The sequence below is a fragment of the Hemicordylus capensis genome, chromosome 4 (assembly GCF_027244095.1).
Source record: "Hemicordylus capensis ecotype Gifberg chromosome 4, rHemCap1.1.pri, whole genome shotgun sequence".
Taxonomy (NCBI): domain Eukaryota; kingdom Metazoa; phylum Chordata; class Lepidosauria; order Squamata; family Cordylidae; genus Hemicordylus; species Hemicordylus capensis.
Window position 1 is genome coordinate 3,179,294 of NC_069660.1, and position 61,464 is coordinate 3,240,757.

The 61,464-nt window shown below is 47.8% G+C and overlaps 1 protein-coding gene across 1 annotated transcript; it reads right to left on the minus strand.

The window, feature by feature from the left end:
• Positions 1–4,119: 4,119 nt before the first annotated feature.
• LOC128323851 (bactericidal permeability-increasing protein-like) lies at positions 4,120–32,015 on the minus strand. Its single transcript, XM_053247711.1, has 15 exons — positions 31,871–32,015; positions 31,029–31,143; positions 30,217–30,345; positions 25,214–25,369; positions 23,274–23,337; positions 17,973–18,036; positions 16,758–16,849; positions 14,413–14,589; positions 12,478–12,537; positions 10,388–10,555; positions 9,850–9,917; positions 8,777–8,819; positions 7,988–8,051; positions 6,933–7,009; positions 4,120–4,864 (listed from the first exon to the last, which is right to left on the minus strand). Exons 1-15 carry the CDS (start codon positions 31,986–31,988, stop codon positions 4,826–4,828), a joined length of 1,434 nt encoding a protein of 477 aa, XP_053103686.1. The 5' UTR covers positions 31,989–32,015; the 3' UTR covers positions 4,120–4,825.
• Between the last annotated feature and the right edge of the window lie 29,449 nt (positions 32,016–61,464).

Below are 61,464 nucleotides of genomic sequence, written 5' to 3' on the forward strand. Positions count from 1 at the left end.
TGCAGGGAGTGGGGCGGGCAGCTGCCGTGGGGCCTCCAAAGGCCTTTAAGTCCAGGCTCCAAAATTACTGAGGTGCACCTCTGGACTCACCATGCACTCTTCAGGGCATACTGGAGGGTCAGGGAGGCTTGCTGGACCCGGTGAGGTGAATGTGCAGCACCACGCCTGCCAAAAGAAACTTCCACTCCTCATGTATTTATGTGTATGCACCCTAAACATGTATAGACAGCCTTTCAGAAACAAAATCCAGTAAACATACGACGAATAACCAGCTCCCTGAGTTGTTAGCTTTAACTCCCTGATATCGCCTTGACTGTTGTTGCTATCTGCTGTCCCTTCTCTCTCTCCTTTTAAATTGTGTGTCTCCTCATTGTTTTAATTTGTGAATCATATTGTACACAGCCTTGAGCATGTTTTAAAAGAATGGCAAGATAGAAGTGCTTTAAATAAAAATAAATAGTCAGCCTTTGTTTCTTTGGCTGAGCCCAGAAAAGTCTGGGCTTCAGGCATTTTTGTGCATATCTGCAGCAAAGGTGTGGTTGTACTCCTTTGCCACAGGCATTCCAGCAGTGGCGGCCCCTAGGGGTGGGGCAGAGGGTGGAAGGCGAGCCACAGGTGTGGTTCCTTCTCACTTTTTGTGGCCTGCCCAGTTGCCTTGGTCTCCCTCATCTTGACCCACTGCCGCTCTAACCCCAGGCACACAAAGTGGCCCAGATTCAGTAGTACTGGTCACTCAAAGGAGTGCTGTAGCAATTTTGAGATTTTTTTCTGTCTAAGAGAGGCTATGAGGTTCCCATGGCCATCAAGTTTTGTGTGACCAAGTCATTCGCCCAACTGCTGTAAGGAGTGCAATTAGGTCCCTACTCTAACGTTGCCCTCTTGGAAACCATCCAATCTGAATTTTGGCAAGCAAGAGATATTTCAGGACGCCAATGTGTACCAAATGCAAGGGTTTGGTTGCACGCAGGACTTCAGAAGCTGGAGTCTAGAGCCTGGCTCTTGATCTTTAATTAAGAACATAAGAACAGCCCTGCTGGATCAGGCCCCAAGGAGGTCCATCTAGTCCAGCATCCTGTTTCCCACAGTGGCTCACCAGATGCCACCGGGGAGCCCAAAGGCAGGAGTTGAGGGCATGCCCTCTCTCCTGTTGTTACTCCCCTGCAACTGGTACTCAGAGGCATCCTGCCATTGAGGCTAGAGGTGGGCTATAGCCCTCCGACTAGTAGCCATTGATAGACCTCTCCTCCATGAAATTATCCAACTCTTCTTAAAGCCAGGTTGTTGGCTGTCATCACATCTCATGGCAGAGAATTCCACAAGTTGATTATGTGTTGTGTGAAAAAGTCCTTCCGTTTGCTGGTCCTAGATTTCCTGGCAATCAGTTTCATGGGATGACCCCTGGTTCTATTGTTATGTGAGAGGGAGAAGAATTTCTCTCTATCCACTTTCTCCATATCATGCATGACTTCATAGACCTCTATCATGACTCCCCACAGTCATCTTTTCCCCCTAAACTAAATAGCCCCAGGTGTTGCAGTCTTGCCTCATAAGAAAGGTGCTCTAGGCCCCTGATCATCTTGGTTGCCCTCTTTTGCACCTTCTCCAGTTCTACAAAATCCTTCTTTAGATATGGCAACCAGAATTGTACGCAGTACTCCAAGTGTGGTCGCACCACAGTTTTGTATAAAGGCACTATAATATTAGCCATTTTATTTTCAATCCCCTTCCTAATGATCCCTAGCATGGAATTGGACTTTTTCACAGCTGTCACACATTGAGTCATCACTTTCAATGAGCTGTCCACCACAACCCCACGAATCCTCTCCTGGTCAGTCACCGACAGCTCAGATCCCATCAGCGTACACTTGGTTGGGGTTTTTCATCCCAACATGCATCACTTTACCCTTGCTAACATTGAACCGCATTTGCCATTTTGTCACCCACTCACCCAGTTTGGAGAGATCCTTTTGGAGCTCTTCAAAATCAGTTATAGATTTCACTACCCGAAAGAGTTTGGTATCATCTGCAAATCTGGCCACCTCTCTGCTTACCCCAACTTCTAGATCATTTTTGAATCAATTATAAAGCACCGGTCCCAGTACAGATCCCTGGGGAACCCCACTTCTTACTTCCCTCCATTGTGAAAACCCTCCATTTATACCTACCCTCTGTTTCCTGTATTTTCAACAAGTTAGCAATCCACACATGTACTTGTCCCCTTATCCCATGACCGCTAAGTTTCCTCAGGAGTCTTTGATGAGGAACTTTGTCAAAGGCTTTTTGGAAGTGCAGGTAGACTATGTCAACTGGATAATCTTTATCCACAAACCTGTTGACACTCTCAAAGAACTCCAAAAGGTTGGTGAGGCAAGATTTACCTTTGTGGAAGCCATGCTGGTTCTCTCTTTTTTCCTCCCTTATTATCACCTTGCTTTTCTTTTGCCAGAGTTTGTGTTCCTTTCTGTTCTCCTTATTTGTGCAGGCCTTCCAGTTTTGGAAGGAAGTCTTCTTCCCTTTTATGGCTTCCTTGACATTACCTGTTAGCCTTGCTGGCATCCTCCTGGACTTAGGGGTACCTTTCCTCCTTTTGGGTATACAATCTAACTGGGCTTCTCGTTATGGGTTGAATGTTAATTTTCCCCCATAGGGTTTAACCCCATTAACATTAGCAGATACTTTTTTATCTGGGTAGTAAAGGTCCTTGGTAGAGAAATTAATGACTTATGGGTTTTCTTCAGACTTCCTGTTGGCCCGTGTGGTCCTCAGGCAACATATTTTGGATGCAGACCACCAAGAGGATTTAAATTCAGTTTCCAATATAATCAGAGTTTGGAGGCTGACTCTTCGTTTACAACCAGTGGGTTATCCCTCCACTCTAGTAACAACAAAATATCAGAGAGCATTTTCTATGGCAAGATTAGATGCTCTCCCATCAGCTTCATTGGAGGGTAGGTTTAATAAAACACCGTATAATGCATGTATCTGCCCACATGACACAGGAGCGCTTGGAACTGTAGGGCATATTTTACGTTTTTGTATTTATTATGGTGGGCTCTGAAGCAAGTTAATTTTTCTTAAGCCATGGCCAGGATGTTCTGACGAAGCTCATGTTTTATTTTTACTCCTGGAAAAGCCGTCAGCAATGACTTACAGTGTGGTTAGGTTTTGTGCTGCGGCATGAAGTAACACCACAAATCCCTGTCTGGGTAACTTTATTAGATTTGAAATACTTGTAGAATATGCTTAGTATGTAAGGTGGAAAAAAAATCCACAGTATCTGGATTCAAGCAAAGCTCACTTGTATTTGTTGTATTTTTTGGTTGCTGGTCATAGAGGGTAATGAAGATATTTATCCGTTTAAACCCAGGATGCGGGCTGGTCAGTCACAGGGCTGGGAGCTGACCAGTCTGTACACCTGAGGTGAACCCGGCAGCCGGCTGGAAAAAGGGAGAGTGAGGAAGTCAGGCGGGGCCTACTTGACCTTGGGAGCCAGTAGCTACCTGTCTTAACCAGCCAGGGAAGCGCCAAAGGAGGCAGCTTGTGTGCTTCCTCTCTCTCCTACCCAGCCCCAGAGCTGCTCTGCCTGCAGGCTGGTCATTTGTCAGGTAGAGCTGCATGGTTAACTGGCAGCTTTACCTGAGGAATGGCCAGCCTGCAGGTAGCACAAGAGAGAGAGGGGAAGAATCTGTTGTATTCTATCCAGTAATCTCTTGTATTTGGTTGTTTGGACATTTGCCGTGGGGGTGGGGTGGGGATACTGTAGAGCAGGCATCCCCAAACTGCGGCCCTCCAGATGTTGCTGAACTACAACTCCCAGCATCCCTAGACACAATTTTTTGTGGCTGGGTGTGCTGGAAGTTGTAGTTCAGCACCATCTGGAGGGCCGCAGTTTGCGGATAGAGAGTGTGTGGGGTGGAGTCAGAAAGGAAAGGGAGGGAAAGGAGGAGGAGGAGGAGGAGGAGGAAATAGAGTTGTTGCTGAATAAACCTTTAGTTAAATCTACAGCAGATTTCCTTGTGAGTATGAGGGAAGCAGCTATAAAACAGAACCCAAGTGGCCTCCTTTGGCCAACTACTACTGATGGGAATGAGACGTACATAGGATCTATGCTCATGCGAGTACAAGACAAAGAGAAACGGGTTCTTTTTAATTCTTTGAAAACACAAGAATAGCTTTACTTAAACAGATCAAAGATCTCAGAGATGTCCACAGGCAAGACATGAAGCAGAGGGTGTTCACTGGTAGACTCCCTCTGAACATGGAGGATTTATTCAGCAAACACGGCTAGGATTTGTTGCTAGATTCTCCTCCCCCATGCATTTCAAGGCATCGAATGCAGCAGCGCCACATTTGGATGGACTTCCACCCGTGTTGAAAGCAGAATAAATGCCAGCCTTGGATGCCAAGTTCAGCTGAAACCCCCGAGGGAGGGATATGTCCATGGAACAGGGAGGGATGGGGGAGCTCCCAAGTTATCTCAATTGCTTGAGCTCCAGACCCTTCCTCTGCAGGACAGAGAGTGCAGCCCTACAGCCGAGGTATTTCCAATGAGTCAAAGGACATGGACCACTTGCTCAGCCCTTCCTCTTGGCCTGTGGGCATGTCAGGGAGCCTCTCATGCAGCTGTCCAGCAGAAGGAGAGTTTGCAACCAGAAAGGACAGCACCAAAGAGAGGACGTTGTTGCCAGCCCAGACAAGAAGATAACAACAACATTCCTGGGGAGCTTTTCCCTTAATGCAAAGCTAAAATGAAGCAGCTGAAGTGAGGCCGACATCATGTTTCCGTTTATCGTCATCACTCCTCTTTCTGCTGCCTGCATCTTCACTAACCATAGTGAGCATCTGCTCCAAAGAGCAGGAAATCCTGAGGAAAGATCAGAAGACAATATTCAGGCCAAATTATGCCTTTGTCAACAACCAAAAAAGAACATTCTTTCATCCATGCATGCCTGTCTCTCTGTGGATAAGCACGGCACACACTTTTCATCTGAGAACATGGACTCTGGTTACATCTGCAGGCGACCTGGGCATGTGCATTGTGAATGCAGCCCAAGGAGAAACTCTGGTTGAGCATCAAAGGGAAGTCTGCTGCCCACAATTGTATCTGAGGCTCTCCACCAGAGTCCAGAGGGACTCCCTATGTATGGAAACAGAAGGGGTGCAGAATCCCACCCTCTCAGAGCTGTTCTTAGCACTGGGAGAATGTCCAAAATGATCCTGGGTTGATGTCGAAGATTTCATATATTTCGTAGGAATATAACCACTCATTGGCCATTTCAGAATGCTGGGTTTTGGCTGCAGAGACACCTGGCTGGGAGGATCAGCGATTGCACACAGACATTTGGCAATGCAGCCACCCCTTGCGGTCAGAAAGAAGGGAGATGCCAAGCAGGCAGGTCTGCCAATTTGGACAATGCCCACACCCATCTGCGGATTCTTCCAAGGCAACCCCCCCGCCTCCCCGCCCCCAGTCCTTCCAAAACTGGGCTGCATCTTATTTTAAGAGATGCAACATTCACATTTCAGTGCGGAGTGAATCAGGACAACCATTGGCCAAGACGTAACTGAACATTAGATGGAGGCAAAGTTCTCGCCACTCTGCACATCCGTGCTACAGAGAGCAGCTACAATATGTCTGGCTGTACAGTGTCAGGCACAGGCCGGTCCTTTAGGTGGGGAGAGCGGGGCAATCATCCCCAGCCCTGTGCTCTCCCAGGCCCCACAGCTGGGCCCAGCCACCTCAGCAGTCCCCATCAGCCGCCACTCCACACCCACCCTCCCCGCTCAGTAGCCAACGGGTGGTGCTAAAGAGTCCTCCCTCCTCCTCGGAGCAAAGGGAGAGGCGACCAAACTTCCAAGCCCCCCATGAGCTGGATACTAAATGAGAGGTGCGTAGATACCAGCATCAGTTGTGTTTCATCATCAGTGGCTTACTCTTGAATAATCGCCCTGTGGATTTTAGCCGTGATTGTGGTTTGCGCAACTGAAGCCACGGAGGGCTACGGATTCGTTTAGTTTGAAGAGCTTGGCCTTAAGAACATCCTGTCTTTAAGCAAGGATATGCGGCATGACACCGGACTGGCCTATGGGAGACTTCAAGGAAGAACCGGTTGAGCAGCAGAGGACTGGATCTGCTCGGGAATTGTTGGAGAGGGTGGCGGTGATGGAGAGCTCGTTCGAATCGATTGCAGTGACAGAAGTCTGGCCGCTTCCGGGAGGTGAAAGGACTTATCCGGATCGCACAAGGGCTGCCCTCCACTCCTCTGTCCCCCCCCCACACCCCCTCCACACCTCATCCGGTCAGTTCTCCCACGCTGGAGGAGAGTGGCAGACTCTCCAGCACCTCGCCCTGGGAAGTTTGGTCAGCTCTCTCTTCACTGGGACGAGGAGGGAGGCGGTCAGACTCATCAGCGCTGGGCGGCTGGATACTCAGTGGGGCCAAGAGAGGAGCTACGGTGGTGGAGGAGTCTGGCTGAGTGCTGCTCACACCCAGCCCACACCCTCCTAGGGACAGCCCCAATCCAGCAATGTTTATTTCAATTGAGCTTCCTGGTGGATTGTGCCCTTGATCACTTTCCTTTTCTTGGGATATAATAATTGGCTGATTATGCACCTGATGACTCAACCTGGACCATGTTGGCTATATTCATGAACCCTCCCCCCGCCCATGCCTCAGTTGTAGTCCACTGCAACCAGGTTCCCATGCAACTGGGGAGTTGTTGCAGCATCCTTTGCAAGGGATCCTGGGATGTACTTCTCACAGGATGTTGTGCAGCTTCTTGGGGCACGGGCCAATCCTGCGCCCATGTGTGGCACAACTTTTCACTGACTCTCCAGGGGGCTTTCCCTGCCCTTCCTTCTATAGCACCCAACCCTAGACTCTCCCTGGTTGTCCTCTGTCTCCTTTGCCACAGCACTGAAGTGCCACCCACCTGACGAGGCTCGAGGATGAGGTTGGAGAGCTGCACGTGGTCCAGAAGAGGAAGTGGGAAGCCCTCGGCCAGCCGTGCTGGAAGAGACAGTTAACACCATGGAAGTCATGGACGCAGAAGGGTCGTTGGAGCCCACCCACCAACTCTCAGGTTTGCTGATAAGGAAAGCCAGATTATCCAAAAGATATTGTGGCCAAATTTGGACATAATAGGAATGCAGAGGTCCCTTCACCTTCAGTTTCCATAGCCACATGTCTGAATTTGGGAAACCAAACTTAAAGATGGAAAGGGACACATAGTTTCCCTCCACAAACTCCAAACGGAACTTTCGGCTCAGAGTGGAGTTTGGCCACCTTCGACTCTGGTTTCCCAGTGCCAGTGTTATATCCGAACACTGGCCCTCCAGTTTCGACCCCATGGAACCAGAGTTGAGGGAGGAAGCTCCTCCTTCACTTTGGCCCAATTGGCTGTGTGGGCTGTCCTTCTTTCAAGAAGGAAGCCCGCACAGCCAGCTTCCGCCTGCCTCTGCAGTCCTGCTGAGAGGCAGCTGTCCTGAATGTCCCAGTTCAGATGGGAGAGTGGAGGTAGGTAGGTGTGGAACCACGGTTCCGTGTTACATGTGAATTCAGCCTATATGTAACTTTGTGTTAACACGGAGTGGCTGACATTCAGACTAATGAAGCGCTTTTGCAACAAAGTTGCAACCCACAAGAAAATGGTGCATGTGCAGTTTGTGTGTGTACATGTATCCCCAAGAATCTGCTGCCTGAGGTGAATGCCTCACCTTGCCTCATGGAAGGGCTGCCCCTGAGCTGGTCACACAAGTGGGTCCTCCCCCAAGTACCCCTTCCCCATGCGCCCAAAGCCAGACTCCCCCATTCCTGTTTTGGCCTTGGAGAGCTGAAGGGCAGCAGTCTCTCTGTGTGTGGCAGAACATGCTTGTGTGGCCGAGAATGTGTCACAGATATTATTTTATCTCCTGCATTTTGCCTGCCTCGCAGAGCTGTTGAGATGATACACGGAACACTTTGCAAAGCCATTAAACTAGTCCTTACCATTAATCTGAGGAATAAGGATGTTTGAAGCATAGAAGTTTATGAGACTCTGCATCAGTTGTACCTGGGCAGTGAGAAACAAGCAAGAAATGGCAGGTCAGGACTCAATGCCCACTCAGCCTGGAAACTGACTGGGTGATTCTGGGCCAGTCACTTATTTTTTATTTATTTACAGTATTTATTACATTTCTATTTATTTATGTATGTATTTATTACATTTATTTACATTATATTACATTTACATTTATTTATGTATTTATTACATTTCTTCCTCCAAGGAGCCCAGAGTGGTACCTCACAGGGTTGTTGTGAGGACAATCATAAATCATGTATACCACTCTGGGTTCTTCTCAGGAAGAGTGGGAAAGAAAGAAAGAAAGAAAGAAAGAAAGAAAGAAAGAAAGAAAGAAAGAAAGAAAGAAAGAAAGAAAATTTAGGAAGGTGGCCCAAAGTCCCCACATTCTGTGTCCCTTCAGACTGAAAGCAGAAAGCCCAACCCCTGCAGGACTCCATATCTGCCTTGGCATGTTCTGTTAGTTGACTAATTCCCAAGGAGTGGGTATCCCCAACCAAGAGGACTGGGGAATCCTTTCAGGTATGCCAGCAGAAAGAGGGGAGAGAGCACTGGGGAGAAGGGACAGCCAGCGGATGGGAAGCAGGCTGGCAGGGTGTCCCGGGCCCATCAGCTGTTCATGGTGAAAATGGGGCCCTCTAGATTTGCCAATGGAATCCTTGGGGGTTATTCAGGACTGGGAGATCATTCAAGTTAGGGCACTGAAGAACTCTTACGGAGAAGGGTCCAACATCAGAGTGCTTCAAGGACAGCTGCAACCTACATAAGTGAGAGAGAGAATGAGAGAGAGAGGTCCACCTCCCCACCTGCTGATTATGGAGTCATTACAAGGAGAGGCCAGCCAAACCAAGCCAATGAAACAAACCATCGCCATGGCCCATTGTGCTTCTTCCCCCACTCACACAACATATCCTACAGGATTCCTAGCCTATGTAAGCAAGAATTAGATTGCAATCCCATATACAAGTACTTGGGAGTAAACCCCACTGAATACAGTGGGGCTTACATCTGAGTAAACATGCTTTGGACTGTGCTGTAAGGGCCAAACTACACTCAACCTTACAGGGGGATAAACAAGGAAGTGAATCAGAAACTGTCCTTTTACATAAAAATAAAAATCTGCCACATTGGGCCCGATCCATCCCAGGACTGTAAGGAATGGCAGGAGAGGTGTTAACATTTTCCCCACTGCATCATTTCTGCACTGAAAATCATTACGCATAGCAGATCTTCGCTGCAAAGCAGAGTCCGTGAGGCTGTTCTCATGAGTGGCCAAGCTTGGATTTGGCTGCCCGTGTGAGAACTGCCAGGACCCACACGGATCCTGGCAATGCCACAGCATCAAACCCAGCACTGAAGCCCAGCTCTTAGCCTGGGTTAACAGAGCGAGTGCACCATTAACTCCGGCTCCGGGATCGTGTATCAGTGTGGGCTGCTTGCCCCCTGCCCTGACACAGAGACGACTGCCTAGAGTGCCCGTCTCCCAGGGGAAGACCTCCATGCACGGAGGTCTTGTGCGGTGCATCGGGGGATTCCCCCTGGCCTCCAGAATGCCATGCCGGTTGCCGCTGTGGCGACTGTGTGAGCGATGGCGCGGTGTGACTGGGACCTGTCCGGATAATCTGCGGGGAATCTAGGCTTCACCCCGCCACCCCCCCGCCCACCTGATCGTGTGAAAGGCCCCAGTGTGTGTCAAAAATAACACCGACATATCTTGTCTCTGATCAAGCAAATAAAGATCTATCAGGATGCTGAAGCACCCGTGTAAAACCACCTCCGTATTTCTCACCTGCTAAGCTCCAGGGCCCCAACAATCTTGGTAGACCTGGCAGCAACTTTGGCCAAAGCACTGGCAGACTGGAAACAAAGAGAGGCAGGTTGAGTCTGCTTTGCAAACATATAGGAAAGGGGTTTAAAATAATGCCAAATTTGCACACAGTCAGATATGCTTTTTTTGGGCGAAGGGGACATGATAATATTTGCAAATATGAAATCGGGGAGAGGGGGGGTGGATCTAAAAATAAAATAAAATAAAAAACTTTTTTTAAAAAGGGAAATCCTTGAAGGAGCAGATCCATTTGCAACAAGGGTGGGCATCAGGATAAAAGTCAGAAAGAAATTTCTCTGTGAATGAAGACATGAGTATAATCGAATAAATATATAGATGAGTAGGGAGAAATGTGCACAATCAGACTACAAAGTAAAACCACACCAAAAAACAGCCCCCCCCAAAAAAAAAAACACCAATGAAGGTGGAAGGATAGGCAACAGTGTGAATCATCTGGCAGCAACCGCACCAAGAGATGGAGTGTGTGAACGGAACTTACTGCCCCCAGCACAAACAGGGGAGCCAGGGTGGAGTTGGGGAGAATGGCAAAGGCTTGGACATCCACTTCAGGAGCCAACGAGAGGCCTTCAGGGGTGATGTTCAAAGACGGGGCCGAAGAAGATAAGACGTGAAGCTTCATTAGCATGTCGGGGTACCGCTTTTCCACCTAGAGGCAGAGAAAGAAGCAGCATTGACAAGAAGAGTTTACACTGTGTGCTCCTGAAGTTGTCAATTGCCTTGTTTCGTTTTAAATTGCTGTCCCAGACTATCGGTTAGTCCAGCGAGCCACAAGCTTTTGAGATCTGGGGCACACAGAGTGTGAGAGGCCCTCATAATTCTTACACTCTAGACGAATATGGATTTTCTTTAGGCAGGCATTCTCCTTACAGCTGCAGGATACATAGGAACATAGGGAACTGCCACATACTGAGTCAGACCAGTGGTCTATCTAACTGTGAAGTATTGTCTTCACGGACTGGCAGTGGCTTCTCCCAGGTTGCAGGCAGGAATCTCTCTCAGCCCTATCTTGGAGATGCTGCCAGGGAGGGAACTGGGAACCTTCTGCTCTTCCCAGAGCGGCTCCATTCCCTGAGGGGGAATATCTCTTACAGTGCTTACACTTCTAGTCTCCCATTCATATGCAACCAGGGCGGACCCTGCTTAGCTAAGGGGACAAGTCATGCTTGCTACCACCAGACCAGCCTGGGGATCTGGCTTCCTGGCATCCTGTCTTCTTCTCCCCGGATCTCACTCAGCCAGGGCTCAGGCCCAATGGGATGGGGCAAAGGGCCTCCAGCTCAGATATCCCTGCACCTGTCAGCTGCAGTGTGGGCTGGCATCAGAGAAGCCTGGTGCTGCATTTCTGACTCCCTCCTTTGGGATGAGGAGCTGCCAGGATAAGCAAGCACTGCTGCTGCTGCTGCTGCTGCCCGGGCCCTCCCGGCTCCTGACAGGGTGGCTGCCTTTGTAAGGCACACTTCAGGCCCCAGGGACACACCTTTTTGGCCTGGCACACAGGCTGGCAATTTCTGTGGTAGCCGCATGGCTTGTCACAGGCATTTCAACATTCATTAGCAATATGAAAAATACAAAGTTAAGAATACTGTCAGCCGCTCCCCACTTGCACCGTGGTGAGAAATCCTGAGGCCGCCTTACAAGGGGTGGTTTCCTTTGGGCGAGAGCACAAAATCCATTAACGGATTTCTTTCTTTCTTTCATTTTTTAGCCTACTTTCCAGTAGGCTTGCAAAATCACCTGGCATTGTGTGTGTGTGTGTGTGTGTGTGTGTGTGTGTGTGTGTGTCATTCCCTCCGCTGCCCATCAACTTTGCAACGCCTGGACCAATAAGAACCAAACTGGTTACAATTATAGGGACACATAGGAACACTTCAATGGCATAGTTTGTGATGATGTCATCCACCCCAATTCAAGATGGCAGATGTGTAAACTTTTGAGGCACAAGTGGGCTAACTTGTGGACCGTCTAACTGATTTGAAACAAATGTGCTACAGCTGTAGGGACACATAGGAACACTTCAGTGGCATAGTTTGTGATGATGTCATCCACCCCAATTCAAGATGGTGGACAGGTGAATGTTTGAGGCACAAGTGGGCTAATCGGCGGCTGATTTGAGCAAAATTTGGTACAACTGTCGGGACACATAGGGACAGCTCAACAGCATAGTTTGGGATGTCATACATCCCAATTCAAGATGGCAGGTGCATGAACGTTTGAGGGCTAGTGGGAACTGATTGGAATCAAATTTGATACAGTTGTGGGGACACCTCAAAGGCATAGTAGATGTCATCCACCCCGATTCAAGATGCTGGATGGTTAGACATTTGAGGTGCAAGAGGTCTAAATTGTGGACCATCTAACTGATTTGACCCCAGTTTAGTCCAGTTGTAGGGATAGCGAAGGGAAAGTAGGCAGATTAGTTTTTACTAGAACAACTTGGGATTGAAGAATAGCAGAGATCCACTGTACAGCTAGGAAAAGACATCCCACCCTCAAATAATTCAGCAATGCACACACACTCTTTTTATGGGAATCTCTCATATAAGAAGCTCAGGGCCATGTGACACTCACCTCCGGAATAAAGGGTCCAAAGGATGAGGTATTCAATCGGATTTTAAACTCCTTGGGAATCTGCAGCAGGAGAACAAGGCATTTGGGTTGTAGGATTTGATGTACTATTTGAAAGACCAGAGGGCAAGAATACGACAAATATTTATATACCGCTTTTCAACAAAAGTTCCCAAAGCAGTTTACATAGATATCAACAAACAAACAAATAAACAAACAAAATGGCTCCCTGTCCCCAAAGGGCTCACAATCTAAAAAAGAAACATAAGATAGACACCAGCAACAGCCACTGGAGGGATGCTGTGCTGGAGATGGACAGGGCCAGTTGCTCTCCTTCTGCCAAGTAAAAGAGAATCACCACTTCTAAAAAGTGCCTCTTTGCTCAGTTAGCAGCAGGGGACTAAGAGGTCAGATCAGTCCTCTCCATCTCCTGCCAGTGGCTTATAACCCGAAGAACAAGGCACCTAGTACAAACCTGTTCCATTTGGGCAAGGATGCTGCGCTAGTAGCTAGTTCCCCTTAGCCAGGAGCGTGCACTCCAGGCAGCGCACGTTCGTCTGTGACGCTGGCGTGTGCGTGCCACATACATCACATGTGATGTATGCAGCATGCGCACCAGCGTCAAAAACAAGTGCTTGCACCGAGGAGGGCGCATGCGCGCCGCTAGCGCTAGTCTCTTTTAAGCCATAAGGAACAACGATGGGGGCAGGGGCGGCAGGGAGGAACCCTGCCGCCCCAAGAAGATGTTTAAAACGACCAGTGCCAGAGGGGGAAGAGCGGTGGGGGGGGGTAAGTACTACCACCTCCCCGCTTAAAGCTACATGCCCCCACCAATCCGAATCTCCGGACCGCCGGACTGCTGAACCAGTCCGGAGGTCTGTAACAGTGTTCCCGGACCAAACCATGCACACTACTAGTTTTGTGCTGGTGCCACAGGGGTGCTTGCCTGCACAACCGGTGGCATGCCTCATGCAGTGAAACCTTTTCTCAGTCCACCTATGTTGTAGGAGAGGAATCAAAGCGATCCACAGACCAAGTCGAAAAGAGATTGTGCACGTTTGAGCATCTGCTCAGTGCTGAGACTTGCTTGCGTGGGTGCATCTTTGTTCATTGCACCACCACAGTGTCTGATACCAGCTAGTGGTCCCAGTGGAACTCAGCTGCAGAACTCTGCTCTCCAGGCCAGGGCCTAGAACACACAAAGTGCTAATATGTACTTTGTGTATGTGTGTATTAGTGGTGTGCACTGAACCGTGCCTCCGTGGTCCGGCGCCGGGGGTGGTGGTTCTTTAATGGCAGTGGGGTGCACTTACCCATCCCACCGCTTTTCCCCTGCCAGCACGTCTTTTTAAAAAAAAGTTCTTGGGACGGCAGCATACCTCCCTGCCTCTGCTCCTGGTTTTGGCCAGAAGTGGCTGGAAGTACCATGTGTGCATGCACACGCCATGCACGCACGCCTGCATATCCAACGTGCGGGCGCACACATTACATCAGCCTAGTGTGTTTGCAATTTGGGAGAGTGTGAACATTGCACAACAGGAGTTGTGCAAAAGTAATCCCTCTGGAAATAATAGGCTTACCCTCATTCAACTTATGTTGAGCAATGTTTGAGTTTTTGTAAATTGCAATGCAACACTCAGCATTACTATGCTGATGTAATTTCACAAAGGATGTCAGCCATTGGCTTTAGGGATCACAACGTGGGGAGCAGAGTATTCGGTGCCTCTGGACCATCTCCAAGTGAAAATTATGCAAAACTTTAAAAATAATGATATTTATCAAACTAGGAGCAGTATAAAAGATAAAGCAAAGATTAGTAAAGAAGGCAGGGCCTCTGAGCATGTGAAGAGCAACCACAGCCAGCTAAGACACGCCTTAGGGGTCCATCAGGCTCTCCATGGCGGAGTCTCGCTCAGCAACCTGGCTTCCACTCCTTACCATGTCATCAGTGATCTCATAGGCCAGAGCTCCTGCAGTGAAGTACACACTACCAGCCGTGTTGAATAAATAGCTGGAGATCCCAGAATAAAGCATGCGGTCGTGATCCACAGGAAAAGCCAAAGCAGGTGCCGGGAAGGGAGCAGGAGAGCGATGGGTGAGGGAAAAGAATTCACCCTGGAGGGCAAGGAAAGAAAACTTCAGTCAGTGGGGATGCTGGCGATGCTGCCTGATGCAGCCCAGGTTGGTGGGGTGGGGGCAGGGGGGGAGCCCTTTTCTTGCTCTTCAAATGCTTTTGCACTGTGGAGCTCCTCTTTCCCATCACTCTGGCCACACTGAAACTAGAGTTGGAATATCAGTTTTGTACAAAACCAGTAACATTTTAGAAAATCGTCTCAAATTTCTGAAATGGTATAACGTTGAGGGACACATGGCGGGGGGAGAAATACCCATGAAGCCTTGTCTTGTTGATGAATTCTAAAGCAACACTATTCTGTATTTACCACTCTGATTCACCTTCCCAAAACAGCTACTCACAAAGACACGGCATCCAGCTTCCTTAAAGCCCCTCAAGACAACAGTGGCCGCATTCACACATAACGTGGAACCGCAATTGAACTGGCCTGTGGTTCTGCGGACCTTACGTCTGAATGCGGGAAACCCAGTTTATGTGCAGTGACAAAACCAAGGGATCAGATTTGGGCCTCTAATCTGAACCCTCAGGTTGTAGTGAGTTTCATGGCCACAACCCAAGGTTCCAGGAAGCCTGCAGGATGTCCAAATTCAGAACTGCAGGCTGTTGCCCCTGGAAGCGGAGTTGAGGGAAGAAGCTCCTCTCTCATCTCCGGCATAATTGGCTGTGCAGGCTGTCCTTCAGTAAAGATGGAAGCTCCCCGCATAGCCAGCTCCCCCACCTTTCTGTAATCTCGCCGGCTGCAGAGAGACTGCTCTCTTGTACATCTGAATTTGAACAGGAGAGCAGGGGGAGGGGTGCAGAACCGTAGGTCCATTGGACCTGCGATTCCATGTTCAATGCGGATGTGGCCAGTGTTTATAACTGAGACTGTTGTAAGAAGATCACATTGGGAAAATACACACCCATATTTCTGTAAGCAAATCCAAGTTGAAAGAACATGCCTGAGAAATTGACCTCCTCTCTAAGTGGAGACTACATACTGTGTAGGAACACAGACTCCCAAAATCAGATGTCCAGCTCCTCCCCTCATCAAGATCACCCTCCATCTTTTGAGAAAGATTTTCTGGGTCCCAAGATGGGTCTCCAGAGCAGCATTAAGTATGGAAGCAGGCATACTTTAGAATCTGTACTTTAGCATGGCTTTCTGAAATTAGATTTTAATTACATTTATATTTATCTCCAGTCACTCTTGGTTATTTATCTTTGATTCTGTTTGATAGCTATGTTTCATTATGGCTGAAATGTATTAATGATAAGGTCAAATCAACTGATTATTCACTATCTCAGCTGAATCCACTGGGGTTAGAGAAAGCAAAAGTTTGTATTAAGCAGAGACATTTAGATATTCATTTTCAAACACGATTGCTTCTGCAAGATTCGTCTGTTTTCACCAAGATATTTTGGCCTAGAGCTTAAAGCTGACTTGCAGCCTGCACTTTACATTTCAAAACTGAATATTCCCAAGTACAGAAAAACTCTTTCTATGTCCAGGCTAAATGTTTTGCCATCAGCCATTATGGCAGGTTAATTTAAAGGACTGCCCATGCAACAATAGTGATGCTACAGAAACTAACCCAGTTCTTCCACACAGTAATTTTAAAAAGAATATTAGAGCCCATTTTATCTCTCCTATACTCTGTCCATATCCAGGGAATTCTGACACTACAGAGAGAGAGAGAGAGAGAGAGAGAGAGAGAGAGAGAGAGAGAGAGAACAACAATTACTGAATATATAGCAAAGTTTTTTGTGGCAGGTATTAGAACAAGGTCAGAGATATTTAGAAAGGCCAAGTTGTGTTTAGTTCAATTTTATATTGCATTAATTATGTGTTTTTTGAAATTTGTTCTGCTGTACAGTTTGATTGGATTCATGCTTTTTAGCTTTTTAACTTTAGTTTGATGTTCAGACCAAGTGTTTGTCATTGTTTTTATGGTCTGTGCACTGAAATAAACTCTTTTTGAATATATAAAACTGCTGGGCTCTGTACAATGAGTCAGGAATTAGTGACATTGGGGAGGAAAAAAGGGAAGGGAAGAGACAGGCAAATTTCCACATATCATGAGGTCCTCAAGGTACGGAAGACCTCCATGGGAATAACCTGGCAACCAAAGGTCTCACCCTCCTGCTTCTGTCTGTCCTCTGATCCTACCTTTAGATCCAGATCCAGAGAACTATTTGTAGCAACAGGAGGCCCAACCAAGGAGTAATCAATCCCAGCCACATGGTCAATTTTTGCTGTTACTGCAAAAGAAAAGATGGTGTGAGATACAATGTTTTCCCAGGGACTGCACTCATCAAGGCTCTCTCTAGCTTGTGTGGGACCCAGGACAAATAAAGTTTCTGCCATCACCACCACCATGATGAATATATTATTCTTGCCTTGAGGGAACTAGAAGAATCCCTATGCCTGTGTTGGGGGGAGGGGTGGTAGGGGTCTCTGCAATCTTGTGGCCCTGGGCAACTGTCCCCTTAGCCACCCCTTCCAGGCAGCCCTGGCACCAATAGTTGCCCCTTCTTGTGTGGCAACAAATATTTGATCAGAGAAAATATTCTGAAGATACAAAAACTGTGGTACTAAAGAGGCAAATGCGACTATTGTGGAGATCTGACAGAGTTCAGGTTTCTCTCTCACACACAAAAGCCTCCAACTTTCTGGGTGCAAATCAAGACTACAGACAGCTACCTCAGTAATATTCCATCCCAAAATTATAGAAATAATTGGTAGAATAAAAAGACCTGGGAATAAGTTAGTGAGACTGAGAGATGTATACTATAAAGGTATACTCTCAATCAAATAAACACTCAATCAAAGCCACTTTTTATGGAACACAATTGGTCGAGGTTTCAGTTGATACAACTGAAGTCAGTTCTGTCTTCACCCCAGATGTTATCTATGGCTAGTAGAGATTTGACCAATTTTGAGACGTTGGTGATAGAAAGTGGCCATGAAATACAAGGATTAATATCTAAACTCTATATGATTCTGTTAAAACTTGAATTAAAACCATTGAGCAGATTAAAACCTGTCTGGGAGATGGACTTGACATTGAACCAAAATGGGCCCAGTTCGGCTTGAGGTTGAACTGAACCTCCCAGGCCAGTTTGGGCCCAGTTCAGGGGTGACAGGTGCCATTAAATTGTGTAAAAAAAAGTTTGCCTTACACCCACCGAGGGCTTCGGCAGCCTTGGGGGCTGCAGCTGCACCTGTGTGGGGCAGGGCCGGTCTGGCGGCTCCGATTTTTGGGCCGCCGCACATGCACACAGGCCATTTGCATGACCTGGGCTGTGACTCACTCTGCATCGAAATGAAAACAATTAGCGGGTCCATTGCTTGTTGCCTGCCCCTGCATCAGCTGTCTCATACCTGACAGAGTCTGCAGAAAAGGCTGCAGTTTGGAGCTGACAGAGCTGGCCACCTCCTCACAGACCTGGGAGAAAAAGAAGAAAGACCATGAGCAGGGCCGGATTAACATAGTAGCAAATGTAGCATTTGCTACGGGCCCCGTGTTTTCTAGGGCCCCGCACGCCTGGCTTAAACTTCTGCCCCTTCTTTTGCTCTCTATTTGGTGCTCTCTGCTGACTCTCCTCATTGCCTGCTGCTGCCCATTCTCTCACCTCGCTCGAGGGCATTTACGCAAGGTCTTCCTGGCACCATGGTGTTGATTGGGTTATCTATTATGTTAAGCAGCACGGGAGGGAGTAGTAAGAACAACAATAGGAACAAATAGCTTGCAAAGGGGTCTCAAAGATAACTTAATCGCCAGGGAGTTGGTCCTTATTTGTTTAAACTGTAAAAGTTTTTAAAAACATACACAGAGAGAGTAAAAGAAATAAAAGCAGTTTAGATTAAAAAACAACTAACTATTAATGCTGGGCGGAAGAAAGAAAGCTAAAGAAGATGCTAGTTGAATGTTGCCAGCGTTTTCCAACTGACTGGGAGAGGGTAAAGATAAACAAAGCCGGAAGTAACTCAGATGCACGGCAAGAGGAGTCTCAAAGTTTAGTGGATCAATTGAGGGGAGCTTATATCACGGTCTTGTTGGGTAAGGTCACTTATATCCTCCTTTAGTATCTAGTGCTGTTGGGAGGGATTTTGTGATCATTGCTTTTCAAGGAACTGCCAAATTTAAGGTGAGCTCCTTTCCTCTCCTCTAGAACTGAAATAACTACTGCTGCGTTGCCAACAATTAGCTTTACATTGGGATGCCCGTTGAAATTGTCCAAAGGAGGCTGCAAATCTAAACACACTTACTAGAGAATAAGGCTCATTGAGTTCAGTGGGACTTACTTCTGAGTAAACATGCTTAGGGTTGCACTGAATGATTTGTGCATTTCCTCCTTTTCATATTAAGCATGTTAGTGTAATTTAGATTGAAAGAGGCTGTGCCTCCTGCCAAAAGATTGTCTTTTGGATACTTCTGTTTTCATGGAAGTTGCTAATGCACCTCATCATAATCACATTCGTTTGCAATGCATCAACTATTTTAAATATACATCTGCTTTCCTGTCAGGCTTGCACAAGAGCTTAAGCATATATTCTTAATATTGTCAAATAGCCATTTTAATGCGATGGCTGCTGGGATCCAATATGTTCTGCACACATTGGAATCAAACATCCACTGTTGTGTGCCAAAATTGCTAATAGGTTCAGATTTCTCAAAGTACAGAATTCCTGAGAACCTTTTAATTTAAACATTCAGAGTTTTGTTCCCCACCTCCTTTCTCTTTGTGAAAATAACTCCAAAGGAGAACCCATGGTCAAGAGTCACAAACGTGTGTGTGTGTGTGTGGGGGGGGTGTTTTGCAAAGTTTGTTGACTGGCTGGCTCAGCTGAGTGGAGGCATGGGGTGGTTGGTGGGGGGGTACTAGGCAAATTAAAAAATTACTTTACTATGCAAGTAAATAATTTATGTTTCAATATTTATGTGCATTTTTTTAAATTTGGGGCCCTTTCATAACATATGCTACAGGCCCCACACTAGCTTAATCCAGCCCTGACCATGAGAATGAAGCCCTCCCTGGCAGGAGCGCCAGATCAAACTGCCTTCTTCACCTTAAAAATTTCCTCGGCTGCATTCTCACAATGAGCACTACTGGGATTCAGGAGTTAGTTGTGATCATAGAACCCAGCGTGTTCCCACTGAACATGTCATGAGAGCCGGGAATTTCCAGGCTATCCCATTTCAATCGCTCATGTTGGCTACCATTTAATCGGGGTCCATAATCAGGATCAGATCCTGGTTAACTCTCCTGGTTAAATGCTGCAATCAGTTAGCCACTTCTGGAAAGGCAGGGTGCCTAATTCCTGGTGGTTGCTTTATTTCATAGTGAAATCACACTAACTGTCTATGTTCGACTAGGCATACTGAACTTTTCAGACATTAAAAGAATCCTTCTAGCTTCCTGTCTGCTCCCGGCTCCAGCACAAGCTCCTTGTCCTCACCTTCAAACTAAGCCCTCCCTGGCCTTGGCCCTCCTGACCCTCTCAGTCCCACCTTCCATGACACTCCTGGACCCCACCAACCTCAGCCATCAGAAGCTCCCCTCCTCCCCCAGACATCTCAGCCCTTTCTCCCTGGCTGTCTCCCAGACCACTGCCGTGATCCCTCCTCTCTGACTTCCTGCAAATGCCCTCTGAAATGCCACGTTTTCTGTGCCGCTTTGGCACAACCGCTTAGGCCCCATTCCCTGCTGTAACAAAGCTCCAGGAAGTGCAACTGAAGCATTGGCTTCTTCTCCTTCTCCTGCTTCTCCTTCTCCTGCCTCTATTTCCCTCCCCTTCCTTGGTTGTTTTTCCTGTGTCAGTCTCTAGACTGGAAGCCCCTCGGGGCAGGGATCTGTCCCGTGGTGCTATTTTAACTAACACAAGAATTAAGATCAAGACATGCCCTTCGGTATTTAGTCAATGGTGGCCCAAATTTTCATGCCACCTGAAGCAAGTTGCCAAATACTGTCCTGTCCCATAGCTCTCACAGGCCTTGAAAGTTTATCTTGTGATTTTAAATGGATTTAATCATTTTAAAGTTTTATTAGTGTTGGTTGTTTTAAATTGCATTGAGTGTGTAAACTGCCCAGCAGCCCCCTCGTCCCTCCTCATGCTTTTTGCAGGCTTTGCCAGGAGTGTGAGGAGAGGTGGTCTTCACAAACCTTGCCAGTGCCAGATTGGTCCGAGAAAAGAGCTGCTTTGATAGCAGGGGCTGGGGGCAACGGGCCACCCCAATAAACGGCCACCTGAGGCCACTGCCTCACTTGGCCTCATGAAAGGGCCGCCCCTACATTTCATGTACTTTGTATCAGGGAACTAGTCAATTAATCAAGTTCTGCTCTGCTTTTTACTAAGCAAGGTAAAGCTTAGGGAGCAAGGGAGTTTTAGCGGACTAAATACCCACTTATTTATTTTGCGTATTTTAATACCACCCAATACAGGTTGAGTATCCCTAATCCAGACATCTGAAATCGGAATGCTCCAAAATCTGGAAACCAGCATGGCATGCCGAATGCAAAATTATTGCGTTGCAAATTTTCTCGCAATTAGTTTTCATTACATTTACAGCTACCTGTAGTTATCATAAATGCAATGCTTATTTGTTTTTATACTTTAAATAGAACCTAAAAAAATAAAATACAGTGTACAGTAACCTTTCGTGTTTATACTTGGATCTTATGCCCAAGATATCTCATTACAGTATGCGAATATTCCAAAATCCAGACAAGTCCGAAATAAGGGAACACTTCCAGTCCCAAGCAGTTCGGATGAGGGATACTCAACCTGTATATACATCTCTGGGCAGTTTGCACACTAAATCCAATTGAAAACAACAAACCATAATAAAACACTAAAATGATTAAAACCATTTAAAATCTCAATATAAACGTTAAAATGTGTTAACTAAAAGGCCAGATTAAAAAGGTACATCTTCAGCTCTTTCTTAGAAATCAGCAGAGGCTGGCACTATCCCAAGGGGGAGTATACCTATATTTCAAGGAATGGTAGCCATGTAATCGAATATATGGCCACATATTTCTGCAGTTAAGCCTGTATCTGACTTTTATATTGACCAGCAGCCTGAGAGGGATCATTAGCCTCTTACTCTGTCTATCAGGATACCTGATACTGGACATGCCCATCACGAAATACCTGTCCAGTATTCTGAACCAGTCCAGGTGACCCATAGACGCGTTAAACGGAATGCAACAGTGGACAACAAAATAGCCAAGAGTTTGACATCCAGCAATTTTCTTGCCTTACACACTACTATAATACAATCTGACTTCCCTGATGAAATAAACACAAACTTTGATCTCCTGACAAAGGCACTAAAAGACTTGCTAACTCTGAAACAACCAGTTAGAAAAAGAAACCTGTTGAATCATTGGTTTGATTCTGAATTTCAGCTCTTAGGAAAAAAATTAAGATTGACTTATTGTTGCGATAGGAAGCAGAATTTTCCTAGCTGCACCTGCAGTTCCAATAAAGCTAGAACATGTCTAAGGCAAGGGCTTCTAGATAGACAGCCAAGAGACACTGCCCTCTGCCAGGAAATATTGTTCTCCTCTTTATCGTTGTCCTCATCATTTTGCTTCCTCATTCCCTGCACCTTATCTATCAAACTTGACAGAGATCAGACGTGGAAAACGTTTCCACTTGCAGTATTTATTGTTTTACTATCTGCTGTGTTGACAGGTCGTATGGTTGGAATTCATACTGCAGAGTGTGTGCGTCCATGTAGGTCAGGGGAAGTGGAAGATTGTATTCATGCATGGTGTTGTTGTGACTTCTAAAATGGGGTATACGATGCATTTATTTGGTCATTGCTTATGATTTATCCTGGCAGTTCTTTGGGGTTTTACGCAAACTTTTTATTAGCCGATACCAGACTCTACATCACAAGAACTTTCACCAGGTTTTTTCAGTCTCTGCCATTAAGGTATGTGGCAAGTTGATATAATATTGAGTTATTCTGAGTCCATCTTTGTATTTTTGACTGCCCAGTGACTGGCTATATTATTTTTAACTATCCAGTTTCTGAACATTTTTTGTTATGGCTACGGCTAAACAAATAAAACTGATTGGTTGGTTGGTTGGTTGAAAAACCCGCAGAGAAGTCGAGGCTCTGATTTTATTTGGAAGTGGGTTCCAGAGTCCTGGGGCAGCCCTAGAGAAGGCCCAGTCCTGAGTCGCCACCAAACATGCTGATGGGCAACCACAACTGCCCCTCCCCCAATGACCTTAATTATCATCTTGCCCCCCTTTTGTTGCCGTGATACTGGTATGTTGAAAATGTATTCACGGCCTCACTTGGGCTCACTGAGCACCTGCTTGTCCATGGGGTCCTGTTTGGGCACCCCTACAAATATTGTCATGCCAAGGGACTACTTCAGGTTGTTTTTGGAAATGCTGTGGGGCCACTGTGAGGCCCAGCTCAGCACTGCCAGATGAACTCCAGTTCCTGTGCATGTGCAGAGAACCTTTCCCACTCATTGAGCAAGAACAACTAGTCCCCTTCCAGTTGGGGTTATTTCAGAGGAAGCCGCTCCCAGGTCACAAGGCAGGGCTTCAGGGAGAGCCACATGCTGACAAGCCTCTTTTGAAAAACTGAGCCCAGCAGAAACGGGGGGGGCAGGGGGAAGAGCCCCCAATTCTGAACCCCCAGGGTTAGCTTACCTTGCTTTCCATGGTCTTTCTGAACAATGACTCGATCTTTTTGTGGAAGAGATTGTACAGCCAGCTGTGAAGAGGAGGGGAGAAAACAAGGAATCCTGATTCAGGAAGATTATAGTCAAAAGTGGGTGCACGTCCCATGAAGCTGCCAGGTGCCTCCTTGAGGCTGTCGAAAAGGAAGGGCACCTTCTTCAGCTGTTCTAATGAGGCAAGAGGACCGGAAGTGCCGCTCACTGGTGCTTCCTCTCCTCCTGTTTGTTTGGAAAAACCAAGAGAGGCTCCATTGGCGTCCAATGTGGGGGTGGGGGAGATGTGCTGTCCGAGTACTATGGGCTCAGCAAGGGACTCCGAGCACTTCATTTATTTATTTATTTATTTATTTATCTATCTATCAAATATATACCTCGCCCAAACTTACATCTCTGGGTGGCTAATGACAGCTGCTACAGCCACTACAGCCACTTCTAGACATAGGAAGCTGCCATATACTGAGTCCATTGGTCCATCTCGCTCAGTACCGTCTACACAGACTGGCAGCAGCTTCTCCAAGGTTGCAGACAAGAGTCTCTCTCAGCCCTAACTGGAGATGCTGCCAGGGAGGGAATCTGGGACCTTAGTTGCTCTTCCCAGAGTATGCTCTTCCCCTAAGGGGAATATCTTACAGGGCTCACAACTGTAGTCCCCCTTTCAGATGCAAACCAGGGCTGACCCTGCTTAGCAAAGAGGGCAAGTCATGCTTGCTGCCCCAAGACCAGCTCTCCTCCCAACAGGCGAGTGTCGGGCTGCTGCCCATGTCAGAGTGCTGATCTGTCACCACACGGAGCCTGTGTCAAATCGGAATGCCTGCCCGTCGGAAGGCAGCTGGTTCTCAGAAGGAGCTTCCCCCTTGGCACTATATTCACTGGGGGAAGGGCCCCCTCAGCCCTTCTGCTCTCCGTCTGCAGACTGCAGGGGTGCTGCCATGTGGGGCCGGGGCGCAGTTAGGGGAGAGGGGGCCTGTGTTCGCCCCTCTCCCCAGCCGTCCCTCAGCGTGAGGGAGATAATGCAGCAAATAGGGAGGGGTGGGGCTGAGGGTTGGGGCTCAAAGCCACTAAGGAGTAAGTGAAAAGTGGAACAGCACAACTGGTTTAGAGAAGGCCAGCGAGTGAGGGCAGCAGGGGCAACTCTGGCTTCCCAAGAAGAACCCACCCCTTAGCCTTAGCCTTACTACTTTTCTGGTGGACGGGGGAAAGGAAGTCAGAGCTGGCCAGCAGGGGGTACTGTGGGGATTGCATGATGTCCCTGCTGTGCATCTGAACCGCAGGTGAAGTGACGCTGGGAAGGAGGACAGAAGTTGGTGGGAGTGTGTGGAGGGGGCAACCAGCAGTACCCGCTGAGAACTTGCAGACTGGCAGGTGCAGTGGATGACCATCTGGAAAGGGCCTGCCTTAGGATTGCAATGATGTTTGGATTACAACGCCTGAGTCCTTAATGATCCACAGCCATCCTTAATTCCCCCCGGTATCAATATTCAAGCGTTGGGATGGGACTAATTCCAGCCCTGGGCCTTGCCTTTCTGAAAAGCAGACGAGATGCCAGGCAAGGAGAAGTTAAAGAGATCACTGGCCGGGGCATGGCTAGAGACTGAAAAGAGCTGGGGCCTGGGCCCGCAGCCCACCCCCCCTTTGATAATTAAACTCAATCATCCCCCCCCCACCAGAATAACTGCATGTGTTTTTTAAAGTCTCAAATATTATAACACAACACCTGTTATGGCCCATCAAGGCCCGGCGCTCCCCCCCTGCTCTCAGCAGCTGCCTCCACTGCTCCATTTCCTTTCTGGACGAGCTCAGGGAGGAGGGAGGCCCTGAGCCATTCGGGGGGGGGGGCGTGCCCCATGGTCCACATTAAGCAAGGCAAAATGTTCTTCAGACATGCTGCAGAAAGAAGATCGACATACATACCTCAACTTGCCAGAAAAGTGCACGTTGACGCCAGAGATATGGGCACTGCAATCCGAGGTGGCAGCAGTTGGTCTCCCCGTGGCATCAGTACCCAGCTTCAAGCCAACAGAGACGGACAGACCTTCAACCTTCAGGTCAAATGAGCCATGGTCCTTGCTGAATGGAAGCATGTCAAGCAGAGCATTTGCACCACTAAATTATCAGTATACAGTTTCATAAAGCAAAACAAAACCATAATTAGGTGTGTGCACACTTCTAAATTTGCTGGGTGTGTGTGTGAGAAAGCACTCTGCACATGCTTCAAAGGAGTAAAGACAGATTACGGCTTCATATATGGCAGTAATATATGCAGTAGTATATACTTCACTATAGTGCCAGGTAGACAACTAGAACGTAAATGGAGAATGCCTCGACTCGAATCTGACAGTACAACATAGAGGACATTTGAAGTTCTATGCTCTGGCAATTAGGGATGTGCAAAGCAGTTCAAATTCAAACTAGTTCAGTTTGATGGTTCGGATTGGAACCGAACCAGCCATCAGCTGTCGGTTCAAATTCAAACCAAATTGGGGGGGGGGGTTGGTTCAAACCAGTTTTAACTGGTTCAAACCGATTTTGACTGGTTCAAACCGATTTTGACTGGTTCAAACCAGTTTGAACGTCCAAAAGTGGGTGGGGTGGTAGTTGGCACCCATGGGTACCTACCATCCAACCTCCAAAGCAATCAGACACGTACGATTTTTAATGAATTTTTAGGGGGAAATTTTTTTCTCATAGGGTATAATGGGACTTGAACCAGACCATTATTCCCTATTGTGGAGCACCCATGGGTGCCAACTACCACCCAAACCTACCACCCAAAGCAATCGGACACTCCTACGATATCTATGAATTTTTGAAATCATGAATTATTTCTCTCATAGGGTATAATGGGACTCGAACCAGCCCATTATCCCCTATTGTGGATCACATAGGGGCACAAAGGTGGGATGAGTGGTAGGCACGCAGGGGTGCCTCCCACCCACCAAACCCCAAGACACTGCTCTGATTATTGGTGAATTTTTAAAGTATTTTTGAATTCCTCAGAGGGAATAATGAGGATTCTAGCAAATGTATAGCTTCACGTCGGGGTGGGGTGGGGAAGGTAGCCTAGAGCAGAGTGTGGTGGGTGGTAGTTCCCAAGGGGGGCGAGGAAGCTCTCAGAATTATTTGAAATGAATTGTGCAAAGGGCTGGTTTTTAAGTGATTTTTGAAGTTTACGCGTCTTTAAGGTTTTTCTCAGCCCTTTGCCCAATTTGGTTCGAAACGGTTCAAATTCAAACCGAACCGGGGGGGTTCAAGGAAAACTGAAACTGAATCTCCCCCTCCCAGTTCAAACCTGGTTTGAATTAGAACCGAACTGGGCAAACCGTTTTGTGCACATCCCTACTGGCAAGACAATCAACAAAGAAGCTATTCTTTTCTGTGCATCTGCAAGTTCATGTTAAGTGGGATTTATGTAGGGTTGTGAGAGGACTAGTCTTTATTTTTATTTCTCTATATAAACTGCTTTGAGAACTTTTGTTGAAAAGCAGTATATTATTATTATTATTATTATTATTATTATTATTATTATTATTTGTTGTTGTTGTTGTTGTGTTGTTGTTGTTGCAGCAGCAGTATGACACCCCCACTCCCCTTGAATCCAAATATGGAATCATAGTTTACCCACTGTGACTCTTTTAATGATTTTTTTTCATGGACAAAACCTCTTGTATTTGTGGCAAACTGGATTCTACAGTTAGGGCAGAGTTTATTATGGAGGTATCCAGCAACTCCTCTGACCCCTGCTAACTGGACAAAGAGGTTCTCTTTATTGGGTAGTGGGAGAGTAACTGGCCCTATCCACCCCCAGCACAGTACCTCCAGTGACTGTTGCTGGTGCCTGTCTTATATTTCTTTTTCTATTGTGAGCCCCTTGGGGACAGAGAGCCATCCTATTTATTTATGAATGTGTTTATTATTTTGCTATGTAAACTGCTTTGGAAAGTTTTGTTGAAAAGTGGTATATACATTGTTGTTGTTATGTGATCAAACTGGATCACTTTCAGCTTGTGCTTCCTGAGGATGTGGACAAGCTACTTTGGACTGTACATCCTACCACCTCTTGTCTTGACCCTTGCCCAACTTGACTTATTGTATCAACAATCAGATTATCAGAGAGGTTCTTGTAAACATCATAAATGCACCTCTGAAAGAAGATGGAATGCCTCCTTGTCTTAAGCAGACTCTCATTAGACCACAGAGAAAGCCTGCATTGGACCCCTCAGAGTTTGGCAACTATAAGCCTGTCTCTAATCTCCCATGGTTGGGCAAGGTGATTGAGAGGGTGGTGGCCTCTCAGCTCCAGATAGTCTTGGAGGAAACTGATTATCCAGACCCATCTCAAACTGGCTTTCGGTTGGGCTATGGGGTTGAGACTGCCTTGGTCAGCCTGATGCATGATCTCCAATGGGTATTCACAGAGAGAGTGTGACTATGCTGATCCTTTTGGATCTCTCTGCAGCTTTCAATTCGATGGTATCCTTCTGTGTCACCTGAGAGAGATGGGACTGGGTGGCACTGTTTTACAGTGGTTCCGTTCCTCCCACTCTGGTAGATTCTAGATGGTGTCACTTGGAAACTGTTGCTCTGCAAAGCGAGAATTAATGTATGGCTCCATAGTGTCTCCAATGCTCTTTAACATCTACACGAAACCACTGGGAGATATCAATGTCATCAGGAAGTAGCATAACTTCCCTAAATGCTATTTGGAGGCAGTAATGAGCTGGATGAGGTATTCAAATGAAGTTGAATCCAAATAATACAGAGGTACTGATTGTGGGTGGTCAAGACCGGAGAGATGGTTAATATCAGCCTGTTCTGGATGGGGTTATACACTCCACAAAAAGAAGTACATCGCTCGGGAGTGCTCCTGGATCCAAAACTCTCTCTGGTCTCTAAGGTTAAGGCAATGGCCAGGGACACTTTTTATCAACCGGCTGATACATCAGCTACACCCATTTCTGGAGGTAAATGACCATAAAAGAGTGGTGCATATGCTGGTAACCTCCAGACTTGTAATGGAATGCACTCTAATGTAATGCACTCTACATGGACCTGCCTTTGTATGTAGTCCGGAAACTACAACAGGTACAGAATGCAGCAGCTGGATTTGGTCTCTGGGACAACTCAAACCACATAATACAGATTTTAAAAGAGCTGCACTGGCTGATGCTACGTTTCTGAGTGAAATTCAAAGTGCTGGTTATTATCTATAAAGCCCTGACCGGCTTGGGTCTAGGATACTTAAGAGAACACCTTCTTGGTCATGAACCCTGTCACCTATTAAGATCTTCTGGAGAAGTCCGGTTATGGATACTGCCGGCTCCTCTGGTGGCAACTCAGGACCGGGCCTTCTCTGTGGCTGCCCCAGGGCTTTGGAATACACTCCCGGTCAAAATAAGAGCTGCTTCTCCATCTCTGCTTACTTTTTAAAAGACCCTCAAGTGAACAGGCTTTTAATTAAAATCCATTTTAAATTGTTTAAATAGTTTTTATTCTGTGAAATTCTTTTTATTCTGTTTTATATTGGTTGTATCTAGGACTATGTACAAGATACACAGAAATACATATGTGTCAGGCAGTATAGAAAAATGACAGACAGACAGATTCCCGGACTGAGCTCTGGCAAATGAAAAAGAGACCCCTTGAGGCCCACGAATACAGCTACGGTTTCCTGGAGAGAGGGACGGCCATTTAAACCAACCAGCTCAAGCCTGAGCTGACCTCTCTCAGAGCAGGAGGGCTCATCCTAAGGAGCTGTGCTGTTGGTGGGGGGCACCAAAGGAGGCACAGTTACCTCTTTTTCTCAGAGCTCCCTTTGCTCCTCTCTCCCCCATCCAGCCCCAACCCAGTGTTAACGAGAGCCGTGCTGCCTGCAGGCAGGTTGGTATATCAATGAGGGTTGAGCTCCACCTGATGAATGGCCAGCCTGCAGGCAATGTGTCTCTCATTAAGACTAAGGCAGGGTGGGGTGGGAGAGAGAGGAGCAAATGTAGCCTTGGGTAGAAGCTGTGCCTCCTTTGGTGCCCCCAAAGCCCTCAAGCTCATTAGTACGAGCCACTCCTGCCTCAAAGTATACGTTCCCAGTATATTGGGGCTCAGCTGACAATAAGGTGCCTGTGAGTCACAGTAGCCAAAGGTACCACCTCCATTTTAGAGACAGTAGCCAACATGCAAGCCAAAGAAGCACGTGTGCCGCAAAACGGCACTGGGGCCAATTTAGTCCCCAAAAGATACCCCTGAGGGTTGTGCGGCAGGAGCAGCACCATGGCCTTTAGGTGTGACCTGCTTGTGCCCCTTCCTGAGGCCTTCCCCTGGCCATTGAGGCTAGGAGAAATGGGGAAAGAATGGAGAGTGAACAGAGAGACACTTTTCTCCCTTGCTCGCAACACTAGAACCAGGGTCATCACATGCAACAGATTGCCAGGAAATCTGGACCGACAAAATGAAGTAATTTTTCAAAAAATGCGTAATCAACCTATGGAATTCTCTGCCACAGGATGTGGTGACAGTCACCAGCTTGGAGGGCTGTAGAAGGGGCTTAGTCAACTTCATGGAGGACAGGTCTATCAGTGGCTATAGACTGCCTCCAAACTCAGAGGCAGGATGCCTCCGAATACCAATTGCAGGGGAGCACCAGCAGGAGAGAGGGCATGGCCCCTCAGTTTTTGCCTGTGGCTTCTCAGGGGGGATCTGGTGGACCACTGTGAGAAACAGGATGCTGGACGAGATGGACCTCCTTGGGCCTGATCTGGCTGTTTTTATGTTCAGAATTTAGTGGACCATTAGTTTGACCCTGTACACACACACTTTTTAAAACACAAGAATAGCATCTAGAATGCATTTGCAGAAACTCAGGGAAATGTGGCCCATACAGCTTGGAAGATTAAAAAAAAGTCAAGAATCAATAATGGACTCACAGCTTCCAACTCTTCACCTCCCAATCACCCGTCAACTCAGCAAAGGCATTGGTGATGGAGACCTTGAGACCTGCATCTGGGACGGGTGCTATTGTTGAACTCGGCAGCTGGAAATGCTGAATCTTCAGACTGAAAAAGAACGGGGGTTGAGGGGATGGGGATAGGCTGTTAGTTGGAAAAAGATCACCTGCATGAAGCCATGTGATGGTCAGGCTGGAACGACCTGACTAGCCTTTGGGCTTCACTTTTCATATGGAGCTGCAGCTCTTTCAGGGAAAGAATCGTTCACTAAAGCTGCAATCCAAGTGGGTGCAAAGAGGCCTCCAGCACCTTTTGGCCGGTGAGTTGCATGGGGTGAGTGCTGGGGGCAGAAACTCCCTACTGTGCTGATCAGAGATTCAGCAGATCTACTAGTGTGGGCACTCATGGCAGTGCTGTGGGCATCACTGGGTTTCAGCAAAACACTTGACCAGACTCCCTCCACATCCTTGTCAACAAGCTGCTAAAATGTGGGCTAGATGATCCTACCAGATCGTTGCAATCCATTCTCCTAATATGTATTTATCCACTTCTTGAAAAGATTTATATCTCACCCCCCACGCCATCCTTTTTGGCACAGTTCACAAAATTAGTCAAACAGATAAAACTATATAAAATTAAATGAAAAATAAGACTCCGTTAAAACCAAATTTAAAGGTTGAAAGCTAGCAAGTTAAAGGCCCAGCAGATATGAGCTGCACTGCAGATAATCCATTAAAAAGCCTCGCTAAAAAGAGGGCATTATCCTCATGGACTGCAACATGTGGTCTCACCTGTGCAATTTGTATTGTACATTGCCCAGAACATGGACCCTGAAGGAGCCAGAGAAATCAGGCAGTGTCAGCGTGGCCAACTTCTGCTGCAGGACTGCAACCCCCACCTGGCGAGCTGAAGCAAAGAGAAGGCTGAGAGCAGGTGAAGGAGGGAACATCAGAACAGCCCTGCTGGATCAGGCCCAAGGAGGCCCATCTAGTCCAGCATCCTGGAAGCCCACTGGCAGGAGTTGAGGGCAGGCCCTCCCTTCTGCTGTTACTCCCCTGCAACTGGTATCCAGAGGCACCCCGCTCCCGAGGCTCTGAGGGAAGCCATTCGTCTGTGCTGTCAGGGCTCTCCTCCTCCTCCTCCTCCTCCCTACTAAACAAAGTTGAGCCTGAATGGCACATTTGCGTCTTCCACATTCCTTGCAAGATGCTGGGTCTAAGCAATCTCGCTCTGAAGGTTTCATGTGTTATATTCATCTCCAGTCACATATAAAGATTCCCATTGCAGATCCAAAAAGAAACCCACTCACCAGGTAACTCCCTCCCTGCCAAGGCTGCTGCTGGGAAGATGGAATTAAACTCAGTGGTGGATTAACAGAGAGGCAGAAGAGGCATTTGCCTACAGCAGCAGAATTTGAGGAGCAGCAAATTTTGCCCCTTCTCAAATTTTGTCGCCCCTCTCTGTAGGCAGCGGCAGCTGCAGCAAGGGTGGAGTGGGTGAGGAGAAACCCGCCACCCCACCTTATTACAAAAAAAGGAAAACCTTTTTTGTTTAAGGTAAAAGGGCAGCAAAAGCCTTTTTGCCTATGGGCAGCAAAAAGCTGAATCTGCCCCTCATTAAACTGAGCGCCTACCATAATCCAGGCCTTTGTCCGTGATCCTGCCCACAAAGCCGGAGTTCGTAGTGCCCTTGGCCAACACCAAAGCAAGAGAGAGGAGCAGAGAAGCCAGAAGCAGGTTGCCCGTGGCCATTTCTGCAGCTCTGACCCTTCTGCACAGAGAGGCTGCAAGCCAAACGGTGTAGCTTAGAGGAAAAACAGAAGTGAAAATAAGCAGACAAAGCAGGAAGTGGTTTTATTATTTTGGTCTGGGTGTCTCCCCCATTTCACAATCATTAACCAAGTAGTACTGAGTTGGCTTGGTAGATCATTCTTTATCTGGGCATTCCCTGAAGTGCTCTTCTAGTGCCCAGGGCTGTTCCAGAGGCTGGATTGACCTTGCATACTTATTTGGTGACTCACACAACACCGATTTGCAGCATTGGCCTGTTGTCATTCCTGCCATTCCTGCCGTTTTTCTTGCGAGGAACGCACTCAGCTCCATGACGTAGTTTTTCAAATCAGAGTTGCTGGCACTCAAAGCATTGCGGAAGACACATACCTCAGAGATGGAAGATCCATCCAAAATCTCCAAATGGGTGTCTTCATGTGGCTGGTTGGGGGGCTATAGTAGAAAGGCACTCTGCACGTGGTCAGAAGCGCTTGATTATTTTATATCTGCTGCGGAATTCCAAATAGGTTAAAAATAGGGGGTGGGGGTAGGAAAATAGGAAGCTGCCTTTTTCTGAGTCAGACCATCGGTCCATCTCACTCAGTATTGTCTACTCTGATTGGCAACGGCTCTGAAAAGTTTCGGGCAGGAGTCACTCCAGCCCTGCCTGGAGATGCTGCCAGGGATGGAGCCAGGGACTTTCACTGTGCCAAGCAGACACTCTACCACCGAGCCCTCTCCCCACACCCTTGGGCGGTGTCTACTTGCTAATGCTTACTTGTCTATCCACAGGAGTGTCGCTATAATTGAGCAGATGGGTTCAAAGAACCCGGGGCCCCCCTGCTCCACCCCTCCTGGTCTTCTTCATCATCTCCCTGACTTTGAGGGGCCGCCAGGGAGAGGGGCTGACACGGTCCTCTCTCCCCTATTGATGCCCCTGGTAATGCTGACTCTCGGTTATTAGGCAGGCATTGTCTTGGTGTGCGGAACGGAAGTGGGGCGGCCCAGCTGCTGGAGTCATCCTCTCCATCCGTTATGGATTCGATGTCCATAAATGGTCCTGTATTTTATGGTCACATTGTGCATGCTTTTTAAACGTTGAGTTATATTTGTACTTTTATATTCCAGTTTAATATTTATATTGTGCAACTGTTTTATAGTCTTACATTGTTTTTAATATTTTGTAAACTGCCTTGAGATTGTTTTAATGAAAGTATAAAAATATATAATGAAAGGCAGCACAAAAATTTAATGATAGATAGATAGATAGATAGATAGATAGATAGATAGATAGATAGACAGATAGAGAGTCTTCAAGAACCCTTGCTCCTCTATTGAGAGACCCAACCTGTTGTCATGGGTGGACGTCTGGAATACTTTGCTGCCGGGTCGTTTGTCTTTGGCTCCCCACCATGAGAGGCTGTGACTTGAGTTTGCAGAGAAATCTGTGTTGACTCTTATGCAATGAAGGCCTGTTTGGAAGCATGACACCTCTACGGTGGTGCACTGTTCTGGGTTATGCGACCCTAACCCTGCTATGACCCAGCCCCGGTTGAGCCTCTGAGCATAGGGGGCACTCACTGTAAGGACTGTGATGCAGGCTGCACGTCTGGAGAGCTTTGGGAACGTCTTTTCCCAACAGGAGTAGGATCATCTGGGCATCTGCTGTGAGTGGGAGCAGATAATGTCTGATCAGCTCTAGGTGTGGATAGCACAGGGCAACATCTGGCATGGGAGTCTCACACCTGTTGTCCGGTATCTGAGCGCACGCTCCCAGCAGGGGGAGAGGTATCTTGGCTCTGCCATGGGTGTGCTGTATCATGTAATCCCTCTGGCTTCTTTCTTTCTTCTGCTCCCTACCATGCATCGGTGTCGGCACGGCGGCTTCAGAAGAGCCCTCTTTTCCAGGGCCTGGATGAAGAACATGGATGTGGCAGTTGGTGCTTTGACACTCCTTCCACTCTGTGCTGGACTTACAGCCTTGAACGAGGAGGTCGGTGTAAGAGCAGCACCTAAAGCAGACCAGGTGTCCTTCGCGTCGGGCTTTGGGATCCTTTGTAGGTTTGACTCTGAAGCCAGAAGGCTGTGGCAGTGGCCCTGGAGCGTGAGGCTGTGGGGGCGATGCTGTGCCGGGAGGCTGGAACGGTGCTGTTGCTGCCGGAGGGAGAGGCTGCCAGGCCGCTTGAAAGAATGGAGCTGCCAGTTCTGAGAGTTGGCCCTTTTGCTGATGCCTTGGGGGTGCTGTCATCTGTGAACCGGTACTTGGCGCCATCGCTGGAGCTGTGTCAGGGTGCTCCAGGAGTGGCCGTGTTATCCCCTGCGAGCTGAGCAAAGAGGCACCTTTCAAAAGTGGTGATTCCCTTTATTTGGCAGGGAGAGAGCAACTGGCCCTATCCACCCCCAGCACTGCATCCCTCCAGTGGTTGTTGCTGGTGTCTCTTATGTTTCTTTTTTAGATTGTGAGCCTTTTGGGGACAGGGAGCCATTTTATTTATATCTGTGTAAGCCACTTTGGGAACTTTTGTTGAAAAGCAGTATATAAATATCCATTGTATCCATATCTATATGTCGTAGGAGCTGTTCCTGGCATCACATGGATGCTCAGACTGTGGCAGGACAATGTGGGATCTCTTGACTCAGAGGGGAAGCACTCAGGCCTCGAGACTCTCGCTTTCTGTGAGGCGAGTAGCTAGTCATCGTTTTGGCTCTGCACATGTCCCCAGACTCTGCGAGTGGGGCCCTCCCTTCTGAGAGCTGCACAGACTTGTGCTTCTTCCAAGACTGCTCCTTCCCCTTTGCTGCTGCTTTGGCCTGCAACTCCGCTTCAGCGGCTGCTGTGCGTTTCTCCTATGTTGCTTTCACTCAACGTGGCAGCTCTGGTGACAGCCCTCACCTCTGTCGCTGGAGCCTCGCCAGTAACCGCTAGCAGAGACTCTCGGAAGGCCTCCAAACCCTCCAGCTGATCGATGGCTCTATGGGCATCTGGGGTATTGGCATGGCTTAGGGAGGTTTGGGACTCTTGAGCAGTTTTTTTTAAAATTCATAGCCATGACCATGTATTTGGCCACATGCAGAGTTGCTTTCTTCCTCAGACTTCCTGCGATTAAAACCCTTCATGCTCCTTTCTACATATCCCAAGAACTTTTCTAATTTCTTGAGCCACCTGACCTTCCTTTCCTGAAACCATCTGGCTCCCTTTCCTGTATTCCTCTTATCCTTTTTCCCTCCATCCCTAGGGCTGACGGGGCGCCGTGTTCAGCCATTCTGAGTGGAGTCGGGTATTAGGCAGGTTTTTGCCACTAGATGGCACGGTTGGGGGATCAGCCAGCTGGGGAAGACATCTGCCACCCTATGATGTTTGGAGAGAGAATGGCTTTGGTCCTCTTGGAAGAATTCCGCAGCCTTCTGCACGCGTGTTCTTTGCACTAAAGCTAGCCTTGGGAAGTAGTGTGGTTCTCCCTCTAATGCCTCCATCTGTGCCCTACGGAGCTAAGTCATTCACTGTGAGAATTCTTGCTTCTCCCATCTTGCTTGAAGCATGCCTTAATTTGGGTTCATCTGTGCTACAGTGGCCTCTAGTTATCAGCCAGATAGCTGGCTGATAGCTCTCTCTCGTCTTTATGTGTCAAGAGCTCTCCTTTTGACACAAGTTCATGCAGTGGCTAGGGTAGGGCTGCTGGAGGCAAAGGCTGCTAGAGAGATGGAGCCTCCGGGTAACTTGAGCCATCCAGGCACAGAGAAGAGGAAACAGGTTGTCTTTGATCCTTCCGCGTCAGGCAAACAGAGGCTTGGTTTCTCTGCTAAACTCCTCCGAGTATTTTTTCCATCATCCTTTCACTGTCACAAGCATCTTAGCAATCTCATTACATGTCAACTCGAACAGTCAAGAGCCCTAACTAGTTTTAAATGCATTTAGTTCTTCCAAAGCAGGCAAATAAGAGATTGCAGACGGCTGATGGTTCAAATGGAGATGAAACCACAGGAGATGCAGTACTGCAGATGGAGAGTAAAGGCTCTTGATCCGTTAGGTGGAAGGATGATGGTTTTACTAGCTAAATTGGGGCCTTCCTGGCGAGTAGATACCAGAGAGAAGGCTGCTTCATGGCCATATGCCCTGGAGATTGAAGTAAACAAGCAGGCAGGGCTGCTGCTTATACAGGGTAGACTGACTGAGAGAAGACTCTGAAGCTATTCCCAAGATCAGTAGAAAGCGGGCTAAGGGAACCTAGCCCGCTTTCTACCAAATTGTGGGAACCACCGGGCTCGTGGGCGAGCCCGGTGGTTCCAAGGCCTCTAGCCCGCCTAATTCCCCTTAAATGAGGTTAACACAGCGAGCGCTCTGTTAACCTCCTTTTTTTGTTCATGTACTGCTGTGGTGTGTGGCGACACACGAGTAGACCCCTGACTGGGAGGCTGCAACCAGCCTCCTGGCCTCGGGTGTCTCTCCAGAATGCCCCACACACTCATGTGGGGCATCCTGGCACTTCTGGGGGCCGGGCGGACACCGATCCCCACAGCCTCCACCAGCTCCATGACGGAGCCGGCAGTCGTGTGGGCAGCCGATTCGGGCTAAGCCTGCTCTCCCTGCAGACCCGCCAGAAGCTCTTCTCACTGATCATGAGGAAGAGCTTCTCTGTTAGTCTCTGGTAACTTGACTCTTGACTCTGATCAGGCTTAACTAGGTGGTTTCTGTTCATAAACAGGTATACTTGATTCTAAGGGATTTGCCTAAAGATTACACAAATGCCTATAAAAGGCTAACTCAGCAATAACATGATTCTCTACTAGGCATGCAGTCTAAGCCGCTGATGCCCTCTTGGCTGGCAACACAAGGTGACTGTCCTGAAAAAGACTGAATCCATGTGGTGTGTGTGTGGGGGGGGGGAGTGTATCAGACCTATAGAAGGTTCCTATAGGTCCAATAATCTGGGCCTAGTGGCTAGAGTGTTGGACGACACACAGGAGACCTGAATTCAAATCCCTATTCAACCATTAGACTCACTGGGTGAATCTGGGCCAGTCATTTATCTTTAAGCCTAACCTACCTCAGGGAGTTGCTGTGGGGATATAAACACAACCATGTTCACCATTTTGGGCTCCTTGGAGGAATAAACACACAAACAAACCTCATAAGGCAAACCCCACCTCTTGAGACAAAAAGCGCTATTCCCACATCCTGAGTTAGAAAGCACTCCAGTGCTTTTCAACATCTACACAAAATGGCTGGAAAAGATCATCAGGAGAGCTGGTGCAAGGTGCTACCAGTATGCTGATGACAACCTCAATGCTTTCCTGGGTTCTACCCTCAGTAGAGAGATTGGTCTGATCCCAATCTAGGAGCACACTGAGGTAGGCTGCCAACTGTTGAAGACTGATCCAAAGCCACTGACCAGGCTTAGGCACAGCTTCAACTACCTAAACCAAGACAACGCAGGAGCCCATTGAACATTCGAGGCCTCCAAACTGGCTGCCGTGATGGGGGAAAGGCCCAGAAAGGGCTGAAAACCACCCAAACTGGGAGATTTAAGCCATAACTGAGGCCAGCAGGAGAGGGGGGGACCTCCAGGGATGCCCCCCTCCCAGCCTCGGAGAAGCCCCCTGAAGGGAATAAGTACCCCCCCCCCAAAAAAAAGGTTTTTAAAAACAAAAGTATCCACAAACTCTCCTGAATGGCTGGGGTGGGGTGGGGCGCTCAGTCCAATGTTGAGCCAAACCGGAATTGGGTGAGTTCAAAGAAAAGGGAATTCAGCCTTGGGAACAGTTTGTTAGTCAGATTATGCATTAAAAACTTGTATTTCTTTGGTGTGTGTGTTTTGCATATTCCTGATACTGTTCTATTATTGTTTACCTGTAATGTAATTAAAATAAGAAACATTAGCCTACTCCTAGGGAGACTGGGGCGGAGGTGGTGGCAAGACCGCCTTCCCTGAGCTCGCCTGCCTCCCAAATGCTCATGTGTGTGAGCAGAGAGCTGCTAAATGGGCCTGAAAAGGGCCTGATCTGTCATTCGGGAGGCAGGTGGGCTCAGGGAGGGAGCTCTTGCCGCCGCCTCCCCCGCCTTGGTCTCCCCACCTCACAGCAGAGGATTTTTTTAGGATTTAAGTGGTGCAGGGCAACAGCGGGGTGAGCACGAGGCAGTGGCTGGGCTCTGGGGAGACCTCCCCAGAAAATTTGGAGGCCCCCCAAAACAGGAGACCACAGACCTAATCCCCAAGGTCCATGGCTAAATCCACTTCTATCTCCAAGTTGGTTTTTAACTCAGGAAAAGCGGGGGCGAAAGGGGGTTACTCTGGTACAAACACATCCTCAAACATTAAGCAACTATCTGTTTTCTCACCATGTGTAAGTTTACACATGGAAGGGGTTTTTTTGTATTTGCCCAACACCCAGTTTTGGAGGGACCTTGGACTACAGCACCCAATCCACTGGTCCTGTTCTCTTCAAGTTTTGGGGTGCTTGGTGGCTTCATTCTGAAGCTACTGATAATACAAAATAGTTTTAAGAGAAGCCTAGCCAGGCAAATTGGCAGGGATGATTCACCACTTTCTTTCCCTCACATGAACTTGCTTTGAGACAACAGCATTGATCAGAGGTGGAGCCATCATTGGGCGAACACGTTCAAAGAACCCGGGTCACCAGACATGCCCTCTGTGTCTGACATCTGGCGTCTGATGTGGGGGGTTAATTCACTTCCAAATGGGGCTGTGCGGCCCTCTTTGGGAGCGAAATTGGCCTGCATTGCATTGGCAGCATGGCCAGAGTGACTCTCCCTGCCAACACAGCGCAGACCGATCTTACTCCCGAACGGGGTCATGTGGCCCCATTTGGGAGCTCAACCATGCCCCTGTGTCTGACGTCAGATACAGGGGGTAGGGCTAGTAGGGTTACTGTGGTGGCCAAACCTGGACTGCTGCCAGCCTCCCTCTGTCCCTGGCTTTGATCCTCTACAACATCTCTAGTTCAGATCCGCAAATTCTGGATAGGGTTACACTCCCCACAGAGGAACGTGTTTGCAGTCTGGGAGTCCTTCAGGACCCATACCTCTCTCTGGTATCTTAGACTGAGGTGATGACCAGGAATGCCTTTTATCAGCTTCAACTGATATACCAGCTGCATTCCTTTCTCAAAATGAACTGCCTTAAAACAATGGTGCATGTGCTGGTAACCTCCAGGCCTGACTACCATAATGTGCTGGAATGCCTTTGAACATAGTCCGACCCGAGGCAGCCAGGCTAGTCTCCAGGGCAACCAAAGAGATCATATTACTTCTAATTTAAAAGATCTACATGGGCTGCAAAATAGAAGGTGCTCGGAGTAGTGGTTACCTGAACTGCTTGGATCCAGGATGCTTCCTTCTTATCGAGCTCTGCCAAGATCATCCAAGGAAGTCCTTCTGTGGTTGCCAGAGCTCATCTTGTGGCCACTCAAAACCTCTACAGCTACCCTGCAGCTCTGGAACGTGCTCCTTGCTTGAACAAGAGCTTCCCCATCTCCGACAGCTCTTTAAAGAATCTAAAGATGCACCTATTCAGCCAAGATTTAATGAGAAATTTAAAGTTCTTTTAATTGTTTTAAGATGTTTTCATTCTTGTGTTTTGTGCTGTATTCGTGGTGTGAAGTGCCTGGACATATTCGGGCAGTGTAGAAATCTGTATCATGCTACATTAATGTCTGAAAGGGGCTCTTGACCTGGGTTCTTGAGGCAGAGACCAGCTCGGAGGGTCACAGGGCCCCTTGCCAGGCACTTTCAGGAGCAGCTCCACTTCTGCTTTCAATGGTGCAAGAGCAGATGGCTTCATTCGGAAACTGTCAGTCAAAGTGGAAGGAATGGGGAGAAACTTCATCTAGGCAGGGCTGCTCAACTTCAGCCCTCCTGCAGATATTGGCCTTCAGCTCCCATAATCCCTGACTTTTGGCCCCTGTGGCTAGGGATTATGGGGGCCGTAGTTCAAAAACAGCTGGGGGGCCTAAGTTGAGCAGGCCTGAGGGGGATCATTTTGTTTCATCTTTGGCGGGAGGCAGGTCAAGAAGTCAGTAGGGAAGGGAGGCTGCTGGTTGTTTCTGTTCCTCCATTCTGCGGGTCGAAAGCAAATCTCTCCGCAGAACTGGTAGTCCCACTTCCAGGGGTTTCTTGATGGCAAAAGAGTCAGTGAGGCAGTTGCTCAATAGCTGAGCTTGACCTTTTCACAATGAGGAGGTCATTCTGTTTCCAATCTGCTTTTCCTTCATACACACCCAAAAGTCACGTACTCCCATGACTGGACTGTCAAAGTGACTCTCATGCTCTCTTGCAGTCACTAACAGTGGCGTATCTAGGGAAAATAGTGCCTAGGGCAAGCACTGGCATTGTGCCCCTGTCCAGACATCTGACACCCATCTTTCAGATAACTTTACCATAATATCAGCTCAAAAATAGAAGTCAAGCTCGTTAATCTTTTAATCAACAATTTATCGCCTTAAGTTCAGAGTCATCTTTGAATCGGGTAAATACGGTAATTATAATTAAGCAGGTAACCTGTACTGGCCTGAGGATAGCTAAAGATTCTCAAGACTGTTAATGCACTAAAATCTCAAGTACAACTTCACAAAATATCACTTCTGTGCAGGAAAACCTCATGTACCTTGCATGCATGTAGGAAGCTCTTGCCAACATTCAAACTAATAAGTTGCATGCCGAATAATGTTTTTACACACAACACCAATCAAAGCCTTTCAAAAATATATCCCTGAGGGTCCAATGACCTTCAGGCACATTTTTTGGCAGACACAGAGGGAAGGGGGCAGACTGGTTAAACAAAACACAAAACACACACATATACACACACACACACACCACCACCACCACCACCACCACACCTCTGTTGTACACTCAGAGATTTACTCAGCATGTGACATGTAAGTTGTAAATTGGTGATGGGCATCTAGACTGTTGCCTGGGTGTGTACATGGAACAAAACAAACTTATTTGCTTATGAACTGTAACGGTGTACACAAATGCCTACAGGGTAGCAACAGCCCTGAAAGAAAAGTGAAGTTAACTTAAAACATGATAATTACCACCCAAGAGGTGAAGTTTCAGGTGGGCTCAGCCACATAATTCTCCTTCACTGACCCATTTACAGTCAAGCAAGAGATGTCTCTTATGGTGACTGCTGGATTGTGTTGCTGGAGTAACAGACTCTCCAGAGGCAACGTCAACATCCATTTCTCTGTCCAGGGCATGAGATTTTTCTTGGTCATCATTGTAAGCAATTTCCTGTACCCTTCCATGGCAGGAGAGGGAAATCTTTACAGTCACCTAATGCTTACACCTACTCTTCTGGAATGTATCTAGTTCTCATTGAGAATTTCATCCAAACAATACCAGTATACCTCCCGAGGCAGTGACAACCCCAAAGTGCAACACCAAGGTATAAATAATCTCCAGAGTGCCAGTCCAGCAGTATCTTATCCCTAAAGCCACACCAGCTTATGGGTCTAGACAGTGGAAGGGGTGAGAGAGAGGTGCTAAGCAATTTTCCTTGAACCCAGAATTTTTAGGCTATTATACCACCTTGGCTGCAGAGTGTAATTGCCTAATATAGCAAAGACACTCTCTGATTCTCAAAATCCTGTTACAGCTTTGATGCCTTACATTAAATTATACTGTTTGACTGTTCCCAAGTAAATCCAGATGGCTTGCAACAATTTGAAGTTTTTTAAAGAGAGAGAGAGAGAGAGAGAGAGAGAGAGAGAGAGAGAGAGAGAGAGAGAGCTAGCTTAAGCAGAAGGAAGCGTGCTATAAAGGCATTCATTTCTAGCACGGGAGAATACAGAGCTTATGAAAGGGAAGGGGAACAGGAGGGCTCAATCTGCAGAGATCAATCCCAGTATTTTGGTACAGCAAGAAGTCTATGAATCAAAAGATGTCTAAAACATCAAGGCTTGGGTACAAGTTTTTACTGTAACATAGTGGTGAAGAGACAGAGCAGGAGAAACGATGGTGCGACACGGGTTGAAAGACGGAGCGCGGAGACAGGAAGGGCGGAGGGGAGGGCAGCGCGCTTGGCGAGAAGACCCCTGGCATGAGAGGAACAAGGCATCCCCCACCACAGGCTCTCTGCGGAAGGGCAACGCCGGCTCCCGGGACGCGTGAGAGAGATAGGTGTTGCTGGTGATGAAGGCAGCACTGGCTGAGGGACCTGCTCCCACACTGAACCTCTCTTACAGCACTCTGAAATCATGTCCTCCATTTGCCGCCCCCACGGACTTCCTTTTCTGGTTATGGTTTGCGCTCCAGTTTGCACATCACCCAACCCACAGCACAGGCAAGCGAGACTGATCAGCCTGCAGCCGCCCCTCGCAATTCAAGAGCTCCCCCTTACACACAACACAACACACACACACGCGCCTTCTTCATGATCAAGGTTTTCTTTGATTCCCCACTCTGTAGCGTGTGGCCAAGGAGAGAAAGGATTCATTTCTGACTGTCCCAGGACGGGAGGACCGAGTAGGATGCAAGGAAGATGGGGTGGCCGCTGGGTTGCATGCGAGCAGCCAGCCGGGCCTCTCTGGGAGTGCAGATCTGTTTGCCTTCCTTGTTCTGCGCCCTTCTTCCTATGGCTTGCCGCACCAGGCTGCCTGCCTGCCTTGAGTTGTATTTCCACATTCCTTAGTCCCAGCCGAGTTCTTACCTGTTGAGCCCTACATTTAAAGAGCTCCCCTTTTCTCTCCCCCCCTCCTTTTTTTGGTATAGCTGCGGGATTATATCCCCCCCCCCCGCTGCCCACTCTCTAAATAAATGCACAGAGGGAGTCGTGATTTGCAGACACTGACCCTAAAGACTGGGGAAACCAGCCCGGGGGAGGCTGGAGGGGAATAGATCGCTGCATGCAATGCAAATCCCTTTGGACCAGAATCACGTGTGAGTCTGCAAGCATTTTTAAGTCTAGCGCCTTAGAAGAGTTAGTGCTTGGCATGCACTCTCTTCTCGTAGCCTTCTCAGCAACACTGCATTATCTGCATTATCCCCATATCCGCGGGGTTTGACTGAGACAGAGGACGCCCACCCCTGCTTCTTGCCAGCCCACCTCGCCCTCCCCGGCTTAGCAAAGGGGACGAAGTAGTAGTAAGCACCTTAAACACAGGCACAGCTTGGCCTGTTGTTGCTGCTCCAGTCCACCCTCCTCGCTCGGCAGCCGGCCAGGCCAGCTGCAGCGGCAGAGGCAGCAGCACACAAGACACGAGGGCAGCATGCTGTGCTTCTCGTCATTGTCCAGCCGCGCAGCGCATGCTCTCTCTGCTCCTCCGCTCTCCAGGAGCCAATGGGAGAGCGCCGCCCCACCCGGACAGATCTCGTGACTGGTGAGTCACGCGGGGGCGCCTGTGCTGACAGGGGGAGGGGGCGCCGCCACCAGCCAGACTTGAAAAAAAAATTTTACAAAAATTTTTTCACAAACATTTGTGCAGGTGGGAGTGGGGGCGGGGCATGGTAGGCACATTGCGCCCCCGCTTCAGCTGCGCCTAGGGCATGTGCCCTGCCTGCCCCACCCTCATTACGCCTCTGGTCACTAACCTTGCACTAGTTAATTAATTCATTATTATTGGAAGAGGCACCTTTCTCCCCCTCTTCAGGCACCACAGTCCTTCGTAGTGGTTGATGGAGATCTGGATACAGAAATGTCACTAGAATTGGTGGCCAACATACCATGCAACATTGTGTGTGTGTTGTAATGTAGCATTCATGTTGTTGTGCACGTTTGCTCCTGTGCAAGTGCAAAAATGGCACAAAACCAGTTGTGCAATTGTATGACCATTATTTCCAGTGGCGTTACTATTGTGCAACTGTGTTTGCACTTGTGCAAAAGCACATTTGAGCAACTGCGCAAACATTACGTTACAATACACACATAATGCTGCACTTCCAAAAGCCCACACTGGTAATGAACATGCAAGGTCTCACTCTGTGTGTATTGGGCTGATGGAGCTAGGGCCTGCTGATGCTCCCCCTGCCCAGCTTCCAAGCAGGTCTCCTCCTCCTCCTTTTTGAGTGGAGGGAGGATTCTCTTGCTCACGAAGAGTCCTCCTCATCTCTAGCAGAGGGAACTGAGGGATGCCGAGATCATTAGCAGCTGTTTGGAAAGGGAGGGTGTGTGACTGGAAGCCTCTCTGAGGTTAGCAAAACTGCCTCGCTCTGCCTCATTGCACCTCTGGGGAACTGGATCCTCCAGAGCATAGATGTGCTGGTGTATCTGCTCCCCAGGACTGCCTTCAGCTCAGCTGCTGTAGCTTCTTCTGCCCTCCGAGTAACTGATCCTTTGGTAATTATTTGCAGCCTGACTCGCTCTGGAACCCATAATGCTGAAGTTGGCTCTTAATTTCCAGTTCCTCCTCATTCGACATGAAAACACAGCTCCTCATTCAGGCTGCTCATGCAGCTCCTTGTCTCTGTGATGGGGGAGGAACTGGTAGCTAGGAACCAGCTTCAGATGCACCCTGATTAGCACGTTATGGTCAATGGAAGGGCAATCTGTGTACAGGTTGCACATGGACCCCTTCCCTTGTATTGCTCATTTTGCGTCCAATGGAGCAAGCATCATAGACATGTGCAGTACTGGCTGCCAATCACTAATGTTACCATGAAAACTGAAAACCAGAGTTTCCCACCTTTGAGCCCTTCCAGACAGAGGGCTCTTTGCACTTGTTTCTATGACTTTTTCCGAACAGAATTGCTGCAGAAGAGAAACGGAGCTTCCACCCAGAGCCATTCTTCTCATGGGCTTCGTTACTGTACACCTGTTGCCATTGTCCATCTGCACAAGCGGGCAGAATGTTGCCCGTGGGTTCTCTGGACATTGTTGCTGATCCTTAAACCCCATCTGATCAGTCCCCTTTAATGATTTGGTCACAATTCTCTGCATGCACACATTCTGAGCGAAAGCCCCACTGAATATAGTCGGGCTTACTTCCTAATGGCACAGTGGGGAAGCAACCTGCCTAGAGAGCAGGAGGCTGTTGGTTCGAATCCCTACTGATGTGTTTGCTAGAATATGGGAAACTCCTCTATCAGGCAGCAGTGATATAGGAAGGTGCTGAAAGGCATCATCTCACACTGTGTGAAAGGAGGCAATGGTATACCCCTCCTGTATTCTACCAAAGAAAACCATAGGGCTCTGTGGTCAGCAGGAGTCAACACCGACTGGAGGGCAGAAATTATGTGAGTGCTGGTGGATTTCCTTTCTGTTAGGTTTCCTCCCCAGTCTGCATCTACGTATGCTTCTAGTTTTGGTTCACTGTTAGCTGGTAGCTTGAGCTTAAAGTGTGCAGTACCCTTTAGATACTTAACAAGCCTCTTCATTGCATTCCAGTCCTTGACTGTTGGTGATGCAGTCTTTCTGCAAAGTAAGCCAACTGCTGTACTAATATCTGGCCTAGTGAGTGTACTAATGTATAGAAGCTTACCCAATGCTTCACGATATCTATGGTTGTCAGATAGTGGCTCAGTTTGATCTTCTTGCTTTATGTAGCCCACTTCCATTGGAGTTGGTGTAGGATTCGCATCTTCCAGTCTGAGCAGGTTTATCAGGTCTTTAATTTTCTGTTCTTGGTTGACGAGGAAACTTCCATCTTTCTCTCTTTGCACTTGAATGCCCAAATAGTGTGCAATGTTGCCAAGTCGCTTGACTTCCACATTTCTGTTCAGATGATGCATTATTTCCTTGCTGTCATCTGGATTCTCATAGGCAAGAATCAAATCATCAACTATGCCAAAATGTAAGTCCCTTTGCCATCTCTGCATTCCGTGTACAGGCAAGGATCAGCTTCACTTCTTTTGAAGTTTGCTTGAAGCAGCATATCATTGAGTTTTGTGTTCCATGCTCTGGCAGCCTGTTTTAAACCATAAATACTCTTTTGCAGTTTGCGTACACAGTCCTCTTTGCCTTTCTCTAAGAATCCTGGTGGTTGTTGCATGTAAATGTCCTCTTTCAGTTCGCCATGGAAGAATGCAGTTTTCACGTCTAGGTGTTCAACATGCATTCCTTTGCTAGCAGCAATACTTAACAGAGACCTTGCTGTGGTGTGTTTGACTACTGGTGCAAATGTTTCATCACAGTCTTCTCCATATTGCTGTGAATATCCTTTTGCTACTAATCTGGCTTTGTGGTGCTGAATCTCACCATCAGCATCATGTTTGAGTCTGAAAACCCATTTGCAGCCTATAACTTTCCTCTCTTGAGGTAACTTAGTAAGAGTCCAGGTTTTGTTTTTCTGTAGAGCCTCAGGCTCTTCAATTGCAGCTTGTTCCCACTTCTGGGCTTCTGGTTGTAACTGGGATATTTACTCCCATGATAAAGGTTCTGGTTGTTCCGCCATTCTTGCGAAGTAGGACAATCTTGGGGCTGGAACACCTCTGGTTGAGCATGGTGATCACCTCACCTCACCTTCTCTGGTCTCTTCCACTATCTCAGGTGCGTCTGGTGGATCGTTGGAGGTCTCTGTGTCGAGCGTGGTTGGATCTGGATCTGCTGTCTCCTCCTCCTCAGTTCTGCTGAGATCAGGAAGCATAATCCAGTTGTCAGGGTGCTTGGTCTGGTTGCTTGCTTCAGTGTAGGCCCGCTCTGCAGACGTAGCTCTTTCATTCTCATCAAAATACACCGATCTGCGTATGGTTATCCTGTTGGTGTCAGGATCCAGAATTCTGTAGCCTTTGGATGGCACTGAGTAGCCTACAAAAATCCCTTTTGTGGCCCTAGCCCCTAACAGTCCTTTTTTCCTTTGGGATGTATGAGTAAGCCATGCTTCCAAAGACACGCAAATGCGTCATGGACGGCTTATGACCATGCCAAAGTTCATATGGTGTTGTTCCTACAGCTTTTGTGTGCATTCTGTTTTGTATGTATGTAGCAGTCATGATGCCTTCTCCCCAGAGCTTCTGTGAGAGGTGTGCATCAGCAAGCATGCATCTTATCATATCCAGGAAGCTTCTGTTTTATCTTTCTGAGACTCTATTTTGCGATGGATTATAAGCTACCGTGGTTTGATGCACAATTCCATGTTCTCTCAGGAACTGCTGTGTGGCGCTAGACATATATTCTCCTCCATTGTCTTTGTGTAGCACCTTTGGCTTCCACTCAAATTTGTTGTTTGCCATGGCCACGTAGTCCTGGAGTTTCTCAAGCATCTGTGATTTCTCCTTTAGTAGAAAGACAATTGTATATTGTGCGTAATCATCAAGGAATGTGAGAAAATATTTGTTATTACCTATGGTCGCTGGCAGTGGTTCAGATATATCGCTGTGGAGCAGCTCCAGGGGTCTTCTGGTCTTCCTTTCACTCTGCTTAGGAAATGGCTTGTTAACTGCTTTGGACTCAAGACAACAAACACATTTAGTCACAATGTCACATGGTACAAAATCAATGCCATCAACTAATCCCCTTTCCTTCATGTTCTGGATTGAATCATAGTTTCTGTGTCCCAGGCGTCTATGCCACAGTTGAAAGTTTTCATGTGAGCATGACTGAGCAAGGTTCACTTCATTGGGCTGGTATGCTTCAGGTTTGGACCAGGCTGGTCTTTCTCTGTCTGTCTTTGACACATGTTGCTCCTGCATGCTGTACAGGCCTTTGCATTCAGAGCCTACAAAGCAAACTTTTCCATTCTGGGTAACAACACATTGCCCATTTCTAATATACAGTTCACAGCCTTGTTTCTCTAGCGTGGATATTGAAAGCAATGAGCTTGAGAAGTCAGGGATATACAAAACATCTCTCACTAAAAATTATTTAATTGATCCACCTGGTAACTTGCAATACAAAATTCCTTGGCATTTCATCTTTGCTTTAATTGTAGTTTTATTGCCCAAATGAGCAATCTCTTCAGGAATATCAAACAGTTCAGTATAGAAATCCAAATGATTTGAGATATGAACCATGGAACCAGTCTCTAGAATAAATTTTGTATGCAAATGGGGAGGGGGGCATGCACTTTCCTCTTGCAGCATTCCCTCCCCACCTTTCATTTCCTCTGGTATGGCCAAGTGTTGCTTTAAAAGCAAAGTTATTTGCCAATTCACCTTCATATTGAGAATTCAAAACTTGTCTTCTGCTTGCCTAAGCAAAGATAGTTTCCACTGCTCTCTCAAAGGTTAAAGCGGTGTGGGTTTCCAATTGACCAATTATATTGCTATAGCTGGGCGGCATGCTTAGGAACAGAGTTTCCAGCTTCTGATTCTCTGTGAATTCCTCTTTTGCAGCTTTAATTTGCACACACAAAAAATCTTGCAGCAATCCCACATGCGTGGCAAAACAATCCCCATCTTTATACTGGAGATTCTGCATTTTCTTTCTCAAGTTAAAAGTGTATGCCCCCCCTTTTTCATATGCAAGGAATCTAGCTTGCTTAGCATTTCCTTTGAAGTCTCAAGATCACATATGGTAGAAAGATATTGTCTACTCACAGAATCAGCGATCGAAGCTTGTGCCTTCGCATCCTTGAGTTGTCATGCCTCTTTAGCAGTTTTCTCCACAGCAGAACTTCCATCTGCTGGTGCAGTTTCCTCAGTAACCTTCTGTAGTCCTTTCGCTCATAATGCAAGCCTCAGCCGAGTTCTCCATTCCAAGTAATTGTCCAGGTTCAGGATAGTCAGCCTGAGCTTTCCTTCTAGATAAATAGCCATCCTCACTGAGCTCCGTAAAAAGGCAGCTGCTGTAGATTAGCATTTCAGTGTCCACGGCTAGATCGCACTGGATCTCCTGCAACAGACTTAGTTGCAGTACACACAGCTCAAAATACTGGGCTCCCATAACCTGTTGGGAATTCTCTCTGGTAAGAGAAACCCATTTTCATTATAGCACAGTGCACAGAGGCACAACACAGCAGAAATATGGTTAGGCATGCGTGTATGCTGAGAGTATAATAACTTGGAGCCAGTTCATAGTTTCAAATCAATATAAGGAGTATTTATTAGAGAACTTCATTCTAGATAGGAAAGTGAAGAGATAGGATCTCTAATCTATCTATCTATCTGGATGCGGATGGATTCTGCATCTCTGCACACATGGTGCATATTGCAAGAGAGAAGGAAGGGAAGAGAAGGGAAGAGGAAGTGGCAGGCAGGCAGGAAAGAAAGTCCCTGAGATTAGCAATCTACATATCAAAGGGATAGTGTCAGAGTAGTAGAGAAGGGATGACCAATGTCTTGACCCTCTAGCCCTCTGACTCGTTAGTCTGTCCTCCTATGTCATTGAGACAAGAGACAGCGCATAGTAGGGATGTACACGAATGGTCTTCGGCACCAGCGGGGGTAGTACTTTAAGGGTGAGGGAGGGTGTACTCACACACCCCTTCCGCGTTTCCCCTGCCGGCGCTCTGTAAATTTCAAGCCCCTCGGGGTGGCAGCGTTCCTCCCTGCCACCCCATTCCCCCCGTCGGCCAGAAGTGGCGCCGAAATGTTTCGGAGGCCTTTACAATGGCCTCCGAAACGTTTCGGGCACATGCCTAGCGCATAGTCCTTCACTTCCAACAAGCAGCAGATGTACTACTGTTCTGAGGTCATTTATCTCAAGAAATGGACGCAGCTGGCCTAACAGCCGAAGCTGATAAAAGGCACCTCTGGCCACTGCCTCAACCTGGGACACCAGGGAGAGTTTTGTGTCCAGAAGCACCCCCAGACTGTGTACCTGTTTCTTCTGGGGAAGTGTGACCCCATCTATAACTGGTGGATCAACAGCGTCTTCTAGAGTTCTGACCGCGCACAATAAGTACCTCCGTCTTATCTGAATTCAGCTTCAGTTTATTCTCCCTCATCCAGCCCATCACTGCCTCCAGGCAGGCATTGAGGGAGCTTATGCCTTTTCCTGATGATGTTGACATGGAGAAATAGATCTGGGTGTCATCAGCATACTGATAGCACCGTGCACCAAATCTCCTGATGATCTCTCCTGGCTGTTTCATGTAGATATTAAACAACATCGGAGACAATATGGAGCCATATTGTTCCGTATGGACAATATGGAAAAGCTATTCAAATAGCCTTTTTTTACACCAATCACAGCAGCATGTAATTCAGTTTGATCTTTTATTTAGTACATTTCATTTAAGCAAAATCTGGCTGCCCGCCGCTTGAATGAGCGGCGCTGAGTGCTTGCCTGGCCCCCTTCTGAGAAGCACAAGGCATGTTTCAGCCTCATTGGCTAGCAGGCCCGTGCAGGGGGTGGGGCTTCAGCTGCACATCCTGCTCTGGCCCAATGGGCCTCAGTTCGCTCCGTGAAGGCAACAGAGCAGGACGCTTCTTCAGGCTCCTGCCAGGGGTTGGGCCTTTCAGCAGCCGGCCCAGTGAGAGGAATGAGCGTGACGGCGAGGGTTCCCACCCAAGTGGTGGTGGCAGCAATGGGGGTGGTTTTTTAAGGACCCCCCCCACCAAGGTTTGGAGTGGCCTTTTGGCTGTGGGGCAGGTTTGGCAGCCCGGTGGGCAAAATATTAAGGCGGCGGGGGGTCAGGTTGTTCCCCCCCAAGTCATAAGCAGCCTTTGGGCTGTGTGGGCCCCTTCCCTCTGTGAGGGATGGCAAAGGGGGATATAAGGCTTCCTTAGGGCCCTTTCCCCCAGGGATAGGCCTTGGGCAGCTTCTGTTGGTGGCCTTACCGGAGGCCAGATTGTTGGGAATTGGTGGCATTTCACAGACGGGGGCCCTTATTAGTTTTTGCTGGGCCTGATCAGTGCCATTCAGATGGGTCCCAATAAAGCCAAAAGGAAGACAGGCAAGAAGCATGTCCAGCCTCCACCACGGCCCGCATCTGCTACAGATTCCTCATCAGAGGACGATGGAGACATGGGCATCATTAGAGCGCTCACTGCACACCTGGAGGCACTTGAAAAGGGAAGACGGGGGTGGCTCCTGGGATGGAGAAGGGTGGGGTCCTTCTGGTGATCCTAAAAGGATTACAAGGGGGGGCTAAACTCATGCAGTCGCTGTCCACTACGATTGAGGCACTGGAGGTGAGGGACCAGCAGCTGGTCCAGACGGAGGTGGACATGACCTTGGATAAGACTGGTTCCACGCCTGTTTCGGAGCAGTATGGAAGCAATGGACATGCCTTGGATGAGCAGGGGTCTGGTGAGTCCTTGCATCACACTTGGCCTTGGGGAATCACTCCCCTGGCCCCCACATACAGCCCCTATGAATGGCACCCAGGCCTTTATGGCCATTCACCCCCCTATGGGGCATGCACACAGGTTTGGCAAGGTGGCGTACCCTCCTTGGTGGGTACCCTGACAGCAGTTCCATATACTGCTTTAGACTCTTCGGGGACACAAACCCCATATCTGCCATGAGACACCCCCCTCCCCCTGGATGACCACTTGTTGCCCGTGGTTAAAGAACGCATATGGCATGGTGAATTTCAACTGTTATTCAGGGAACCCAAATCCGTAGTGATGGAAGGGGAACAAAAGAGGGAGGAGGCAAAATCAAAACGCAAGCCAGTGGAACACAATTGGGTTAACTGGCTGTCAGCATACACGGTCTATATGGGCATTATGCTGCAGGTGTACACATCCAAGGGCCCCGCCCTGGTAAAATACATGGACATAATAAACCGGGGGTACATGGATTTTATGGGCAATGCCTGGGAGTGGTATGATCGCTCCTTCAGACTCAGGGCTGCTTTGAACCTGGCTATCCCCTGGGACAGGCAACATCAGGAGTTCTGGCTCCTTATTATGACCCCTTCGAGGCACATTCAGGGCAAATAAGTGGGCAGTGGTCACCTGATCTCAAAGACTCCTGCAGCGCAGTCTCCAGGGCATTTTGCTGCACAGGGTGTTCAAAGTACCCTGCCATGCTGGGCGTTTAACACTAGTGGGAACTGCAATGGATCACCCTGCCGCTTCCGGCATGAGTGCGGTCTCTGCGGTGGAAGGCACACCAGCATTCACTGCCAGCACATCAAGGGTTCCTGGGGTGGCCTGAGAGACCCGCCTCCTGGTGGCAAAAGGGGGGGGTGCCACGCAGGGTGGCCCCACTGGAAAAGGGCCCCAGCCCTGTTAAGATTCCGGTTCTGACCCACCTTCTGGGGGACTACCCCCTTAGGGACCAGGCGGCCTACTTGTGGCTTCAGTCATGGTTTTCGGAACCCTTATGTTGGTCCGAGAAAACATAGTACAGCCCCAAATCTTAGGTCCGTGGTTGGGATGGAAACAGTGGTTCTTAAGAAGATTCACAAAGAAATTGCATTGGGATGGGTTCTTGGCCCATTTGTAGAGCTCCCCATGCCAAACTTGCGCATCTCCCCACTGGGGGTGGTGCCCAAAAAGGTGCCGCGTGAGTACAGACTGATCCACCACCTTTCCTTCCCTCATGGTTCCTCAGTTAATGATGGGATCCGGGATGAGTTCTGCTCTGTTAGGTACACCTCGTTTGACCAGGCGGTTAGTGTTGTCAGATCTTGTGGGCATGGTGCACGCCTGGCGAAATGCGACATTGAGTCTGCATTTCGCCTGCTCCGCGTTCACCCAGTGGATTTTAACCTCCTGGGCTTTGCATTTCAGGGCCATTATTATGATGACTGAGCCCTGCCCATGGGCTGCTCAGTCTCCTGAGTGGGCTTTCGAGGTGTTTAGCTCCATGTTGGTGTGGGCGCTTCACTGTAGGGCGGGGATCAAGTCCACAGCTCACGTCTTAGATGACTTTCTTCTGGTAGGCCGGGCGGGGACTGACCAATGCAGGTGCCTTTTGGAGGTTTTCCAGGCACTTTGCACAGAACTGGGTGTACCATTAGCACAGGATAAAACCGAGGGCCCTTCCTCTGTCCTTACTTCCTTAGGCATCGAGCTGGATACTCTATCCAGCAGTTCCAGGCTTCCCTGGGCTAAACTTGAGGCCCTGATGGCATTATTTGGGGTCTGTATACAAGCGCACAAGGTCATGCTCAAGCAGCTGCAGCAGCTTATTGGGCTTTTAAATTTTGCATGTGGGGTGGTGGCCCCTGGCCGCCCTTTCCCACGCTGGCTTTGTGATGCCACTAAGTGAGTTAGGAGCAGGCACCATCAGATTAGGGCTACTGCCCCCATGCGGGCTGACCTGGAGTTGCGAGCATCCTTCTTGGACTCCTATAATGGGGTCTCTTTCTGGTGTGACTCGCTCCTATTGGAGGTGGAGCTGCAGGCCCAGTTGGATGCCGCAGGTGGGTTGGGCTTCGGCATCTATTTTCGTGGCCGCGGGTGTGCAGAGAGATGGCCAGATGCATAAGTCTCAAGTGGCCTCACCAGGGACATAACATTTCTGGAATTTTCCCCTATTGTGGTGGCCATACACATTTGGACCGACCTTTTTCAGAATAAGACTGTGCACTTCTGGTGTGATAACCAGGCCACAGTACAGGTGGTCAATTGACAGACTTCCAGGTCCCCCAGAGTTATGAACCTAGTTAGGGCTTTCATCATGGCATGCTTATCTAATAACATCATGTTCATAGCCTGCCATGTACCAGGTGTCCAGAACAGCTTGGCGGATGTGCTGTCTTGTTTCCAGGTGCAGCGCTTTTGTCAGCTGGTGCCGGAGGCGGAGTCACAGCCTGACAAGATGCCATCTTGGCTGTGGAGCCTTGGTGCTTAGAAGTGCAAAGGGCTGTTTGGGTCTCTTTGGCCCCCAGCACTCGGGCAGAGTACAATAGACAGTGCAGGGCCTTCCAGGATTTTAGGCTGCAGTTAGGAGTGGCTCAGGAACGGTCTCCACCCACTGAACGCCTGATGCAGTTCTTGGTGCACCTTAAGGGGAAGGGGTTGTCTCCCAGGGCCCTGTCGGGTTATTTAGCAGTCGTGGCATTCCAGTCCAAATCGCAGGGCCTTAATGACACCACAGGGGATTTCAGAGTAAGGAGGATGCTGGAGGGCTGGGCACGTGAACGCCCGGTGGAGGCGGAGGCCCCTTACGCCTCCCGCCATCCAGAGTGCAGTGGAGCATTTCTCATCTATTTGCCAGTCACCCATACGAGGCTGCGTTTTTCCACGCAGCCACGTTAGTTATGTTTTTTGGAGCCTTTAGGGCCAGTGAGTTGTTTCCCAGGGAGCGGTGTGGTTCCACTCTCAAGGTAGTACAGTCCGGGGATGTTAACATGGAGCGGGCCACGGTGCACCTACACCTTCGGTTCTCTAAGACCGATCAGAAGGGCAGGGGGCAGCTTGTGTTGCTACATCAGGCCAGCAATGTGCTCCTGTGCCCTGTGCAGGCTTTAACTGCTTATGTGGCCCTTCAGGGTCCCGGGTCTGGGTGCCTTTTCATTCATAGGGATGGTCGGCCCCTCTCTCAATACCTGTTTTGGGCAGTGGTGCAACGAGCCCTGGCAGCAGCAGAGGTATCCACTGCACATTTGTCCCTCCATTCTTTCCGCATTGGCACTGCCTCAGCAGCTTCCCAGCTGGGTCTTTCAGGTGAGGCTATCCAGCGCATTGGGCATTGACAGTCTGCCACGTATAAGAGATACATGCGCTAGTGCCCTGGTGGCAGTGACTGATTGTTTTCTCCCTACAGGCCCAGCACAACGTGCAGAAAGGGCATAAGTCCTTATTCTGGGCCATTCCGTTGTGTTCTGGACCCACAAGGTGGCACATGGGATACAGCCTGGAACACAACTAGGACTTGGGAAGTGGGCATCAATCTCCTGGATGGGTATGGTCATCGTATGGTCATCGCCCAATTTTTGGGTATGGTCATCGCCCAATTTTTGCCCATGCTGCATGAATTCCTGTCAGCAAATCTGCCGCCTGACATCCTTGTGGTTCACCTGGGAGAAAATGATCTAGCGACTCTGTCAGGGTTGTCCATCATCCACGATTTGCAGAGGGACATCCTACAGATTCTAGACTGGTGTCTGGGGATATCAGTCATTTGGTCTGCCATGCTGGGTCTGGAGGGGTGCCAGGGATCCCTACAGGCTAGAAAGGGCCCGCAAGAAAGTTAACGCCCAAATGGAGCATTGTATAAGGTCTTATGGGGGAGGCCTCATAGAACATCTGGACATTGTTGTCTTGGTACCTAGTTTGTTCAGGGGGGATGGAGTTCACCTTTCACCCAGTGGGACGAGTTTGTTTCTTAGAGATTTGAAGCGGCTATTGGCTGCCTTTTTGCATGCTTGGTTGGGTGGGTGGCGGGGGGTTAAGCTAAGCTAACCCCCACTATGGCAGGTACAGTGCGGTCGAGAAGAACTTATCAGGCTGCTGAACACCTTCAGGTAAGCGTTTTGGCTGGGAAGGGCAACTCCCTAGAGACTACAGGGCTCAGGGATATCTGCCTTTGGCCGACCTACTCTGTCAGGCTAAGCCCCACAGAATTGCTGAACGGCTACTGGGGGGTGCTGCTATGGTGGAGGCCTAGCACTAGACCAGCTAGGATAGGCAGCCCCTGTTTTAGAGCATTTGGGATTGTCTGGAGCCAAGGTGGATTGTCTGGAACCTATGCCATAGGCTAGGCATGTCCTGGTGGCGCATGCCTGTAGCACCACACTGTATGATGAGGAGAGCCACACCCTGCTCTTTAATTCTGTTGTTAAAGTTTAAATAAAATTGTGGCCCTAATTTATACCAATACCTTGAGTCTTGTGTCTTCTTGCTTGCCCGGCCCCCTTACAAGAAGCACGAGGCACGCCGTAGCCTCATTGGCCAAGGGGCGGGGCTTCAGCCACGCATCCTGCTCTGGCTGAACGAGCGTTTCATTTCACTCTGTGAAGGCACCCACCCTCCCTTCCTAAGGGACAGTATGGGATTTGGCTGGTTGCCATTTGGGGCCGGGAAGTCTCGTGTCTTCTTGGGTGTCGCGCAAAAATTGTCGTATTGCCTCTGCGAGTTCACATCCAGCGGAGTTTTCAGGGTTGTGAGGGGACTAATATCTGCCCCCCTCCCTTGAGCCAGAATTTGGAGTCATCAGTTACCCGCTGCGATGTGTTTAAAGAGTTTTTCGCAGATAAAATCTCTCGGATTCGGGCCGACCTAAATGGAGACTCCACAATTAATTTGATGTCTGAACTGGAGGTGCCCAACAACTCCTCTTATGTGATTCGACTGGATCGGTTTCAATTTGTGACTTCTGAGGATGTGGACAAGCTGCTTGAAGTGGTGAGACCCACCACTTGTACTCTTGACCCTTGATCAACATGGCTTGTTCGATCTAGCAGGGAGGCTGTTGTAGATGGCCTGGTGGAAATAATAAATGCTTCTCTGAGGGAGGGCAGGATACCTCCTTGTCTTAAGGAGGGAATCATTAGACCTCTTCTAAGGAAGCCTACATTAGATCCCTCAGAGTTGAGCAATTATAGGCCTGTTTCCAAGTTCCCATGGGTGGGAAGGTAATTGAGAGGGTGGTGGCCTCTCAGCTCCAGGAGGTCTTGGAGGAAACTGATTATCTAGACCAATTTCAAACTGGTTTTTGGGCAGGCTATGGGGTGGAGACTGCCTTGGTCGACCTGATGGATGATCTCAAATTGGGAATCGACAGAGGAAGTGTGACTCTGTTGGTCCGTTTGGATCTCTCGGCAGCTTTCAATACTATCAACCATAGTATCCTTCTGGAACGCCTGAGGGTGTTGTGGGTGGGAGGCACTGTTTTTCAGTGGTTCCGCTCCTACCTCTCGGATAGATTCCAGATGGTGTCAATTGGAGATTGTTGCTCTTCAAAATCTGAGCTTAAGTATGGTGTCCCGCAAGGCTCTGTACTTTCTCCAATGCTTTTTAACATCTACATGAAACCGCTGGGAGAGATCATCAGGGGATTTGGAGCTGGGTGTTACCAGTATGCTGATGACACCCAGATCTACTTCTCCATGTCAGCTTCTTCAGGAGCTGGCATAGCCTCCCTAAATGCCTGCCTGGAAGCAGTAATGGGCTAGATGAGGGAGAATAAACTGAAGCTGAATTCAGATAAGACAGAGGTACTTATTGTGCAGGGTCAGAACTCTAGAGACGATGTTGATCTACCTGTTCTAGATAGGGTCACACTTCCCCAAAAGAAACAGGTTTGCAGTTTGGGAGTACTTCTGGATTCACACCTCTCCTTGGTTTCTCAGGTTGAGGCGGTGGCCAGGGGTGCTTTCTATCAGCTCCGGCTGATATGCCAGCTGCGCCAGTTTTTCAAGATTAATGACCTCAGAACAGTGGTACATCCGTTGGTAACCTCAAGACTTGACTTCTGTAATGCACTCTATGTGGGTCTGCCTTTGTACATAGTCTAGAAACTTCAGTTGGTTCAGAATGCGGCAGCCAGGTTGGTCTCTGGGTCATCTTGGAGAGACCATGTTATTCCTTTACTGATGGAGCTACACTGGCTGCCAATAGGTTACCGGACAAAATACAAAGTGCTAGTTATAACTTATAAAGCCCTAAACTGCTTAGGCCCTGGGTATTTAAGAGAGCGTCTTCTTCACTATGAGTCCCACCCCCATTGAGGTCATCTGTGGAGGTCCGTCTCCAGTTACCGCCAACTCGTTTGATGGCTACACAGAGACGGGCCTTCTTGGTCGCTGCCCCGAGATTGTGGAATGCGCTCCCTGCTGAGATACAATCCTCCCCATCTCTGGCAATTTTCAAAAAACACTTGAAAACCCATCTTTTTGTCCAAGCTTTCTCAGCTTACTAAAATTTTTAGGTTTTAATTTCTGGTTTTTTGTATGTTTTTAACTTGTTTTATGCTATGGTTAACCGCCCAGAGATGAAAGTTTGGGGTGGTGTACAAATTTGATAAATAAAAATAAATAATGATAAAATAAATACAAAATCATATGCAACTATAGTGTATGTCTATACACTAGAGTATATATACAATGTATAGTGTGTGTCTATACACTACAGAAAGAAAAGCCACCATTTTGATTTCAAATAGGACAGCAGAATGTCATATATGGAGCTACCCCAATTTTGCAGAATTTAAAGACGAACAATCATTTTAATAACTCCACAAAAAAGGTTCTTTTACTGGTGTGATTAGCCAATAACTCACCAGAATCAGAGATTAGTTCAAAGCTTTATTTTACTCTGCAGAGCAAAAGTGCAACCCTATGGAATAGCTTCACAACAGGGCAGCCCTAGGAAGTGGCTGCCCTGGACTTTTATACAGTAATTGATACATTTCAAGCATGGTCATCATTAACAACAAGCTAGCTGGGTATTCTGGTAGTACAGTACCATATTAGGCCAATAGGATTACAACACTGCCATTGTTAAGGTTTGTCTATGCAGCCTCTAGTAGGCAGTTTCATTATCAGCATCGTTCCCACTCCTGATCAGTAGACCAGAACAGGAAAGGTATAGAGAGTAAATAATACAGGTGAAACTCGGAAAATTAGAATATCGTGCAAAAGTCCATTAATTTCAGTAATGCAAATTAAAAGGTGAAACTGATATATGAGACAGACACATTACATGCAAAGCGAGATAAGTCAAGCCTTGTCTTCTTGGTTCCATGTAATATTCTAATTTTCTGAGATTGTGGATTTGGGGTTTTCATGAGCTGTACGCCATGATCATCACAATTATAACAAATTAAGGCTTGACTTATCTTGCTTTGCATGTAATGCGTCTGTCTCATATATCAGTTTCACCTTTTAATTTGCATTACTGAAATTAATGGACTTTTGCACGATATTCTAATTTTCCGAGTTTCACCTGTATGTTGCAAGTTCACAGGCTAGCAAGGCAGAGAGGATGGGAACCAATGCGAACTAAGCAAATTCCTTCTAAATGACATACAGACAGGAACAAAACATGGAGGAGACTCTTGCTCTGTTCAGCAACAATCAGAATGGAGTAGGGATGTGCGTTTCGTTTCGGATACAAAACATTTTGTGCACAAAACAGGCCATTTCGATTGTTTTGTAGCCAAAACAAAACACCCAATGCTCAAAACAGAAAATTTTGTAGCCAAAACAAAACGTCCCTGTTTCGGATACAAAATGTTTTGTTGTTTCGGCTGTTTAGGAACTCCATTTTGCAATCGCAAAAAGTCTTTCTCCTTCAGTCTCCATTTTGAGTTTTGACATCTGTTTGAATTTCCAGCCCTTCCAGCCCAAAGACTGGCCAGTGAAAGCATAGGCTGATCTGCTGGCAATTGCCTCATTCCTTTTAAGCAAATTTAAGGGTTAATTTTACTCTCATTGGCTAGTGGGGCAGTGTGCATTTACCCTCATTGCCCAGTGGGGCAGTGTGCATTTCATTGTTGTTGTTTCACACTGTTGTGTATAGATCAATTGCATTTTGGGCGGGAGGCATGTGGATGTGCATGACCTTTGGAAATCTGCCTGATTTTTCCCCAAAGCTCTGCTGTTGTTGATGTGTGATGTTGATGTTATTTGGGGTGGATCTGAGGCAGAAAGGGGGCTTTGGGGGCAGAAGAGTGGTTCAGGTAGTAGTGCCCCAATGGGTGCCTGCTGCCACCCAGATTCCAAAGGAATTGGAAAAGGGCTGATTTTTAAAGAATTTCTGAAGTTGGCATGTCTTTGGGGCAGATTTGGTGCAGATTTGGGGCAGAAAGGGGGCCTGAGGGGCAAAACAGTGGGTTGGGTGGCAGTGCCCCAAAGGGTGCCTGCCACTTGCCCTATTCCAAAGGAATAGGGCAAAGGGCTGATTTCTTAGGAATTGTTGAAGTTTACACTTCTTTAAGGTTCCCCTCCCCCCAGGGAATAAAGGTTTCAGAAGACCCATAACTCCACCTGGGGGGGGGCACTGGGGTATCCGGGAGTGAGTGGTGGTGTAGTGCACACAGGGTGCCAACCACCCCCATGGGTTGCTAACCCATGGGGTGCTGGGTTCTGCTGTTTCTGAGGTGTTCTGAGTATAGATTCTCTGGCAGCATATGAGATTTTCAATGACAAACCATGAATCCACTCTCATATGCTACCAGAGAATCTGAATCTACACTCAAACATCTCAGAAACTACAGAACCCAGTACCCCATGGGTTAGCAACCCATGGGGGTGGTTGGCACCTTATGTGCTCTACACCACCACTTGCTCTGGGCCACCCTGGTGCCCTCCCAAGTGCAGTTATGGGGCTGGAATTATGTAGGTCTATCATTCCCTATGGTGAAGAACTGTACAGACGTGCAAACTCCATTACATCTTTAAAAATCAGCCCTCTGCCCAATTCCTTTGAAATAATTCTGGCAGCTTCCTTGTCCCCACTGGGCACTATCACCCACCCTACTCTGCTCTGGGCCACCCCTCCCCCCCCCAACATGAAGCTATACTTTTGCTGAAACCTCTATTCTTCCATATGGGAAAAATCCTATACTTCAAAAATTCACCAAAAATCAGCCCTTTGCCCAATTCCTCTGAAATTTGGGTGGTAGTTTCCACCCATTGGGCACTAGCACCCCCACCCACTAGTTTTTCCCCGGGGCCATTTTTCAAAATCCAAAACGTTTCGGATTCAGATTTTGCAATTTCAAACAAAGAACAAAATTGGGGTGTTTTGGAATGGCTGATTTCGAACAAAGAACAAAATGGGGGTGTTTCGGATTTGGGCCAAAAACAAAACAGAAAACAAAACAAAACACACAATCCTAGAATGGAGTCACATGTAACAATTTAATTAACAATTGTAACAATTGTAATGCTAAGTCACATGTAACAATTTCATGTGCAATTTAAAAATGAGTTTCTTGTGAACTGATTTGCAAAGCCATATTTTGAAGCAAGTGTACAAAAATAGACTTCTGGTGGGGGAGCATGCTACAAACACAAAGCAAAACAAAATAAAATAGTAATGTTTAAAAGGGGAACCATTTTCTCATATTTTGCTATTTAAGCCATTGTGAGAACTCTTACTAAAAAAAGCAGCATATAAATATTTTTAATATTTAAATATTAAATATTTAATAATATTTAATAATATTTAAATATTAAATATTAAATATTTTTAATATTTAAGAGAGAGAAAGCAACACACACAAAGACCAGATTAGAGCAATGAGCAGTGTTACTTCAGGAATAAAGGGCAGGAACAAAAACTAAAACAGATCCATTTTGTCAGAGCACCTCCCCCATTCTTTTCAAAGCTTTTAATACTTTTGCACTAACTAATTTCCTCACAACAAGGTATACTATTGGGATGGGGAGGGTTTTTCTTACAGGTCTGCACTAGAATAGTTTTGGCATATTTTGAAAATGTATTTTTTTAAGCTTTAAATTCTCTCTCTCTCTCTCTCTCTCTCTCTCTCTCTCTCTCTCACACACACACACACACACACACACAGGATGGGACTTCCCTTACATGTACAACACACACACAGTTCATGGGGGTTGGGGTGGGGGAGAGCGAGCAACATGGTAGCTTGACCAAGGGGAACAAATCACACACAAATAAAACAAAAAGCAAAGAGTTAGTTTTTACAAAATGTGTTATTTTCTTCATTTCTTCAAAATGTGTTATTTCCACTTGGAATTTGTATGTGTTACATACAAATTCCAAGTGGGGAAGAAGCACAACACTCCAGGAGAA

What these genes read in the sequence shown, in the direction of transcription:
- LOC128323851 (XM_053247711.1), bottom strand. Translation starts at nt 31,988, where the DNA reads ATGGCCACGGGCAACCTGCTTCTGGCTTCTCTGCTCCTCTCTCTTGCT. An exon ending in CCTTATTCCTCAGATTAATG is followed by an intron (nt 7,010 to 7,987) that starts GTAAGGACTAGT and finishes TGTCTCTTCCAG; the next exon opens with CACGGCTGGCCGAGGGCTTC. An exon ending in TCATCCTCGAGCCTCGTCAG is followed by an intron (nt 4,865 to 6,932) that starts GTGGGTGGCACT and finishes ATCTTTCCTCAG; the next exon opens with GATTTCCTGCTCTTTGGAGC.